The sequence below is a fragment of the Pistacia vera genome, unplaced genomic scaffold (assembly GCF_008641045.1).
Source record: "Pistacia vera cultivar Batoury unplaced genomic scaffold, PisVer_v2 Contig211, whole genome shotgun sequence".
NCBI lineage: Eukaryota > Viridiplantae > Streptophyta > Magnoliopsida > Sapindales > Anacardiaceae > Pistacia > Pistacia vera.
In genome coordinates, this window is record NW_022196015.1 from 157628 (window position 1) to 229716 (window position 72089).

Below are 72089 nucleotides of genomic sequence, written 5' to 3' on the forward strand. Positions count from 1 at the left end.
TTTATAGACAAATACAAAACTCACCGTTTAGTCACTACTTTTAGACTTTACAAAATTAGAGGTTATATATATATTATCATTACATAAATTATCATAAATACTTTAAGTGTCTACATATATATTTTGTATCAACATTCATAAATCTATAGTGAAATGAGGGTTTATTATAATATATGATCAATACATATGTGTGATTAATTTGTTATCTATAATATAGATATATACAAAATTATTATCATACATATATTAATCATAGATTAAAAATGTTTAATATGTTATTAAATTATCAAAATTTAGGTTATCATAATATATTATCATTATTGTCTACATATATATTTTGTATCAACACCTATAAATTCATAGTGGTATGAGAGTCTATTGTAATATATGATCAATACATATGTGTGATTAATTTGTTATGTGTGTGTGTGTGTGTGTATGTGTGTGTAATTGTGTATATACAAAATTATTATCATACGTATATTAACCATAGATTAAATATGTTTAATATGTTATTAAATTATCAAAATTATAGGTTATCATATATATATTATCATTACTGTCTACATATATATTTTGTATCAACATCCATAAATTCATAATGGTATGAGGATCTATTGTAATATATGATTAATAAAATGTGTGATTAATTTAGGTTTAATTAAGCTATTATGTTATTAAATTTGTCATGTTATATATCACTTGATTATACAATATGTTATGTTTATAAATTTGTCATATTATATTTAATTAAGTTGTTATATTATTAAAATTGTCATGTTATATATCACTTGATTATATTATATATTATATTCATCAATTTACCATACTATATTTAATTAAGTTATTATGTTATTAAATTTGTCATGCTATACATTACTTGATTATACAATATATTATATTCATCAATTTACCATACTATAATTATTATTTATTAATTGAAATACTATCTCATAATATTTAATTATTGATTACATTTAGAAAAATATGAAATTATTATGTTATTAGATATACTATGTTATATATTACTTGATTATACAATCTATTATTTTATCAAATTTGTCATGTTATGTATCATAATAATTTATTATTTTATAATTAAAATACTATATAGTTATATATTTAATTATTGATGACATTTGAAAAAAAAAAAATCCAAACATATTATATATATAAGAAAAACAAAAACATCATAATATTTTATTATTGATTACCATTAAAAAAATTCATCCAAACTAAACCAAGCANTAATATATGATCAATACATATGTGTGATTAATTTGTTATATATATGTGTGTGTGTGTGTGTGTGTGTATATACAAAATTATTATCATACGTATATTAACCATAGATTAAATATTTTTAATATGTTATTAAATTATCAAAATTATAGGTTATCATATATATATTATCATTACTGTCTACATATATATTTTGTATCAACACCCATAAATTCATAATAGTATAAGGGTCTATTGTAATATATGATCAATAAAATGTGTAATTAATTTAGGTTTAATTAAGCTATTATGTTATTAAATTTGTCATGCTATATATCACTTGATTATGCAATATGTTATGTTCATAAATTTGTCATATTATATTTAATTAAGTTGTTATATTATTAAAATTGTCATGTTATATATCACTTGATTATATTATATGTTATATTCATCAATTTACCATACTATATTTAATTAAGTTATTATGTTATTAAATTTGTCATACTATACATCACTTGATTATACAATATGTTATATTCATCAATTTACCATACTATATTTATTATTTATTAATTGAAATGCTATCTCATAATATTTAATTATTGATTACATTTAGAAAAATATGAAGCTATTATGTTATTAGATATACTATGTTATATATTACTTGATTATACAATCTATTATTTTATTAAATTTGTCATGCTATGTGTCATAATAATTTATTATTTTTTAATTAAAATGCTATATAGTTATATATTTAGGCTCCATTTGTTTCGTTTTTGGGAATACTATTATTAGTATTCCCAAAAAAGTTAAACAGTAAAATTGCAAAAACTCACAATATTATCCAATATTATTCAACTTTTTTTAAACCCCTTAAATTTGTTAATTTAATTAAAAACCCCTAAATGTTTTTTTTTGAAATTGCAAAAACACCTCTAAACCCACATTATACCAGATTCTGGCCACCACTGCCGAAAGATGGCCGGAATCTGGTATAATAGCGCACTTCCGGCCACCACTGCCCCTAAATATAATGTTCATTTATGCGCTGATCTAGCCTTTTCCGGCCAGATCCACGATGGATCTGGCCGGAAAAGGCTAGATCTTTGGCCGTAGCCAATCGTCAACGACGGCCAACATATGGTGGTCGTTGACCATCAACGACGGCCGTATGTTGGCCATCGTTGACCAGCAAATGCGGCCAGATCTGGCCGTCAATGGCCAGATCTAGCTGTAGATCTGGCCTTTGTCGGCCAGATCCATGGGAAAGGCCATATCGACGCACAATCGGCAAGATCCAGCCGGTCATGCGCCGATACGGCGACTCCGACCACCCTTTGGCGGTGGTGGCCAGCTATGTTTTAAAGTTTTATTATAGGGGTGTTTAGTAAATAAAAAAACATAGGGGGTATTTTTATTAATTTTTAAATCCTACATCATAATACCCACCCAATTCAACTTTTTTTAACTTTTTTCAAAAAACTTTTCTAAAAAATGCAAAAAAATGAACCAAGCGAAGCCTTAATTATTGATGACATTTGAAAAAAAAAATCCAAACATATTATATATATAAGAAAAACAAAAACATCATAATATTTTATTATTGATTACCATTAAAAAAATTCATTCAAACTAAACCAAGCATAATATAAAAAAGAAAAATTATAAATATATAGAATAATGTATACCATGTTTTTCGAACATAAACGAATGAATAATCGAATAGATTGTTTGCAAACAGATGGATCAGTCAGTCGAACGTATTATGTTCGCGAATATAATCGAACGAACATCCTATATTCGAATTCGAATCGAACATATTATCGAACGAACATCGAACTGCTCGCGAACAATTTCTTATCAAGTCGAGTTGAACAGTTATCAAATGAATATCGAGCTGTTCGCGAACATCTCAGTTCGTTTGCAGCCCTGGGCTTGACTACTTTGTCGAGCTGGTCGAGCTCAAGCTTTTGTCGAGTCAATGAGTGGCTTTGCTTGTTTGCCACCCCTAAATGCAAGTATGTCAGTTTCAATCTCCAAACATCTTATTGTTAAGTATAGTTCATCATATGTACAAAATTAGGTAAGAAAAGCTTTTTCATACAAGCTTATCAAGAAAAAAGAAATGATATAAGTTCAAGGAATGTTCTTTGACTAATATTTAAAACTTCAAGAGTCGTTTTAAATGAAAACGCCAAAACTTAGTATCTGTCTGATAGTTTTTAAAAACTTACGGGCACTTCAAAAATTCACATTGAAATAGCTTTTTTGGCCCTATTTATATATATGAGAGGAACTATACTTAACAATCAAGATACTTAGAACGTGAATTTAGCAAAACACGCTGCACTGTTGGTTCATATGTATCATTGCAAGTATGTTAATTTCAGTCTCTGAATAACCTTATGGTTAAGTATAGTTCATTACATTTAAGGCTAGTTTTTTATGAAAACACCAAAACTTGGCAACTGTCTAATAATTTTTAAAAAATTTGAGGGTACATCCCAAAATTAGCCTATACTTTAGGTATCTTTAACAGAGGGTTTCAGGATTTAGTTATGTAAAAATCTGGTAAATGCACATTTTGAATCATTCTTCATTCATCAACGGCCGAAACAGACCCTTACTGATTCAAAGCCGTCAGGTCCTAACGTGTTGATCATGTGAAAGAAAAGGGTCCTACAAAAGACTAAAGAAAAAGACCAAACCCACTTGTCTGTCTGTTTATTTTCTTCTGACTTCTGGGTCCCTCGTTTGAAGAAAATTGGGTTAAAGATTTACAAGTTGCACATGCCATTGCATTGTCAAGGAAAGACTTAAGAACCTTCTCACTTCAATTACCCTGCAGAGAATCCCCAAGACGGCATGCCCCATGCCACCCGAGGTTTGGCTTATCCGTCAACATAATACTAGCCTCATAAACTATAATATTTATAGCAATCTTTTATGTGGCACTTTCCTTTCGCCCCACTTGACCAAACCACCAAAACACACAATTATAATTGCAGCCGCATGTCTCCATCACAATTTAGAGATTTACGAATCGTCCCATTTGAGTTTAAGCCCTACCCTTCTCAACAAAAGGAAGACATTGTGAGCTTTGGACATTGTGTTAACAATACTAACAATTTCATGCCAATCTGGGATTTTTCTTGACTGGTGGGTTCACAACAGAAAACTGCATTAACGGCTACCCATTACTATTATAAGAATATCTTTTTTGTAGCTTACACATCATTTTCATTCAAGTTTGGTTGTATTAGAAGACAGTCTAGTAACAAAACAGGCTACAAGCAACAATTTCTGATGACTTTAGGAGGACTAAATCTCTTACAAATCAATGAAATTCCCCAGAATGAAGGCATGCTTCTGAAGAATAAAGGGAACCATGAAATTGAATCGAATATTCGACTTATTAACCTAGAGTTATGTTAAAATTTTCACCTCGAGTTGATGTTTAGGCTCAAACAAGGTTAAAATATGATAGAAGAACTCGCTGTCTAACTTAACTTTATTTTGATAATACATTTTCAATATGTTACATAGTACATATTCTCACCTCCCCTTTTGAATCTCAATGTTCAACCTGAAACTTTAGACTGCAGTAATTCTTGCCGCATAAATCATGAATCATCTCTCATTACCCATGCAGGGAATAGTAATTGTTAAGACACTAGAAGTCGGTTTCCGTTATAAAACAAGCAAAGAATGCTGAGACGAAAAAATAAATGATAATAACTTGTGGCACAGTCTTACGAAATCACAACTAGAGCTTCATCAAGACTCCCCTTTCTAAGTTGTATAAAAAGAGCTTAGAGAAAAATTTTAAATGAAAACCCATGTTAGTATCAACGGCTTTGAGAACCGTTAGCTCAACTTATTGATCCCATTCAGGCCATCTGAAAATGAATAGACAGTGTAAACATCAAGCCCTCTAGTCCGTCCAGGTGCTCCTTCTTTAAGAGAGGATACATCCAATACAATCCTGCACCACATATCAATTAATAGCAGTTAGATCAGTCTTTGTCATTGTATTGCACCGACAAATATTCATTAAAAGAAAAAAGGAATTTACAAGTTCTTTGATGCTTCTCCTGATCCTGGAGTCCCACAATTTATGAGGATTTTATTATCAATTTTTGATACCGAATGGTCCACTGGCAAATCAATCCCTCTGGGTGCTGGAATCACAACTTAAACAAAAATTTAGATTCTTTTTCCAGCATAAAAAGATATTAATAGTTTACCAGAAGTTCCAAGATTGATGAATTTCCGGGGCTTTCTTACCTGTTTGACTGTTTGCAACTGTACTTCCATCAAGACCCAATAGTTTCTACACCAAATCAGAGTTTTCAGATCAGGACATGAAAGCAAACAGTAGCACACTTAGCTACCGATCTAAGATTTGCAAACACATGTACTTGATGTGAGGGAGCTCAGAATTACCTTAAGGGTCTTGTAACACTCATCAAGTTTATCATTATACAAAATATGATCAAAGATTCCAGAGGATGTCCCTTGCTCAATCTCTGCCTTGGCATTGCAAAGTCGTTTTAGGATTTGTTCTTCTGTCTCAGTTCCCCTGTTCACAAAAAGTAAATTACAACACAAGTCCTGGAAATGATTGAGATGATATAGATCAAATAGATAGCTCTAATTACCTTGCACGAAGGCGCTCCTCTAACTGCCCCATTGATGGTGGACAGATAAAGATGAAAATAGCTTCAAGAGAACTAGCCCTCACCGATCTCGCCCCTTGAACATCAATGTCAAGAATGCATCTCTACATTGAAACCAAGAAAATAAAGAGAAAAATATTGAAGTCTGCAAGCACAATGAGTATTTTTTTAACATTAACCGTGTGCAGGTGATAAAAAGGTTAAAATCTATGCTATCATCAAAGGTTTTTGATTTCTCTACAGTACTTGTGAAGCAATATAATCCTCCAAATGCATGATTTCTTTTTTCCTTTTTAGTTTGTATCAGTCATAATCTGGCCAAAATTGTGCCCGTATCTAAAAGACATATGCATGCTGTGATTGCGGAGTTAAAACGATTGGCTGTTCCACTTCATCTCGTCCAAGAAGAAAACAATATGGATACCTTGAGACAATGACCTCATGCACCCATGTTTTAACATTCACATAATCATTAAATTTGCATGCTTAATTATCATAAATATCACGGATGTTTTGCAGCTTTTGCTTACCTTTCCATCATCTGCTACCACCTCAACAGCTTCAATACTGGTTCCATAAAGATTTCCATGAACTGAGGCAAACTCAAGGAACTTCCCATCTTTTATCTCTTTCTCCATAACACTACGCTCAGTGAAGTGGTAATGCACCCCATCCTTTTCCATGTCCCGTGGTTTACGAGTTGTGTGGCTCACAGAGAATCCAAACATGGATGGAAATTCCTTCATGAGCAAGGATATCAATGTACCCTTACCAACCCCAGAAGGACCACTAATAACAACTGGCTTCTGGGCATTGCCTATCACCCCTTTACTCCAGGCAACAATCTCAGTTTCAACTGTTTTCTGCTCCCGAACATATTGGGTGTCCACCTAACAATATATAACCAAATCAAACACTTTCGCGAAAGAAAAATTACAAAATAACAAGTCAAGAGCGTCTTATTGCTCCAAATACTAACCTCAAGAAACCAAATGCAGTCATCTGGAGTGGCCCCCTTCTTAATAACCAATATTCGATCTTCATTTATAGCAACAGCTGAATGGCCTTTACAGGGTTTGGGTTCTTTTCCCAACACAGTAGGAATCGTCCTGCAAATATTACCTGAAATCAGTACAATAAAATACTAAACTAGAATCCAGATGAAGCAACTACATAACCGGAGCTACAGCACACCATTTTCCTGTCGATTTGTCGTAAATCTTAACTCCAATAGATTCATCACTCCCAGCAATAAGGTACTGTCAAGAAATTGTTCAAACAATTTTGAACAATAAGACTGACTGACACAGTAAGCAACTAACGAACAAAGAGAGACTTTAATAAAAGATCAAGTTAACAATTTCATACTGTTTTATCACCAATGATAGTGGTTGTTTCACCGGCTTTGGACTTCAAACCAAAGCCATTTGAAATTGGAAATCCGTTCCCATTCTGCAGATCATCCACAATGAAAGCCGGAGCTTCACCCTAATCACCAAAAACAACACAACACAAACAAGATCAACAAAAAGAAAACAAAAGAATAGCAACCTGCTAATAACCCTAATAAAGTTAAACTTGTTCTATTCTCCATCTTTTTTTTTTTTTTTTAATTAGATTCCAATAAGAAGGTAATAGAAAACAATAATAAAAAGCTCACCATGGAGAATCTATGCCTCCAATACAAGATTCACCCTGATCAATACAACATGGAGATACAAAATATCAAATCAAAAGAACACATACATCCTGGATCTACCGATAATCATAAATGTACAAGCTTTAAGAGACACGGACACATTAAAAAAATAAAAACCCCATATCCAAAGAATCAACTCGAAACTTATAACATCAGAATACACTAAAAAATCACAAACCCGGATGCCAACCGAGCAGTTGAATCCCCAAATAAATTTCCCACAAAGAGATATAATATATAACCAAAACCAAGCAACAAAATTTATAGTTATGTTGAATGTCTAAAAGCTAATGTCTTGAAAAAAAAACAAACAACTTGCAAAGGAAAAGCTAAAATCTATGGATCAAGCGAAGCAACCAATGCAGAAAAAACAAGAAGGAAAAGAAAAGAAAACAGATAAGTACATGTGCCTACCTGGGTTATGATGAGGAAATAATATAACTGAAAAAAAGAAAAAAAAAAAACACAAACTTTAAACGTTGTGGACGTTAAACAGAAATTTGAAGAGGTGGGTTTTGTAGTTGGAGGAGTGTTAGATGAGAAGAAAGTTGGAATTGGAGAAGGCGTGATGGTGAGAAAAAAAGAAAACAAGTGAGAATCATATTTAAACTAGAGTTTCTGTGAGAGAGAGAGAGAGAGAGAAAACGGTGGCTTTGGGTCGCATTCAATTCACGAAGCTTGTAAACCGGCTCTTATTTTTTTTGTGAGGTGTTTGGGAAGCTTCTCTTTTATGTATTTATTATTATTATATTATTTCAAAAATAAATTCATTATTATTAAAAAATTAAATTAAATGAATTAAGAGTTAATCACTTAATCCCCTATGATATATTTAACAAAAATCCTCTTAAATTATCTGAAAATAAAAATCCCATAATATTAGGTTTTAGGTTAAAAACAGATAAGGACAATTTGATAAGTACTAACCAACCTTGTGGCATGATAGAGTGAACGGTGGATTGAAGAGTTAAAAAACTAGGAAGGTCTTGAGTTTAAGTTTATAATAAGGGCAACGGCTGGCCACCAATTACCCACCATACCAAAAATAAAATAAAATTTAATTAGTACTTATTAGATTGTCTTAAAGAATGCCCTAAAGACATGTTTAAGGACACTTTCAATACATATGATATATGAAAAAAATAATAATAATGGATGCGTTTGGTTTATTGTTTTTATCCATATTATCAATCCTATTTTTCAAATGTTGTTTGGCACGTTTTTCCCAAAATATTAGTCTATTTTTTTAATTACGTTGAGACCCTATAAGTTTACTAATTTCATTAAATACCCCTAGAAAAAAAGTTTAAAAACTAAAAAAAACACCCCCACCCACCAATACCTGCCAAATTCCGGCAATCACCGCCGGTGGTAGCCGAAATCTATCACAATAGTCACACAGCCACCGGAAATAGCTGGTAATGGCCAGATCTGCCATCAACGACGGCCATATCTTTGGCCGTCGTCGTTTCAGCCTTTTCCAGCCGTCGCATATAGCCGTCGTTTCAGCTTTTTCCGGCCTTCTCGTATGGCTGTCGTTTCAGCCTTTTTCGACCGTCGCAACCACAACAGTTCGTAGATCTGGCCTTTTTCGGTCAGATCCGTAGTGGATCTAACCGAAAAATGCCATAACCACGCGTTACGGCACAGATCCAACCGGTCTATTTCGTAACGAAATTTTTCAGCCCGATTCCAGCAGTGGTGGCCGGAATTTGGCATTGTAGATGGTAGGGGTCTTTTTGTCATTTTATATATTAGGGTCTTTAATTAAATTAGTAAACCTAAAGGTTTTTTCATAAATTTTTAAAGTTTACCTCGTAATACTCCCCTATCCAACAATCTAATACTATCCCTAAAATCCTATCCAAAATAATAAACCAAACGCATCCAATAATTTTCATTGCAACCAAATGCTAAATACTTTTTCTTCTACTATCTTTAACACATGCCCTATAAGCACACGTTAAAACAACTCATATTTTATTAACTCATAATAATACAAATTCTAATGATTTATTAACAGTTCACTGATAATAAAGGATTTTTGTAATTTCAAAAACTTTAGGAGAATTTTGTTACTATATCAAACTCTAGGGGTCTATGTCAACTCATAATTAATGTTATTGGAGCTTGGGGACTAATTAATAATTTTACTAGGTTGACGGAGATTAAGGTGGATTATTAGTTTCAATTTTGGAAGATTACAAATTAATTGCATAGTTTAGGGTTTTATTTTGGGAGAACAACATATTATCACCCAAGGTTTGATGAAATGACACTTTTTCATTCGTTAAGTTTCAAAATAATATTTTCTCATCCTTCGTTAAGTTTTGTTAGTGTTATCTATTAATATTATACTGAAAAGACAAAAATACCCTAAAATAGTTTATTCATTAATTATTTTATTATAAATTAAAATTTAGTTAAGTCAAACTCTTTATTTGATTATTTATTAGTCCAAGTGTAAAGATACTTTTTTTCTTTGTTTATTAAATTAATTAGAAATATTGATTTTTTTACATTAATTAATAAAAATGAAAAAAAATTATAAATTTAGTAGATTATTAAATAATAGTGATGGGATATTGATGACATTATAAATAAATAAATATTAAAGTTATTTAACTCAAAAAAATTTTAAAGTATTACTCCTAACTTTTTAAGTGTGGTTAATTAATTTTTCTTTTTTGACTTTTTAATATTTGACTTTTTAGTTAATTAAAAAACAAAAAAAATTATAAAGTAAAATGTTTAAGGGTAATTTCATCTTTTTAGTAAAATATTAACGGAAAAAGAATAATAGGAAAGTGTGGTTCTCCCTTTTATTTTGGGTCTAATTGATATTGTGACAGCCAAAACATGTTTAGATTCTGTTTGTGTAGGAGAATGACACCTGTTATGAATAAGGCATTGTTCGGCAACTAGAATAGTGGATCCTATTAGTGGATCCTAATCTGTGTTCAGTGGATAATCCAATCTTAGGGCATATTATTTGAATAGCATTTATGATCTATTTATTAATTAGTGTTATAAATATTATTATTATATGGTAATTGATATGTTAATATGTTATTAGCCAATAATATTATGGGTAAATCATGATAATATTAAACAATGTGTAATACTTTTTTAAATAATAATAATAATAATCTGATGATAAAGATGGAAGTAGGGCAATTAGGAAATAACCTGGATGTTGCCCTTAAATATTTGATTTTGTATTAATCTTAATTTAAATAAAATTGAACCAAAAAAATGTGGCTGCCTTTGTTTAAGTTTTGAGGATAGTATTCTATAATAAGACACTATAATAAGATAAGATTTTGAGAATGTGTTTTGAAAAATATTTATATTATTTTTTTAACATCTATATTTGTTAATTTAACTAAACACCCCCCACAATAAAAGTTTATAAATTAACAAAAACACCCCTACCCACCTGTCTATAGCTGGTGGCCGACCACCACTGTTGAACAGTGATCGAAGTCGTTAAAATGGCATATGACCGACTGGATCTAGCCAGTCGTGCACTAATCTGACATTTTTCGACCAGATCTTTGGTCATAGATTTATGGTCATCGTTAACGGCCAGATCTTTGACCATATATCTTGCTGAAAAATGTCAGATTAGAGCACGACAAGCCAAATCTAGCAGTTTCTAGCCAAATTCATGGTAGATCTTGTTAGAAACGGTCATATCGATGCACAATCGGTGGAATCTAACCGGTCGTGTACCATTTTGACGACTTTCAACTACCGTTCGACAGTGATGGCAGACTGCGGACAATAGATGGATGGGTAGGAGTGTTTTTGTTAATTTATAAACTTTTTATTAAGAAAGTAATTATTAAATATTTTTGAGTTTGAATAAAATAAGATTGTATTTTGAATTGAACAGAAAAGTAATTATTTCATTAGGTTAGATAGGATAAGATAGTGTTTAAAAATTTAAACAAACCCAGTCACAAGTATTTAAAAGGTGCGTATTGGACAAGTTATTGTGAGATGGACCGAAGGGAATAGGTTGGGAAGTTCTCGGAATCTCAAAATTTCTTGTAATTTGACCAACTCTACTTGAACAAATAAATTAAAAAGGTTTTTACAGATAAGGACTTTTAAAATTCTAGTAAATTTTGCTGTACATGGTAGGTACCGACTCAAACTAAACATTGGACCTTACCATGAAATTGTCAAATTAGTGAGACCAAATGCCAATCCAATATGTTACTTAGTCAAATTCAATTACTATTGCTTGCCCAATCAATGCGAGCCTTTGTATTTTACGTTCACACTAGATTTATTATGATATTGAGTTGAAAATAAAGCTACATCTACATTACCCTTTCATAAAAATGATTAGATATTGTTATGCCTAAAAAATCAAGTTAATATCAGCTCAATAAGTGTCTAAAAGATAAAATGTATTAACTATTAAGCTCATACCATCTCAAAGATACTTTATACCAACTCTATCTCATTTTAAGATAAGGATGAATTAGAGCTCTTCATATGTCAAGGTAACTTGCAAAAGCACTCATTATATTGACTCCAAAAGTGTATAAATGGGCACCTCTCTTCGTAAAAGGAGAGGATAGGCATATGAAAGCTAGGCATATAAGAGCTTATTTTTCTCTGTAAACAAAGTATTTCTCCATCTTTGCATACCTTACATGCAATATCATAGAAATAGTCAGAGAATAGCAAAGTAACAGTGAATGTAGAATTCGTTTTAAGCATCTGAACCACTTTAAAAACCTTTATTGCCAATCTTTTATTTATGTTTTTACAACATATATAATCTCAGCACCAGATTCAGATCTCATGAATTCATCATGTGTAATTTCTAAGACTCTCTTAGCAATTTGCACGTGCGAGTCGTTGGTGTCAAAATCTAGCATTAATAGTTTGGTGGCCCATGCAAGTCTCAAACCTGCATCCAAGCTCCCCGATGGCGTGGTCAGATCGCAAATCACGCGCATTAGAGCTCTTAGATGGCGTGGTCAGATCACAGATCGTACGCATCAAAGCTCTCAGATAATGTGATCAGATCGCACGCATCAGAGCTCTCAAATGGTGTGGCTAGATCATAGATCGCATGTATCAGAGTTCTCAGATGGCGTGGTCAGATCGCACGCATCAGAACTCTCAGATGGCATGGTCAGATTGCACGCATCATAGCTCTCAGATAACGTGGTCAAATCTCATGCATCAGAGCTCTCCGATCGTGTGTCCAGATCGCAGATCGCACGCTCAGATTGCGCATTCAAGATCGCTGAGATCATGCGCTCAAATCGTTCAGATCTCTAGCTCTTAAATGGCGTGATTAGATCATACGCATCAGAGCTCTCAGATCGCGTCGCCAGATCGTAGATCGCACACTCAGATCATCCAAATCGCACGTTTAAGATTGTTGAGATCACGCGTTCAGATCGCTCAGGTCTCTAGCTCTCAGATGGCGTGATCAGATCACATGCATCAGAGCTCTCAAATCACATGGTCAGATCGTAAATTGCATGCATTAGAGCTCTCAGATGGCGTGGTTAGATCGCATATTACACGTATCAGAGCTCTTAGATGGCGTGATCAGATCGCACACATCAGAGCTCTTCGATCGCGTGTCCAGATCGCAGATCGCATGCTTAGATCACGCGTTCAAGATCGTTGAGATCACGTGCTCAAATCATTCGATCTCTAGCTCTCAGATGGCGTGATTAGATTGCACGCATCAGAGCTCTCGGATTGCATGGCTAGATCGCAGATCGTATGCTCATATCATCCAGATCGCGCATTCAAGATCGTTGAGATCACGTGTTCAAATAATTTAAATTGCGCTTCCGAGCGGCTAAATCTCTCTTCCAAGTGCGTAGATCGCTGATCTCGAGTTCTCAGATCAAGCTTCGCACTTTCTGATTGAACTTTTTCTGTTCTTAAATCAAGCTTCGCGCTTTCTGATCAAACTTTTTTGTTCTCAGATCAAGCTTTGCACTTTCCGATCGAACTTCTTTTGTTCTTATATCAAGCTTTGCGCTTTCTGATCAAACTTCTTGTAATCTCGAATCAAGTTTTGGCTTTCTGATCGAAGTTCATTTGTTCTTAGATCAAGCTTCACGTTTTCTGATCGAACTCCTTGTGTTCTCAAATCAAGTTTCGCACTTTTTGATTGAACTTCTTCTGTTCTTAGATCAAGCTTCACGTTTTCTGATCGAACTTCTTCTTTTCTTATACCAATCTTCGCGCTTTCTGATCGAACTTCTTCTATTCTCAAATCAAGTTTCGCGCTTTCTAATCGAACTTCTTGTGATCTCAGATCGAGCTCCTTATGCTCTCTGATCGAGCTCCTTATGATCTCAGATCGAGCTCTTTATGCTCTCTAATCGAGCTCCTTACACTCTCTGATTGGGCTCATAAGCTCGCTCGTTTGCTTGAGACCGCATGTATCAGATCGTACGCCTCAAACTCTCAGGTCGAGCCCCTATCAGATGACGATCAGCTCCTGGCTCTCAAATCGCGATCAGCTCTTAGTCTGAGATTGCAAACAGCCTCAGGTCGTGTTCTCAGCTCTCAGATCACGATTAGTTCTCATATCGCAACCAGTTGCTAGCGTCAGAAAAAATGCATTGAAAACTCAAAATAGCCCCAAAACATGCCGAAATGGAGGATTTTGGCCCCAAAAATGGCCCTAATTGGTTTTCCCAGTTTCCATGACATAAAGCTTGGAACAAGCTTTCCATGGATATCTTACGTGCTCCAAAAATCCTCGCGGATCAAAAGTTATGGTTGTTTTAAGTTGGTTTATCCGTTTAAGGCCTTTAAGCCATGTGTTTGGGCTTTTGACGTTAGCTCCCACCAGGAATTCATCTACTAGACTTTTAACGTCAATTATCAGATCGCGCTCAGCTTCGGATCGCTCCAAGCGCTCAGATTGTAGTCCTAGCTCTCAGCACCCGATTATGTTAGGCATGGTTCGAGCTCTTCAATTCAAGACTACAGCCTATAATGCGATAGCCATTCAAATCAAAGACCTGAGTTTTTGAAGCACGATTACGCACTCTAAATTTTTTTTTTTGGGGGGGGGGGGGGGGGGGGGGGGGGGGTTTCTATTATGCCTAGAAAATCAGGCTGATATTAACTCAATAAGTGCCTAAAAAACAAAGTGTACTAGCTGTCAAGTCATACCACCTCAAAGAAGATATGTTATACCAGCCTTATCTCATTTTAAGATAAGGACGCATGAGAGCTTTTCATGTGTCAAGGCAACTTGCAAAAGCACTCATTACATTGACCTCAAAGGTATATAAATAGGCACCTCTCTTTATAGAAGGTGAGGCTAGGCATATAAGAGTTTATTTTCTCTGTAAACAAAGTATTTCTCCATCTTTGCATGCCTTACGGGCAATATCATAGAAATAGTCAGAGAATAGCAAAATAACAGTGGATGTAAAATTTGCTTTAAGCATCTGAACCATTTTAAAAACATCTCTTGCCAATCTTTTATTTATGTTTCTATAACGTATATAATCTCAGTACTAGATTCAAATCTCATGAATCTATCACGTATAATTTCTAAAACTCTCTTAGTACTTTGCACGTGTGAGTCGTGGTGTCAAAATCTAGCATCAACAGATATATAGTATTTTTATTTTGGATTATTTAAAAAGGATCATTTAGTTAGTTTCGATTAGTATAATAAATTTGAATTTAAATCAAGTTAGGGATTGTCACAAAATTACAATCTACAAGGGCTTACTATTTGATGGCCTACGTGTCTTTGGAAAAATAAAGTGGGCAAGTATGGTGGTGAAGCTTTAGTAATCAAAGCAAATTAATCTAATTAATTCCCTCTTTTAATTTATAATTACTATGACTTTCATTAACAAGGAATTGGTCCACCTAATTTAATTACAATTAACTTTATTTATGAAATAATTAATTTGATATGATAATTATTATGTAGTATGAGGTCAACAGTTTGTAAAAATTCTTCTTGTTAAAGCTAGAATGCTTTCAACTTTCAATCATTAAAGAAACAATATTCTAATTTCCACTTTAAATTAATTTATTCTTTCCCGGTTCTTCTATTAATTTTTTATTTTGAATAATTATACTATATAACTAATCCATTACGATGAATATGAGTATGATTTATTCTCTTTAATTTTGAGACAATTGGGCTCCAAGCATATTCGAGACGACATCACTTTACCTTTTAACACATTTGGGAATTAGTTTATTCCTACTTTTGCCAATAAGATGCCTTATTTAGCCACAAAATTCAGAATAATAATTTATTATGTTTTTAGATACCTCAATTGGCAACTTGTGCAACCAATTTAACTGTTTACCAAGTGGCTTTCGAATAAAGGAGAAAAATGTACAGAATATTCCATCAATTTGTCGGCCAAAATCCTCTAAAATTGAATTAGAATAGCATATTGCTTTTATAAAGAATACCTTCTTTTTTATTTAATTGTCATACGAAAATAAAAACCATTTTAATTTAGTTTATTTTTCTTAAATATTAAAATTTTGATGAATTTAGTTCTGTGATTTAAAAATATTTATATTATAAATTAAAATCATAAATATTAAGTTTGATGCCCATACCACATACCAAAATCTTTCTCTAATTTAATCACACATAAATTATTTTTCTCAAATTTTTGCTTTTTTCTTTTTTAAAGAAGAAACCTAAATTTTGGATTTCTCATATTTAATCACTCATAAACCATTTTATTTTAATATATCCATCTCTATATTAATGCTAGTAATTTTGATGATTTATTTAAAGATTTAGACTAATGTCATATCAATAACCTTCAATTAACATCAAGTTTAATTTCTATAATCATGATTAATTAATTTCTCCTATTTGACAATTAGCCTGCCGACTATTCTATTTTCACTTGCCAGATTGTCAAAAAGGTGAGAGGGCCTAATCTTATTCACCAAAACATCTTGAAAATTAAGTAATTAATAATTCAAATTGCGGAATCAATCCTAGTTTTAGCGTACAGATCATGGGAACTAAATCTTAATTAATTAGGTTAAAGTAAGGGTTATATCTTTAATTAATGGTCCCCCATAGACTAAACGGCTGAAAGGGAGGTGTATAACGGAATTTAATTTTTTTTAATACAAAGTTCTAGCATAAAGTTTGGGCTAATCAAAGCATAGGGTTGCGTCTTGTACCTTCAATTTTGATTTAATATTTATCTTCCTAGATTCTTATTTTGTCATCTTCTTTTTATTTGTATTGAATGAGTAAGATTTAAGATTAAGTTTATCTAAAAAGAGTAAGGCTATATGCAATGCACCCAATAGTAGGGATGGACATGTTCCCGCTCCGGAGATTCCCCGAATTGATTGGGGATCGGGACTAGTCTAGGCCCAAAAGCAATCCTTGAATTCGGGGCCGGGTCAAGGACGGAGATAGTCTTGTCCCCCTACCCCAATCCGGCATATATATATATTTGTGGATGCTTTTGAATATTGTTAAAATTTGATACAAATGATGTTATATTCAATTTTTTTTAATGACATGATATTATATTATTTTGATGCAATTTATATATTCTCATTTTAATTAGAAGTTAATTGCATCTAATTGTCATTAATAGCCCTACCTAAAAATTTTAGTCAAGTTTAACCGTTTAATCCTATATTAATTTGAATAGTTGAAAATTAATCAATGAAGCCATAAATTATACAAGAACAAATTAATTACTTAAATCGATATTTAAAATCTTTCTAAATTAAATTTATCAATTAATTAGAAGAATTAAGATGAACTTTTTGTGATATTCAAAGAATTCATACATTGTATTATAAAGATGAAGAGACACAATAAATTGTATTATGTAACAATACACAATTTAGTAATTTACTAATGTAAAAGAAAAACACATTTGTCAAGAAATTACCATTTTAATAATTAATTGTTTCACATTGTTAGTTGATCAAATTCAAACGTGATTGTAATAAAATAATTATGGGAACATTGAGTGAAACCATATACAAATGGATAATAAATTGTAATAGAGAAATTGTATATATTAAATGTAATAAGATAAATATGCATATATAAATTACTTGATTATACATGTAAATGACTAAAGGTTAATAAATATGTTATAGTATTGATAGATAATAACATATTTTTTATTCAAATAATTTGTAAATGTTAATAACATAAATACATAATATATATGTATTAAGACATTTAAATTAATTAATAATAAATTATGGTAGTTATTTATTTAGAATTTATCTTAAATTCTCTTTAATAATTTGATAAGAGATTTTAAAAAAATAAAAAATTATATCTTAAATAGATATAATCTATCATTTATCAAATAGGCATAATGTATCATTTCATAATAGACATATTTTTTTATAATTTGATAAGACTTAAGAGACTTAAAAAAAATAGATTTTTTTTATATTTTTCGCAGGGAGTTCAGGGATTGGACCGAGTTTAGGGATTTCCCAAATTCCCCGTTCAGGGATTGGGCCGAATTCGGGGAATCCCCTTGTGCCCATCTCCATCCAATAGAAGAGCCTTTCACATTTTTTTTTTTTTTTTTTTTAAAGTGTACTTATCATTCTGTTTCTAAAAATTAATGAATTAACGCTAAATAAAGTGAAATTCTATTTCTAGAAGAATGAGTATGAATAGTATTTTTTTGGATGAATTATAGTTTATCATGTTACTTTTCATAGACTGTTATATATATATTTGTTTTTTTATAAATGGTAAACATCTTAAAAACCAGCGTTTTGATGCTTATATGGTTGATAAGAATTATATAATTTTCTATGTGACATGTTTTAAACAGTTTTAAATAATCAAATCAAATCAAATACAATACAATACGTATATATAAAATAAAGATAACCATGTTATCATATGGTTTTTTATTGAAATTTTATTATGAAAAAAAAAATTAAAAAGAATGAAAAGAATACCAAAAATATATGTGTATAAGAATTTTGTTAGAATTAGAATGACATACATAATTTCGTCAAATGATCTACAACCAAGAACAATAATGATAGTTTCGTTATATATAGAAGAATAAGTGTTACAACACAGTTTCGTAAGAGTAAGATTATTGTTGACAAAAGGAAATTATTATTGATTAAAATGTTTTTGCATTTAGATAAAGTCAAACATTTTAACTTTTTTATTATATATGATAAAAAAAACCTGTAATATATAATCAACTAGAATTAGTTAAGTTCAAACTTGAAAGTAAAAAAGAACAATATCTAAATCACCATTTGGAAGNGTCATTTTAATTAGAATTTAATTGCATCTAATTGTCATTAATAGCTCTACTTAAAAATTTTAGTCAAGTTTAACCGTTTAATTCTATATTAATTTGAATAGTTGAAAATGAATCAATGTAACCATAAATTATACAAGAACAAATTAATTACTTAAATCGATATTTAAAATCGTTTTAAATTAAATTTACCAATTAATTTGAAGAATTAACATAAACTTTCTGTGATATTCAAAGAATTCATACATTATATTATAAAGATGAAGAGACACAATAAATTGTATTATGCAACAATACACAATTTAGTAATTTACTAATTAATGTAAAAGAAAAACACATTTGTCAAGAAATTACCATTTTAATAATTAATTGTTTCACATTGTTAGTTGATCAAATTCAAACGTGATTATAATAATATAATTGTGGGAATATTGAGTAAAACCATATACAAATGGATAATGAATGATAATAGAGAAATTGTATATATTAAATATAATAAGATAAGTATGCATATATAAATTACTTGATTATATATGTAAATGACTAAATGTTAATAAATATGTTATAGTATTGATAGATAATAACATATTTTTTATTCAAATAATTTGCAAATGTTAATAACATAAATACATAATATATATGTATTAAGACATTTAAATTAATTAATAATAAATTATGGTGGTTATTTATTTAGAATTTATCTTAAATTCTCTTTAATAATTTGATAAGAGATTTAAAAAAAATTATATCTTAAATAGATATAATCTATCATTTATCAAATAGACATAATGTATCATTTCATAATAGACATATTTTTTGATAATTTGATAAGACTTAAGAGACTTAAAAAAATAGATTTTTTTTTTATATTTTTCGCACGGAGTTTGGGGATTGGGCCTAGTTGAGGAATTCCCCAAATTCTTCATTTAGGGACTGGGCCGAATTCGGGGAATCCCCTTGAGGACAGCCCGACCCGACCTATGCCCATCCCTATCCAATAGAAGACCTTTTCACATCTTTTTTAAAGTGTACTTATCATTTTGTTTCTAAAAAATATTTTTGTAATTTGACAAAAAATTAATGAATTAACACTAAATAAAGTGAAATTATATTTCTAGAAGAATGAGTATGAATAGTATTTTTATGGATGAATTATAGTTTATCATGTTACTTTTCATAGACTGTTATATATATATTTGTTTTTTTATAAATGGTAAACATCGTAAAAACCAGCGTTTTGATGCTTATACCGTTGATAAGAATTATATAATTTTCTATGTGACATGTTTTAAACAGTTTTAAATAATCAAATTATGATAATCAAATCAAATCAAATACGTATATATAAAATAAAGATAATCATGTTATCATATGGTTTTTTATTGAAATTTTATTATGAAAAAAAAAATTAAAAACAATGAAAAGAATACCAAAAATATATGTGTATAAGAATTTTGTTAGAATTAGAATGACATACATAATTTCGTCAAATGATCTACAACCAAGAACAATAATGATAGTTTCGTTATATATAGAAGAATAAGTGTTACAACACAGTTTCGTAAGAGTAAGATTATTGTTGACAAAAGGAAATTATTATTGATTAAAATGTTTTTGCATTTAGATAAAGTCAAACATTTTAACTTTTTTATTATATATGATAAAAAAAACCTGTAATATATAATCAACTAGAATTAGTTAAGTTCAAACTTGAAAGTAAAAAAGAACAATATCTAAATCACCATTTGGAAGATAATAAGTTGTAACCAATGTGTAATTTTCTCTTTAAAAATGAATTTAAAAAAAAATAATGATAATATTTGGATAATATTTTTTTTTTAAATTGATTTATTTTTATCAAAAGTGACTTGCTTTAATTTTGGTGGTAGAAATAATAACTGCTTTTGTTTACAAAACCATGTCGTCTATAGGCTTCTGAGGTTCTAATTGATAGCAATTGCCAAGTTGAAGTTGTCAAGTTGGCATTGGCAATGGCAAACAACACAAACTTATTGAAAAGTGCTTCTAATTTAAGTGGGAAAAAGGCAAGTGCTTTTCCACTTGGTGACTTTTTTGTGCTTTTTTCCCATATAGATAAAATGATATTATTCCTTTATATAATATATATATATATATATATATATATATATATATAATATTTTTAAAATATAATTGTATAAAATCTATGCTAATTGTTACAAGTAAAGTCAGGACCCCCCAGTGCCGGGAGACTAACTCCTGCCAAAATTAATGATAAAAGCTATACATCAACCATCTCTATTTTACTAATTATTTCCAAATATTGAATGGACTTTACGCTTTCGTTCCATATAATCTCTAACGCAGGCTGTGATGCTTCCTGGCCGGCCGGCGATGTTGATAAATGGTTGACTGGTTTTCAAAATTTTATTTTATTAAATAAAAAAGAATTATTTTATATTATAAAAATACTATATAAAACCTTTCTATAGTGATACTCTATTAAGAATAAACTCTAATAGTCATACAAAATTTTAGTCTCAATTTGAGATAATATAAATAAGAATAAACTTCACATTGTAATAAGTTATAATTTTTATAATTCCCATGTTAGGAAAGTTGCTTCCACATAATAATAATTATATGTATATTACCAAAAAAAAATATGTTATGTTACATTAAAGGCTTAAGATGAAATAAAATATTATATAAAGTTATTTCGGACAAGATTTATTTTGAGTTGTTACCACGTCTTTACCTTGCTAGTATGTAATAACTTGAAACAGGACACCTTCTTATTGAAGCCAAAATATTTTTAGTTCTCAAGCATGTTTAGAGCTTTAGGGCATGAAACTTTTTATATTCCGTATTATTATCCTTGGATTATTTCATTTATCACTGTCTATTGTAGCAATGATTCTTCTTCGGTTAAAGCATACAAGATTTATTGCTCATTTGGATGATCAAGGAAGACATTAATATACATTCGATTAGTGTAGTGAAATTGTCGAATCATCACTCAATTTTGCAAGACTCTTTTTATTTTACTTCACTTCATTTATAATGCAATTTATTGAAATGCGGGTCCTAATTTTCCAATGCTTAAAATCATGGTTATGTCTAGGCTTCGCATCAATTGACCATGCATCAATTGCATTTATAGTTCCATCAATGACACTTATCTTGTTGGTTACAAGATACGGTTTTCTATCAATTTCAAAAAGTGCAATTGAAGGGCTGAATTGAAATCAATACTACTAAATATGAATTGAAATCATAATTCTATACTACTAAAACATGAATTAAAAAATAAGAAATCAAAACTATAATTTTGTAACTACATCTCCATAAGTTATAACCTCATATAGTATAAAATAGTTAGTCCCACCATTATCACTATAGAGAGGTTTACTGTATTATGTTATTTATAATATTAATTTTAATTATATTTTATGAATTATTTTAATTATAGGTAATTTTTGTTAATTAATTTAATGGGTTCTATTATGTGAGAAAAATTGCATATATAATTATTTTAAATTTGAGAGTGTGTTGTTCAAAACATAAATTTTATTTCATTCCATCATTATTCATTGTTATAGAAGCAATGTAATTATATTCATCCTTCTACCCATCCTCATTCTCATCTCCATCCCTATTCACATTTCCATTACCCATGTATTCCCCAAAGAAACACCACCCAAGGGTCTCTTTTTTTCCAACTTTTTGAATGTTAAGAACTAGGGGTGTGCATATTTTTCGGGTAGAACCGGAACTGGTGAGTACCCAATGGTTTGATTCCAGTTCTAGTTCCCAACCTGATGGAATCGATACTGTGCGATTCCAGTACCGGTTCCACCAATACAAAAAACCGGAACCAACCCGAGAACCAGAATCGAAACCGAGATCTAGATACCCTGTTTGAGAACTGTGATTTAACTTAAATTCTAGAAGAAAAAATTGGGGCTTTTTGGTAATTTTACCTTTCGAATAACAATTTAGGGTTTACGAATTAGGGATTGGGAATATTGAAAAATTTTGTTAGGAGAGAAGAAGAAGAAGAAGAAAGTGGAAAAGAAGGAGACGAAAAAGAAATGAGGAAGCGATGGAACCAAAAAAAAAAAAAAAGAGAAGAGAAGTGAAGAAAGAGATGGCAGAGCAAGGCATCGACGGGATTTGGTAGCTCGACGACTGTTAAATGTTTGATGATGGCAATGGGTTGAGAAGAGGAATTGGGGGAAATGAAATATGTGATGAAGACTTTGGGTTGTAATTTTCGTGAACAATGTAGGGTACCTCAAACTTGTGCTTCCGATTCCGATTCTAGGGATTTAGGAATCGAAACCTGTTAATTCTAGTTCCTAATTCTCAGGAACTGGCTGGTTCCTGTTCTAGTATCGATTCCCAACATTCGGGTCGAGTACCCGAGCCCGCCCACCCCTATTAAGAACCATCAAAAGGCTTAATCCGACCTCTTTCAAATATCTCTACAAAGAAAGGAATTCAGTTTCTGACTCGTTAACTAACCTTGGCCATTGCCTTCTCCTAAAACTTCATCTTTTTAACTCTCCCCGTATTTTTTTGTTTTCTAATGTAATTAACATATGATCTTAATGGCAATAAAGAGAGTGGCGTTCCCCTCGACATTGTAAATATTATTCTATCATTTTGAAGTTGTAAGCGACCCAATAAATTGTAGATACAAGATGAATGAATTNGTTTCTGACTCATTAACTAACCTTGGCCATTGCCTTCCCCTAACACTTCATCTTTTTACTGTCCCCGTATTTTTTTGTTTACTAATGTAATTAAGGATCTTGCTTTTTGAGTGATATCCAAATAATTTTCCTTATTGGGCTCTTTGTTTATTTTGGGCTTAGGCCCCTTATTGTTGTAAAATAAAAAAATAAAAAAATAAAAAAATAAAAAAATAAAAAAATAAAAAAAATTACTTTAAGAGTACGTTTGGTTCAGAGAATGTTAGATTACTGGAAAGTTAAATTACCTTAAAGATTACTGGAAATCTTTAGGAAAATATGTTTGGTTAGTTGGAATAAATTAGTGGGTATGTTTTATTAATATGTTTGGTTGGAAGGAATAAATTGGTAGATATATTATTTAAATTACTGAATTGTCCTCTAATTAAATATTATTATTATATTATTTTTTAATATTGATTATTATGTGGATTATTATAACCCCCCTACATTTAAAAACTTAGCAAAAACAACCCCATAATAAAAGTTTGGAAAATCAACAAAACACCCCCACAACCCAGCCACTATCGGCCTTCGGCAGTTGGCAACCTAACGGCGCACGGAAGGCAGGAAATGGCTTCCGTGCGCTGTATGGCCATTTCAGGCCATCAATCTGGTCGGAAATGGCCAGATCGTGATGGAAATGACCAGATCGTGATAGATCTGGCAATTGACGACCAAATTGATGTCGTTAACGACCACGTCTGTAGCCGTTGATGCCAGATTAGATCTGGCCATATTGGCTCACGGTGGCCATTTCTGGCCTTCCGTGCGCCTTTCCGGTGGCCACAACGGTCGTTGCCGGCGGTAGGTGGGTGGGGGTGGTGGCTTGGGTGGGCTGCAATTTGTTTTGAATTCAAAGGTAATTTTGTCCAAAAAGTTAATTAATTGGGGTGAAATAGTAAAAGCAACATTCATGTAAATAAATTTAAAAATAAGAGCATTATTATCCTAAATTTTATTAATAAGGGATATAATTGAAACAAAAAAAAAGATTACCTAAGAAAATAGAGGTAATAAGATTACCTCCAATATTACTAACAGTAACTACTATTGGTATTTGAAGATTACCGGAATCTTATATTACTTGACAACCAAACGTGGTAATCAAGTAATATAGGATGACACAACCCTAGTAATCTCACATTACCCTAACCAAACACCCCCTAAGTGTGATATATGATAAGGGCAATACTACACTTACAACTCAATCTCACAAACCACTCCTCTGTGGCAGCTCCTAGTTTTTTCCTGATGAATTTCTCAAAATTCAAAATTTATCAACAAAAAACTAAGGGGGTGTTTGGTTCAGGGAATGTTGGATTACTGGAAAGTTATATTACCTTGAAGATTACTAGGAATCTTTAGGACAATGTGTTTGGTTAATTGGTGGGTATGTTATATTAATATGTTTGGTTGGGAGGAATAAATTGGTGGATATGTTATTTAAATTACTGAATTGTCCTCTAATTAAATATTATTATTAAATATTTTTTTAATATTGATTATTATTTGGATTATTATAACCTCCTGCATTTAAAAACTTAGCAAAAACAACCCCATAATAAAAGTTTGAAAAATCAACAAAGCACTCTCACCAACCCAGCCACTACCGGCCGCCGACAACCACCGTAGGCCGTCGGCAACCTAACGGCGCACGGAAGGCAGGAAATGGCCTCCGTGCGTTGTATGGCCATTTCCAGCCAGAGATCTGATCGAAAATGGCCAGACGTGACAGATATGGCCTTTGACGGCCAGATTGATGGCCGTTGACAGCTAGAATAGATCTGACACGATCTGGCCATTTTCGGCCTTCCGTGCGCCATTCTGGCTACAACTGTGGTTGGCCGCGGTGGTGGTTGCCGGCGGCAGGCGACGACAGGTGGGTGGGGGTGGTGACTTGGGTGGGCTGCAATTTGTTTTGAATTCAAGGTAATTTTGTCCAAAATTTTAATTAATTGGGGTGAAATAGTAAAAGTCATATTCATGTAAATAAATTTAAAAATAAGGGCATTATTATCCTAAAATTTTATTAATAAGGGATAGAATTGTAACAAAAACAAAAAAGATTACCCTGTCTTAGGTATTCTAAGATTACCCTGGTAATCTTAGAACACATAAGAAAATTAAGGTAATCAGATTACCTATAATATTACCAATTACTATTGGTATTTGAAGATTACCGGAATCTTATATTACTTGACAACCAAATGTGGTAATCAAGTAATATAAGATGACATAACTCCAGTAATCTCATATTACCCCCAACCAAACGCCCCCTAAGAGTTATCACATAGGGATTGTGAGATTGGGTTATGAATTAATCTTTATTAATATGATAATAACATATGATGTTAATGGCAACAAAGAGAGTGGCGTTCCCTTCGACATTGTAAATATTATTCTATCATTTTGAAGTTGTAAGCGACCCAATAAATTGTAGATACAAGATGAATGAATTATAAGCAATTACACATGGAAGATCATAAACCAAAAATTGAATGGCAAAGGGAAGTGTGCATGTGATTTTGCTTCTTATCTCTGAAGGTAGGGTCATAGACTTATTACCGGCCTCACTCTCCCTGCATATAAATCTCTTTTAGTAGTCAAGAGATTTGTTAGTACTTTAGTCTTTCCAATCATGAATATTTACTACTACACATGTGTTTTTCATATTAATTCATGCATGTGATCCTGTACTATATCTACTCCTCATTAAAGTCTCAGTTGAATGTAATCGATCAAATTAAATATTGTTGATAAAAATTTGGAAGAAGGATCCAATGTTATCCTTAACACGTGTTAATTATCCATTAAACCCATTAAACTGACATTTAAATCCTTAGGCCCATTGGAATATGGGCAAAAATGTTGATCAACTTATAACAAAATACAAAATTGTGACTGATAATTAATAAAATGATAAATACATGAAAAATAAATCCTTGTTAATGTATACATATCACTACATCTTTTAAAAATCAAATTCGGAAGAAGATCCTGATTGGATATATTTATTTAATAAATTTTATCATATATGACATAAAATCATTTGGAAATAGTTATACTTAAACCAAATCATTTGGAGTCTAATTTGAAATTTACAGTAACCACCTATATCTCCAATTTTGGCCCAACCAAGTCATTATTCCAGGCCTTGCCCATTTACCATTATAATCTCGAGTGCATATGTAAACTATTCATACGAATATTTATATACAAATTAATATGATACAAAATAAATAAAAATCTAATTTGATGAATAGGATTAAAGAATACATCAATAAAATACTATTATACCAAAAATAAAGTATATAAATCTTATTATTACTCAAAACGGTTAAATTTACACTAAATTAAACGGTGGATTCGATAATGAGCTAGGCCCAATTTTACAATAAGGCCTAATGTAACTTTTCATGCCATCTTGTGAACCAATAATTTGGCATTTAATCAAATATATTCTACCTCTTTTTTCTTTATTTTTTAATCATAAATTTTATGATTCTCCATATAACATTTGGGTTACTATAACCATTCCAATCAAAATTTATTTATTTTTCTATTATATCTATTATTTAAACATTTATCTTGATTATATTCTTTATGTTTCCATTCATATATTTTATTTGTACTTATTATTATCTTTTTTTCTACAAAACTTCAATATAAGGATTTAATTAACAAATATTAATTTCAAAAACAAGAAAATTAAAATTTTAAATGACATATTTTATTATATAATTTGTATTCATTGTGTTCTTCAAATATCAAGTTAAAAAGTTAACCATAAAATTTTGTCTCTAGACTCTAGTTCATAGATCAAATGAACTATGTGAACAAGCAATGTGGAAGAATAAATTTTATTTAACATTCTTCTTCCGTTTCATATGATATCATGGACCACTTTATGTTGAAGTTGAATGGAGGTTGGTGACCCCATTCATTTTTTTTTTTTCCTTTTTTTTTTTTTTTTTTTTTAACCACTATATTAGGGATGTCAATGGGGCGGGTTAGATTGGATACTAAGAAATCTATGCCTATGCCCACCTGTTTTATGAATGCCCAAATCTGTCTCATTATCCATTTAAAAAAATGGTGCGAGTTTGGGTTTTGGTTTTTTTTTTTTAAAAGGAAAACCTTGAATTGTCCCATTTAATCCATCATATATACATATATATAATCTAACACAATATATACCAACTATTTATTAGAATAAATTAATCAAAATGACAAATAATAATTTTAAGTATTAAATATAATTATTATTCATAGTAATATATTTTTTGGATGATGGGGCAGGTCAAGGTCAAAGTTAGTGCTCTCAATGCATGCTCCAAAATAATTTGGTCAAGATATTCAAACCCAAATCCTACCCGTCTCAAAGTTTTTAACTAACCAAATCCAACTCATTAGGGTGGGGCTTCTTGGAGCCCCAAACCCACAAGTCATTTTCCTGTATTTGCATTAATGTTTATAAAATTAACAACACTTGTTTACTTTTCCCTTATTTTATACAAATATTACTTTGAATTTACCTTCATAAAATTAATTTTTGTATTCCTCTCTGTATAATATGTCACATAATTAAGAGTTTTTTTCCTCATAAAACTTACTATCTTGAAATTTTTTATATTTATATATATAAAAAGAATTAGTAAATTATTTAAGAAGTTTGAATAATTTGAACATGTCGCTCTCTTTTGTACTATCAATATAATGCTTCTTATATAAAACAAAATACCTCAACAAACATTCAACTATTTAAACATCAATTAAAAATAGTTTATGTCTTTAGCAAGGATGCAATCGTCAATCAACTTTAGTTAGTTTGAGACTATATTATTTAAGAGGTTTTAAATTCAAATTTTATAATTACTAATAAAGAATAATTATTAAAAACTTATTTAATTTTTAATTTAGATCTTAAGAGATTAATTGAGATGTTAGGTAAACTAGTCCCATCATTTCATAAATTAAAAAAATAAATAAATAAATAAATGTAAGTAATTGTCAATAACAAATTTGAATTATTAATACCGACTCCAACATCATAATCTTATCAATCGGTCAGTCTCAAAGCACCCAAGTTCCAATTAATCCCCAAACACGTGTTCCAACCTTTGCTTCTTAATGGTGGACACATGTCGCATTCCACTACACTTCTTTTACATCAATTAATAGCTCCAACTTTTCAACACTCCAAATGTTCGTCTCCCATTGGTTGCTATTAAACATATTATTATTCACCTTTAAATACAATCATTTTTTTTTCTATTTTTGTCGTTATTTATAGGTAAAGATAATATATTAAGGGGAAAGCAATAACATTAGTTTATCACTTGAGACGTGAGCATCTTGAACACTTGGAAGAGGATTGAGAAGTCACCGTACACGTGGCGAAAATCTGATGGTACTACGACAGCAGTTGCATGGAGGGGACATACGTAGGTTTTGGTAATGGGACCCATTGGATAAGAAAGTGGACACATGGATGTCATCAACAGGTGTTTGATTGATAGATTGTGGATGCGTGTGTACTGTAGGACTGGTCCACCCGCACTACCTAATATTGGTGGGCTCCTCACAAAATCTCCCGGCCGACACTAATTACAAATAAAAAATGTTAATTGAAGAGGAATTTTCATTGAAACTCCTTTCTTCTTTTTTATTTAAAGTTTCGACCCTAAATAACTTGTATTTTTATTTCTAGCTTTTTACCTTAATTTTTAAGAAATTTTTAGAAATGGACTTATCTTGATGGTTTTAAAAACCATTCATGCAAGTTAAAATTAATTAATTTATCTTCTCCAACATATGAAAGATTCTGTGTAACATTTTCTTTAATTTTTGAGTATTGTAATTTAAGAATGTACAGAAATATATCCATGTATGTTTGGAATAGTATAAATAATAATACTCTTCCAAACTTCATATAAGTGAGAACCTATTTCAACTCTCTTACACAATTACAAAAAAAGAAAAATCTAGTCTATTTTATACAAAATTTAAAGAATTTTTTTTTTTTTTTTTTTTTAACCAAGAATCAAAAAAATCTTATAAAAATGCAGTTAGCAGGAATAAGTTGAAATGTTTACAAAGAAACAATTTTTGAATACAATTCTAAAAATTAGAATCTTATTTTAGTTTTTAAAAATTATTTTTGGTCCATTAATTAAACAAAACCTAAACTTATTGGAATAAACATTAACTTATTCCAATAGAATAATACTAGTGCAAGTCACAAGTTTAATAATTTACCAAGTAATTGGATATTATCTTATAAACTACCACTGGGTGATTGAGTGATCAATTAAGACTCTTAAATGTATTACTCAAGAGATATAAGTTCGGTTGCTAATAAGAGTGGTAACTGAAAGTTTTTCCGATCATTAATAGCAGGGCTGATTAAAAAAAAAAAAAAAAAGATNAAGTAATTGTCAATAACAAATTTGAATTATTAATACCGACTCCAACATCATAATCTTATCAATCGGTCAGTCTCAAAGCACCCAAGTTCCAATTAATCCCCAAACACGTGTTCCAACCTTTGCTTCTTAATGGTGGACACATGTCGCATTCCACTACACTTCTTTTACATCAATTAATAGCTCCAACTTTTCAACACTCCAAATGTTCGTCTCCCATTGGTTGCTATTAAACATATTATTATTCACCTTTAAATACAATCATTTTTTTTTCTATTTTTGTCGTTATTTATAGGTAAAGATAATATATTAAGGGGAAAGCAATAACATTAGTTTATCACTTGAGACGTGAGCATCTTGAACACTTGGAAGAGGATTGAGAAGTCACCGTACACGTGGCGAAAATCTGATGGTACTACGACAGCAGTTGCATGGAGGGGACATACGTAGGTTTTGGTAATGGGACCCATTGGATAAGAAAGTGGACACATGGATGTCATCAACAGGTGTTTGATTGATAGATTGTGGATGCGTGTGTACTGTAGGACTGGTCCACCCGCACTACCTAATATTGGTGGGCTCCTCACAAAATCTCCCGGCCGACACTAATTACAAATAAAAAATGTTAATTGAAGAGGAATTTTCATTGAAACTCCTTTCTTCTTTTTTATTTAAAGTTTCGACCCTAAATAACTTGTATTTTTATTTCTAGCTTTTTACCTTAATTTTTAAGAAATTTTTAGAAATGGACTTATCTCGATGGTTTTAAAAACCATTCATGCAAGTTAAAATTAATTAATTTATCTTCTCCAACATATGAAAGATTCTGTGTAACATTTTCTTTAATTTTTGAGTATTGTAATTTAAGAATGTACAGAAATATATCCATGTATGTTTGGAATAGTATAAATAATAATACTCTTCCAAACTTCATATAAGTGGGAACCTATTTCAACTCTCTTACACAATTACAAAAAAAGAAAAATCTAGTCTATTTTATACAAAATTTAAAGAATTTTTTTTTTTTTTTTTTTTTAACCAAGAATCAAAAAAATCTTATAAAAATGCACTTAGCAGGAATAAGTTGAAATGTTTACGAAAAAACAATTTTTGAATACAATTCTAAAAATTAGAATCTTATTTTAGTTTTTAAAAATTATTTTTGGTCCATTAATTAAACAAAACCTAAACTTATTGGAATAAACATTAACTTATTCCAATAGACTAATGCTAGAGCAAGTCACAAGTTTAATAATTTACCAGGTAATTGGATATTGTCTTATAAACTACCATTGGGTGATCGAGTGATCAACTAAGACTCTTAAATGTATTACTTAAGAGATATAAGCTCGGTTGCTAATAAGAGTGGTAACTGAAAGTTTTTCCAATAATTAATTGCAGGGCCGATAAGAAAAAAAAAAAGATATTGTTTTATAGATATATAATAAAAGTATTTATTAGGATAAATAAATTAACTTTCTTGCCGAAGGCCTTTGACTTTGATACCATTAATTGATTACTAAAAAAGTAATATTATGCTTACTCACGAACTTACTAACCATTTTACTCACTTTTGTTAAAATTACATATGGTACCCATATTATGATTATGGTACTCGTACTATGTTTTATATTTACAAAGATTAGTAAGATGGTTAATAAGTTCGTGAGTGAGTATAACATTATTATTACTAAAAATGTTTTAGTCAATAAGAACCAAGATAGCTATACCATCAAAGCCTAATTAATTTCAAAGTTTTGATTTAGAAGTTCTAAGTATTAACTTTCTATAATTATTAAGTGTTAGAAAATTACATTAAAGCAATTATTAATGAAATAATTATTTGAAAAATTCTTTTTAAAAGGATCAAATTGAAACGTGACATATTATTAATTTATTTCCACATTTACCTTCTTCACTCTAGCAATTAGAGAACAATAATGTTAGATGTACAAAGATTTTTGTACAAAGTGATGTAGCAAGAAATGAATAGAAGAATAAATATAATGAATTTGACTTTTTATATTCACTCTTCTATTCATTTTTTGCCACATCACTTTGTACATAAATCTTTGTAAGATTTCATGTAACATTACTCACTAGAGAAAGCCAGTCTAGCAATAGGGTCGCAATCGACCCTAACACTAGTTTTTATTATTTTATTTCTTAATTTTTAAGAGTTAAAAGAACTCTTATATACATTTACTATTCCTTTTTAAAAACATTTATGTTTTATTTCTTTTTTTTTATAAAATATAATTAGTTAATTTATTTGTTATTTTAAGAAATTTTAATATTTTATTTCTTAATGCTAATTTGGAGAATAATTTTTTGTTTTTTTTGTTTTTCTAATGCTCTGAGTCTAGTGAGTCATTTTAGCATTAGATTTGCTAGAGTGAAGACATGAAAATTGTGGAGGAGTAAAGATGGAACAAAAGTAGATGAAATGTTTTATGTATTAAACCAAATTTAAAAAAAAAAAAAAAAAGGTCTTTTAAGTAAATTTTCTATTATCAAATAATGAAAAATAAATTACACACAACATAAAAAAGGTATAATTAAAATTTAATGTAGGTTAACATATCTCTAAAATATCTTCACGAATATTATCTAAACACACAAACACCAAATAACCTATCAGCTAAGTGAGTAGTATGTTCAAGCCTCTTTGCTCTCTTTTTATCAGACAAGATGCATGTGAAAGTTTTTTAAGGAAGTGATAAAATTTGAGTTAGGTTTCACTCTCTATCCGATAAGGTCTTGTTGAATAGGAGAATTACTCTCTCTTATAAACTAGTAGGCTTGAGCATGCCTAATCGGTGTGAGACTCCAATACTCTCTCTCATGGTCAAGCCCATATGTTGAGTTATGCATGTTGACGGAGATAGTTGTTGGCTCTAACTCCTTATCTGGTGGTCAAACACTCAGCTCAACTAAACATGGGCTCTGATACCATGATAGAATTTGAGGTGGGCTTGACTTTTTACCCAATAAAGCCTTTTGGGTGAGGAGTTAAGCCAAACTCCAATAAGTGGTATCAGAGCTAGCCCCATTTGAGCTGAGTGATTGACCAGCGGTGAGTTGCCAAACTACCTTCATTCATAGACAAGTGGACCATATGGGCTTAATCGTGAGGGGGAGTTTTGGAGATCTCATATCGACTAGGTACGCTGAAGCTAATGAGTTTATAAGAGTGGACAATCCTTCCACTCAATAAGATCTTTTGGGTGAGGAGTTTATATATATATATAAACTAGTAGGCTTGAGCGTGCCTAGTTGGTGTGAGACTCTAACACTTTCCCTTACGATCAAGCTCATATGTTGGGTCATGCCTGTTAACGGAGATAATTATTGGCTCTAACTCCTCACCCAGTGAGCTTTGATATCATAATAAAATTTAAGGTCGGTCTGACTCTTCACCCAATAAGGTCTTGTTGAATTGGAGCATTACTCTCTCTTATAAACTAGTAAGCTTGAACGTGCCTAATCTGTGTGAGACTCCAACACGAATAACGTACTTACTAAAATTATTCTTACTTAATTATTTTTACATTTAATAAATAAAACTTCGAAATATGTAGACGTACGATTACCTTTTCCTTGTTGGTATTGATAGCGATTTACAATTAGTTTGACTAATAGGTCCGTGCAAATAATTACAAAAAGGTAACTCAAATAAGTACAAACCAAGGGCTCAGATGAAAAAGAAAAATAAAAAATCTATATAAGATGTGGGGAATAAAATGAAAACATAAAAAGATGAAGGATTTATCTCATTTGTAGCAAAAATATTCAAAATCTAAAGCTCCTTTTAATCTCACTACAACACCTCGCATAGTTTCATCTTTATTTACATTTATTATGCTATTTTTCTACTTAAAGCTTTGGTAATTCTTGAGTTCTCCTCTCATATGTCTGTGGTTCATATTTCTTGATAGCAGTCAAAACAAACACCAATCCAAACTATCCGTCGACTATGTTTAAACCCTCAACTCTTCTTACTTCTACAAATAAACCGCCTTCCATTTCGCCCTCTTCCCTTCCCCCTTTTTGCGCACAAAAATACAAACACACCACTGTCCACACTTTAACATGTTAAACCCTCAAAGGGCCATCACCAATGGCGAGAACGACCACGACCACGATCACGATCAAGCTGATCAGGGTCACCAGGACGATGAACCTAACATCAGAGACATCCATGCCTTGACCCCACCCCATCCCCTTCCGCTGAATCGTGGCCGTAGAAGAGAGACTTGGGAGACTAGTAGCCATCCATCATCGTCCATGTCCATCTCCAGTGAAGGAGCTGCAAGTGAGAATTTTACCACCATGAGCAGAGAATTCAGCGCCTTGGTTCTTGCGGGTTCGGCTATAGAGACTAATGAAAGTGATGTGATGATGAACGATATGAATAATAGTCACTTGACGAGGATTGGAGAGGAAGAGATACCGGAAGAGACTAATCCTTTGGCTATAGTACCGGATAATAGTCCGTTGGAGTCGAGTCTGGATTCGAGACGGGTGGGTTCCGGCGGCTTTCATGGTGATGTTTCGGTGCAGAGAGTGAAGAAAGAAGAGGTGGAGACGAAGATATCAGCATGGCAAAACGCGAAGATTTCGAAGCTTAATAATCGGTTTAAGAGAGAAGAGGCGATAATTAATGGTTGGGAGAGTGAGCAAGTGGAAAAGGCTAATTCTTGGATGAAGAAAGTTGAGGTAATTAATTAGTAGTAATTAAAAAGCCTTTTTGGCTTTTGCATGCATGATGGATAGTTGATGATCATTTGGTATTTAGTTCTACATGCAGAAAGTGAATCTATTAGCAACTAATGATTATAATTAGTGAAAGTTTTGATTAAGCATGTGGTTGATGATCAGTAGTTTTCAGCAGTTTAAGTCCATTATTTATTGATCCTCCAATAATAGTAAAGTTATCCTAATCTTTTAGTCTGCAAAATTAAGCATATGTTTAAGTTGGAATGATTAATACTAAAGAAATTTCATATTATTGGTTCCTAAGCTCATCTGTTTAAGATAAATAATTAATCATTTTATGTCTGTGTAGAGGAAGCTAGAAGAGAAGAGAGCGAGAGCCCTGGAGAAGATGCAAAATGATGTGGTGAAAGCACGCAGAAAAGCTGAAGAGAGAAGGGCGTCATCGGAGTCCAAGAGAGGAACCAAAGTGGCAAGAATTCTTGAAGTTGCTAATTTGATGAGAGCTGTTGGCAGAGCTCCGGTCAAACGATCTTTCTTCTAATTATGTTCTATAATTATTATTAGTATCATAAACTAAAGAAGAAGATTTTATTTCTTTCTTTCCAAAGAAGAGCAAAGTGTGGACAATTATGAAATTTAAAAGAGTGTTGTTTGGAAGAAATGTGTGTTGGTGGAGCAACTTTTATTTGATGGTTTGTAAATTAATTATATTAAATTGTTAATGGCTTATTTTTGTTGGTAGAGAGTTGGTGCTTATTGCTTAATGTCCATTTCATAATTAGAGCTAGGTGTTTAATCTTACATCTGTTGTTGAACCATTTATATTATTTTTCTTGCCATCTTACCTACAACTTCATCTTATGGTTATGTATATGCATCATCAATCTAAGTTACGGGCCTAAACAGAGAAAATTATGTCCTAAATATAGAAAAAAAACATGTTCTTATAATTGAAGAAATGTTTTTTCTTTCTCTCAAAGTTGGCAAACTCACCGTTGCATAATGAACTAAAAAAATGTCCAAATTCATAATTAATTTATTAATTTTCTCTATTTATGGTACAAAACAATGAATTGGGATCTATCAATATATCTTTATATAAGAATCTAGTTCTATTCCATTCCAGCATCATAGCTTAGAATGACACCAAATGATAAAGTTAAACACATGTGGAGCTTCAGTACTCTCCATAAAAAGTCCAGAAAATTCACCGAAAGCCATGAAAAGAGGATGGCTAGAATATGACTATTAGCTTTACAGATGTGAAACCACATTTGAAAAATGTTTTAGAAGGAACTAAATCTCAGGAAAGTTGTAGTTAACAGTGAAAAGCATTTCAACAGTTCACCCTTGATTTACGTTCATTAGATCATTAGCAAAGGATTAAAAAAGTTAAAAAATCTAAACAAATGTTCCATTTCGATAGCTCTAATAGTTTTGATTTGATTAATTGACAAAGAAATTTTGTGGGTTAATTGGTTTTGGCCATTGTGACATTTCAGCAGTAGAACCCACAAAGCCTACTCCAAGAAAGTGCCAAGTTTTCTTTATAGGCTCTTCAACGGCTGGTGACCACCATCACAATCACACTGTATTTAAAGTAATTAAGCATTCAATTAATTTTGTTATAGAAGGATTGGATGGGTGAACTAAACACAATTTCTAAATGTTGGATAAATTGGGTGTATCTTCTACTGCCGACAATGATGTGTGATGAAAAATTATGATTGTATTGGCTAAGCATTAGCCAATATCTTCTACCAGGGGAAAAAACTGACAAGATTGATGATTCTTTTGATTTGGTACTTAAATAGGATCCAGAATCAAATGGAAAGCGTTCAATCATCAGACTTTGATTTAATCTCATCACTTAATAGATCCAATTTTGCATAAATTTCTCTACTTCTTGGATGGTCTTTGCCGCCTGCCACAAACCGATGGACCTTATTATCAATCTCAATCCAGCTACATCCAGCCTCTTTCCTTAACTTCAAGTCATTCATAGCTGTTCTAACTTCGGCTGCCTCATCTAGCATTCCTTCTCTAGCATAGATATTTGAAACAAGTATATAAGACCCAGCCTCTTCAGGCTCTAAGTTCAGCAAATGTTTTGAAGCCAAAATGCCAAAACTCAAATCCCCACTTAATTTAGAGACACTGACCAAAGTTCTCCAAAGAAGAGGTGAGTGTGGATAAGGGGAACTTTTAATAAGATTCATGGCTTCGGACAAAAGACCAGCCCTGCCCAATAGATCAACCATGCAAGTAAAGTGCTCAAGTATTGGCTTTATTCCATATATTGGTTCAATTTCATTGAATAAGAATATGCCATCTTCCCATAACCCAGAGTAAATGCAGGCTTGAAGAACAGCCAATATTGTGATTTCATCTGGTACAAATCCTTGACATTTCATCTCTTGGAAGAGCAAGAGTGCTTTTTTACCCTGCCCATGAAGGGCATATGCAGAAAGCATTGCGTTCCATGATACAACATTGTGCCCACTCATACCTTTGAACGTTTGAAAGGCATCTTCAATGCTTCCACACTTGGCATACATGGAAATTAAAGCATTATCTACAATTAAATCTGCTTCATACCCTGATTTAAACGTATAAGCATGAAGACTACTGCCTCTGACCAAACAAGATTTGTTAGCAGATTGACTAATTAGCCGTGAAAAAGTCACATTATCTGGTTGCATACCAGCTAATCTTTGCCGACTAAACAAAATCATCACATCTTCTTCATCAGCTGCATTTGTTTCCGTAAATCCAACAAGAAGTGCATTGAATGAAGCAGTATTTTTACCTGATACACCATTAAAAAGCATTCTTGCAGACTTCAGGTTCCCACATTTGGCATATAAATCAACTAAACCAGTTCCAACACTGACATCATATAAATGACCAAGTTTTATCACAAACCCATGGAATTGAACTCCAAAGTCCAAGTTTCTACACTCCGAGCAAGCGTCAATTACGGTTGCTAAACAACTTGAGTCGCAAAAAATACCAAGGTCTAGTAATTCCAAGAACCCCTTAATGGCTTTCCCACCATGACCACTCTTCACATACCCTGACATAAGTGCAGTCCAAGAAATCAAATTCCTCTCATTCATTGCATTAAACATTCTCTCAGCTTCATCAACCATTCCATACTTCCCATACATTGTAACTAATGCATTTCCAACCGAAACCTCCCTCTCTAAACTGTACTTAATAGCAACCCCGTGTAGTTGCTTCCCTTCTTCAAAACCTACATTCTCACCGCTAGCGCTAATTATATTTGTAAATGTATAATCATTTGGCTCAAAACCACAACTCAGCAGATGAACAAAGACCTCAAAAGCTTTATCCCCATAACCCGCCTTATCATATTCCAAAATCATGAAATTCAAACACCTAACATCTTTATAAGCCAAGCTATGGAAAATTTTCTCTGCATCATTAAAGAATGCACTTCTTGAATACATGGAAATCAAAGAAGTTGCAACAAAAACATTCTTCTCAAACCCATTTTTTATGACAAAACCATGAATTTGCTCACCGAGAATCCGATCCTCTCGCGAGCTACAAGCCTGTAAAACAACAGAACAAGTACGCTCGTTGAACTTCTCGTCCAAACGACACATATCGAGTGCAATTCGAAACACAGACTCGTAATCCCCATTCTCTAAATACCCTTTTATTAATGAAGTCCAAGTGATGGTGTTTCTCTCAAGCGTTTCATCAAACACCCGTTGCGCATCATCCAATTTATTGAATTTCGAATAGAGATTGACAAGATTATTGGCCTGAAAGGTGTGGTTTTGAGAGCCTGATTTTAGTAAAAAGGCATGAACCATTTGACCCAATTGCAGATCTTCAGAGCCAATTGAGATTTTGAGGAGCTGAGGCCAGTCATCGTGAAGAGGAGTCTGTTCACAAGAAGATGAAACACTTGAAATGGAACAAAACTGAGTGATTTTGGGTTTGGGGTATTGCGGGAATTTTTTATTATTGGGTAGTTTTGTGTTCAATTGAGGAAGAGATTCGTGAGATATCAGTGGAGAAAGCAGAAAGTTAGCGGGAAACAAAATAGTATGCATGGGGCTTTATCAATTTTCTTCTATTACTACTGTGTCATATATTTTAGTAATATTAAGGACAAAATCCTTAGTACCCCTGAGTTATCAAATACTTTTCTTCCCTGTGTTATCCGAGTTATATTTAGCTCTGGGTTTTTGTGGAGATTAATGCTTCTAAGCCTATTCTGCACCAATTTATGCCTGTGTACCATTGAAACTTAATTCCAATTGAAACTGAGTATGAATAGAAACCAAAGCGTTGTCCAAAATGCTGAGTTTGGCCATGAGGCACCTGAGGAGGCTCCTCCCTCAACTACTCTCGAGGCCCCACATACCCACCCCCACCCTATGAGCACTAACTCCCCAAATATCATTCGGCTAGAAACTTCTTTGACTTCTAACTTGGAGGAAGTCCTTCCAAATGGTGCTCCGACTGTTGAAGCTCGTGATCCTTTGCCTTTCAACTCCCCAAACATCATTCCGGTCGAGCGACAATTTATTTATGGATGGTCGGAAAGGGTAACCATGGTGTCTGTTGCCCACTACAACTCGAACGCCGAAGATGCCGAAGTGAATCTCCTCTCCGACATAGAGTGGCCCATGCTCCAATCCTAGCACTCTAGACCTCCGGATCCGTCGACATCCAAGGGTAAGAAGAATAAGCAGAAATGGCAGTGATCTTAGATTCTTTCCTTTCCTTTGTAGAGCCTGCGCGTTCGTCGTCAGTTTTTTTCAGTTAAAACTAACACTTTTACCATTTTGACTTATGGAATGACCAAATTACCCCTATGATAGTTTCTACAAAATTATGAAAAATATGTTAATTTAAAAAATATATATAAATTAACATAAAAATTCAACAACTTTACCTAAACAAAAGAAAACTTAAAAAATAAAAAAAAAATTATAAATTTGACAAATTTGTATGATTTGTAGATTTTGATTATTTTATGAAATTATTTTATGATTTTTTCTTCTTTAGAGTCTGCTTGGGAGTTTTATGGTAGCGGTTATGAGGGTAAACTATCGTAGCGGTTTTAAAGGTAAATCACCGTAACTGTTTTGAGGGGTTTTTAGTAGCAATTTTTAAAATACCCAACATGTGCTTGAGAGTTTATTTTCCAACTGTTCTGACAGTTTTTTTAAATGATACATTTACATAAATGCTTATAAAGTTAAAACACTCTCTCTTTTGCTTAATTAACTTTGAAGTTATAAATTTGACTTGCATGTTTTAGCTACTCAGTCTTGTGAAAAAGTTGTCTTTACAAAGTTGTACTTATGTTTCTTATTTAACACCTGGTTTTGGGTTTTACTTCCATTATCATTAGTCTGTGTCATGGTTAGTCGATTTAGTAAGAGTAGAAGACGCTATAATTATCAAATTGGAATGCTGGACAGTGTTTTGACTCCTGTGAACGAAGTGATGATTGCTTCTAACACTTTATGAAAGTGACGACTAACCTTCTCACCAGAGCGATGAAAAAGCAATGAAAACGCACTATGCCTAGTGTCTTGATCTATAATCCAAAGGAATTCAGCAACTTGTTCTTCAACTGTAGCTCGTTGAGTTGAACGAAGCCCCCCTTTCGTTGCTAAAATTCCACAAAATTCTACAAATGTTACGGGACCCATTCGAATCAAAGGTCTACCACTTGGTCCAGCAATACGTTACATTATTTCATCCCGAATTTGCTTACTTTGCAAGCGTATTGCACGATTAATTCTACTCAAACGTGAAGTAGTTTGTGCTGTGGGTTGTTGTGCTAAAACACATCCAACTAATAATAGAAACATCATATGAATATGATATATACAAATGATAGCGTACATGATCAAATCATCATTATTTAAGTCATCATAGTCAAGCCATCTAATAAATAAGAATGAGTACACAACAAAAGAGTTATTATCAAATTAAAAGATTAAAAGAACAAGAAGTATAGCAATATAATGTCACATATTGAACAGCTTTCCTGCTAAAGTTGGCTAACATTTCTCAAATCATATTCTATTGTTATGGTATTAATCCGAGTTTGTACAGACAAGTATTCACTGATTATAAATTCAAGGGAAAAACAATCTGGATATTTACTATTGTTGCATCATAATAGTTGGAAGCGGCCTGTTAATGATGCTACCAGTTATGAAATTTAATGCAACCTTATATGACTTATACAGAATTTCCTTGTGTTAAGCCAGAATCTACTCAGGAAAAATCAGGCAAGAAGTTTGTCCCTCAACTTCATGTAAATCAATTTCCTAACTCGTAGCTTTCCTACTGAAGTTGGCTAATGAAAACTCTCTCACGGCCTTACAATAATAACTGTGATGTATTCTAAACTTGTATAAAATAGATAGAGCGTAAATTGTTTTGCGCAGCACTCGGTTGACACAGCAAACCTATTCTAAATGTGTTCAAATAAACTCCGGCCAACTCAAAATAAACCATATATACAAAGCTGAAAGAAAATAATACATCATAAAGATATGGTCATTATGTATGAAACATGAAAGAAAAGGATGCAAACCTAGCTAATAAATTTAACTATATGATCTCTTCGCCTTAGAAGAAACATATAAATTCTATCCTCTTGAGTTATTTAAAGAAAATGAACAGAGAAATACAGATCCTCCATTAAATTGCTATGCCTTCCCAAACTCGCGTTCCCAACCTGATTTAACAACTTGCAATGTTGTTTTACAAACAACTGTTGGTATAAACAAGTTTTGAAAGTAGAAAAAACTTGAATTTCAAAAATAATAAAAGACGAACTTCTGCAAACAAGTTTGAAACAGGAAAAATCAACAAAGCTTCAACAAAGCAAATGGCTGATAGGCTCATTCCCAATTCAATATAAGCCCTTGCAGAATGAAACTAATCAAAACGTACAAATATACAAAGTTTACTCGTAAAACGAAAAAAAGAACCTTTAATATACATGTATATAAAAAATTAAAAAAGAAACCCTCAGAATCAACAAAACTGAATCAAGAAAAACATCTGACATTGCCATTTTACAAAGAAAGCAATCACATACAGTGAGATTACATATTCCAACATAATGCATCAAAGAAAAGCTAGTGAAATAAAGAATCAAACTCATAAACAGACGTCAAAATCCAATCTTTACACCAAACTAACATACTTTTAACTCAGATTAATATAAAAAAAGATAATGACAATCACATCCAAGAGTTTAAAGCAAAAGTGACGAATGATCAATCATGCAAATACATTAACAAATCCATAAAAGAAGCAAGAACCCAGATGGGAAATCACCTTATCTCGTGTAATTATTCTCTTGAGAGAGAGAGAGAGAGAGTGAAGAAGAGTGAGAGACAATTCGTTAAATTGAATTACCAAAGCAAATGACAAACAATCAACAAAGCTTCCTCTATAATACAAACCCAAAATGCTGAAAGTGAGGAGAATCTAATACAATAAACTAATTATATAGACACAAACAAATAAAGAAGACAAGAAAACGAAACTTACTCTTTTGTGAATTAGCGATTGCAAATAGCAACTCTCTTGGAACTATCAAAAACCAAAATGCCTAATTTGGTTGACGACCCAAACGAGTTGTGTGCAGCAAATTAAAACCATTCACTCACTTCATGTGCAGCAGCAAGAGATTTGTGTGCTAGAGAGAAGTCAAAGCTAGCGAGAGATTGTGTGCAACAAAGGAGTGGAAAAGGGGTTTTTTTTGGATAAAAGTTTTAAACCAACCAAAACACCCGATTTGGGTGTTTTGTAAATCCTTTAAAAAACTTATACTAGTTCTGAGGGTTTTTAAACCAGTTAAAACTAGCTATTAAAAATCTAGTAAATGGAGGTTTTTTAAACATCTCAAACCAGTTAATTAAAAACCCCCCAAAACCAGTGAAAAAAAAAAAAACTCTCAAAACATACCTTTAATTTTTTTATGAATTTAATATAATTTTAAGTTTTTTAGCATTTGTTTTTGAAAAATTTAGGATTTTTCTTTTAATTTTTTTAAGAACTTATTTCAAGAGCAATACAGTCATTTAATAGACAAAAGTTAGGAGAAACTAACGGTAAGGAGGTCTTTGGAACATTCGGATAATACAGGGACCATATGCGTTTTAATAACTCTGGCTCTGGCCTCTGGCCTCTGGGGTACTCAATGGAGTTTGTCCTAAATAATTAGGTTTTGAATGGGCCGCTAGATCTAGCCCCAGCCCAATTGACACTCTACTTAAACCCTAACCCTAGCTGTGCGTTGTTCTGGTCTGGAGCGGCGCAGTTTAAGCAACCAGTTGCAGAAGCAAAGAGAAGACATTTTCAGATCGTCAGGTAAAAAATAAACCCTTGTAATTGATTGTTTCTTCAGTCTTTTCGTTTTGACAAAAATTTTCAAGTTTTAATTTTGTAGTTTTGTTATATTTTTTTTATAGTGAAGTTAAAAAGATGTCGCTTGGAGAGGTTGCTTGCAGTTACGCTTGTATGATCCTTCATGATGATGGTATCGCCATCACTGTATCCTAATATGCGCTTTCTTATTTGCTTTTAATATATAATTTCTTTACTTGCTGAGAAAATAGAATGAAAAATTAATGTTGAATCAGCCTGTTAATTTAGTTTCATCTTCTTATCTTAGAGTTTTTATGCAATTTAATTAAGATAAATGGTAGCTTTTGGGATGGGATATAGGTTTCGGGTGTTGGGATTTTCCTTGACGGTTTTAATAGGCGGACAAGATTGCTCAATTGGTGAAAGCATCCAATTTAAGCGTTGAATCCTACTGGCCTAGCTTGTTTGCTAAGCTCGCAGAGAAGCGAAACATTGATGACCTTATTATGAATGTCGGCGCTGGTGGTGGTGCCGCCGCTCCAGCTGCTGTTTCTGCCCCTGCTGGAGGTGCTGGTGGGGCTGCTGCTGCCCCTCCACCGGAGGAGAAGAAGGTAACTTGAAACACCTTTAATAATTTTAGTTGGGGCAATTTTTTTACCTGAATTTTTAATGTAGGTCTATATGTGGGTTTGTGATATCTTATATGGCTGTGAAATATTGCAGGAAGAACCCAAGGAGGAGAGTGACGATGATATGGGATTTAGCTTGTTTGATTAGAGGACATCCTAAGAATAGTTGAATTTCGATTGATTAGTGTTTGACATTTATTGATTTGGAATTGCTGAGTGGTTATTTTGGATTTGGAATATATATACAAGTTTTCTGTATGTATATTCAAATTGTTGTCTTTTTTATTTCAGATATATAATACTAGTTTTGTTTTCTTTCTTGTCAATTCTCTGTTTAGAACATAGACATCATATTTGATTGGATATGAATGCTGAAGCTATTGCATTATGGCGTAGGTTCTTTGTTTCATGGTATTAGAACTAGGGGTAGTTAACACTCACTACCCGAAAAGGTTTCTTAAAATGTAGTAATATTAGCAACTCAGTGCAAGTGAAACACAAATATTTTTTTTAATATGAACTTATGGTTGTATTTGTGGCATTCAGTGAAAACAATATTGTTTGTCTAATGTCAAAACGCAGAAACTTTGCAATTTGCTGTGTTTGTTTTTCTATTTCTATCCTATCATATTCAAAATACATGTTTATTTCACTATTCTCAAAATCTAATTATATTCCATTTAACTCCAAATATTTAGATTTTTTTAATCTCTTAGGTTTGTTAATTTAACTAAATACCCCCAACCAGTTGGTCGTGCGTCATTTCAGTGATTTTTGGCCACCCTCCGATGATGATTGCCGACTGTCAGAATTTAATGGGTGGATGGGAGTGTTTTTGTTAATTTTAAAACTTTTATTGATATGGGTGTTTAACTAAATTAATAAATATAAGAGATTAAAAAATAATCTTATCAAACACATTTTTAAATTCAAATCTTATCCTTGTAAAAATAACTCAACTCAATTTTTTCTAAAAACTACTGAAAATAACCAAACAAACATTCCTGATATCATTATGTACAATATTTTCTAGCAGAATTTCATCTATGGAAATAGAACCTTCAATAATTAAATAATTGTAACTTTTTTCCAAATTTAAGAAACTTGAGCTTGTTCTTGATCTCGATTCTGTGCGTTATATATTGAAGGCTTAAAAGGATAAGGTTTCTTTTATGGTTTATATATCGAAAGGAAATCGATGATCTGCAACTTTTCTCATTTGGGATACGGGATTGGACAGAATATAACTTCATTCAATGTTGCATTCTAATGTCAGACCGTTATATGATTTGTATTTCCATGTTTATTGGACAAAAATGTTGTTATTATTTAATTTCTTCACTTAAATTGATTTTAAGGGTTTAATAGTGAAATTAAAAGCAATTCTCTACAACAAATGCTCATCAAACCAATAAAGTTTCAAGAGTTAATGATATTAATCCTTGAGGATTTCAAAATAATAAAAATTCTCATGTTGTTAAGTTTTAAGTATAAAAATAAATGGTTGGAGAACAATTTGATAATATTTATCAACTTAATGTAAATTTTAGGGATAAAATCAATTAGGGTACAAACATTTTTTTGCAACAGGAAGACAGAAGTTACAAGTTTTTTCAATTAAGATACAATTATAGTTAGTTAGGGTTAGATTGAACTTTATACAAGGGTAAATATGTAATTGAATAAATTTAAATTATTCTTTTTACAAAATAAATAATAAAAAGTTAAAATGATCAAAAGTTAAAAATCAAAAGGAACTAAAAATATATATATTAAATTACTTTTTTATAAAATAAAATTAAAAACTATCAAATTTAAAAAAAAAAAATAAAAATACCAAACTAAAAAAACTATTATTATTTTTCTTTAATTTTTTATTTCCATTAAAAAATTATTTTTTTAACATTATTTAAATTTAGATTTTAAGAACTAAATTGACTTCAAATACATAAAAAAGAAAAAAAATCTAGGGCATTTAAGATATTTTGTCATTTTTCGATAAAGTTAACCATGAATAACAGTTAGATTTCCCTTGATTGAACACTTTGTAACTTTTGTCCTCTCATTGAAAAACTCTCAAAACTTTGTACCTTAATGATAATATCCCTATATTTTAAAAATAGATTTCTCTCTTGTTTGTTTAACTTTTTAAACTGTATTCTATTATACTATTATGTCCTAAAAAGTGAAAAAACGTAGGGTGTATTTAACTCCCTATTTCTACCCATATTCACAATCCTATTCTCCAAATATTATTTAACACATTATTCTAGAAATATTACTATCTTTTTTTAATTATTTTTAGATCCCTTAAGTTTATTAATTTCATAAATACCCTCAGAATTTTTTTAAAAAATTAACAAAAACACCCCCATCAACCCATGCTTGCCTGATTCTGACTTAATTACTTTTAGACCCCTTAAGTTTATTAATTTCATAAATACCCCTAGAAAAAAATTTAAAAATTAATAAAAATACCCCCATCAACCCATACTTGTCAGATTCCGGCAACCACCATCGATGGTAGCCGGAATCTGTACAACGGCCTACACCACCAAAACTGGCCTGTAGTTCACCGATGCACCACGGATCTGACCGTCAGCGACGGCCATATCTTTGGCTGTGGCTGACGGCCAAAGATGGACTTCTTTGGCCTTTTCCGGCCATCGATGGCCACATCTGACCGTAGATCTGATATTTTTCGACCAGATCCAAGCAGTCTGTGTCGTAACACAATTTTCTAGCCAGATTCCGACAGTGATGGAAGGAATCTGGCACTACGGGTGGTGAGGGTGTTTTTGTCATTTTATATATTGCAGTGTTTAATTAAATTAGCAAACCTAGGGGTTTTTTTTAAAAATTTTTAAATTTTACCTCGTAATACTCCTCTATTCAACTACCCAATATTATTTCCAAAATCCTATCTAAAATAATAAACTAAACGCACCCGTATTTGTTTTAATATTGACTATTCAATTCAAAATCCAGTCATATTCTATTCAACTCAAAACATTTAACAATTACATTTTTCAATAAAAAATTATAAATGAACAAAAACACCCCCACCCACCCAAGCAACAGTCGCCCACTAGCAACCACCGCCAACCGTCGGCACTGGAACGATACACGATCGATAGGATCTGATTGATCGTATACCGATCTGACCATTGATGACAGCCAAACGACAACCAGATTTCTGGCAATCATCAACGGTTAGATCAGCACATGACCGATCAAATCCAACCGATCGTGCACCATTCCAATGCCTTCCAACCACTTTCCGACTGTAGTGGCTGACAATACAAGCTGAATGTTTATTCCCATACGGCATTTAACAGCAAAACTCCATAATTGCACATTTGGGTCTAAAATACGTTCAACACGAAATGTCCATTGTAATGTGTTGTATCCTGATTCATATTTCTTCTCAAATGAATGCGAGCATTTTGCCGATAAAGTTGAAGTTAATAAAGACACGAGTCAATACAAGCCCATTAAACTAAAATAGATGGATGTTTATAAATTTTATAAAAGGTTAGGCTTAATTTTAGTTGAGGAGCATGCACGTGCTGGAAATGTAAAATTAGAAATTTTATCACTACAAACTGGTAAAACCCACATTCTAATTCCTCACTTCCCTCAAGATGAATGCAGTAAATAACCAAATCATACTATAGCCTCCAAGAGAAAAAGAAATCTATCCTGCAGAGAAAGTCGATATATTTTTATCAAAAGATAAACCCCCCAAAACATAAGAGTTTCTCAACCATGGAACGACTTCCACTTGACAAAACAGTAGCATAGAATTGACTTCCCCTGCCATTATCAAAGGACAGATGGAACAATGGAAGAAGTAATTCTAACTCAAGCATTTCTGAATTGTACATTCATAATCCTTGCATCCAGGCTACTAACTATTTAGAGTTGAAAGGCAGAAAATTAGATCAAACTCAATGGTAAATTTTGAGAACTTAACTGTATAAAAATGTTTCAAAGAAAACCTGTGAGATCCATCTGCTTTCTTGAGAGATAAAAATCAAGGCATAAGACCTTATTACTACTAGACAACAACCCGGTTGGTGAAAAAGATGAGTAACCGGAGATCATGATTCATGGGTGAAAAAACCAGGTTTTAATGAGTTTGCACACAATTACTACTAGCAGCAGGACATTTATCACAATCAATATAATTCTTTTTCATTAACAGGAAAAAAAAATGACACCAACCAATAGCAGTTATGTGCAAGTATTACGACCGACAACTATCTGTACAGGTACCTAGGTAATTTATAGAACAACAAAGCAACTGATGGTTTTGCAACTAATTGCAGAATAGTTAATTTGATTTAGCAGAAAACTTAGGGGGTTGGTTTGGGCAGAAAATAGATATTTAAAAAATAGAATTCACAATTCAGTTGTATCATGTATGAAGCACAGAGCCTTTCCATGCAGTTATAAAAAAATATTGATTGTCCACACACAGCAGCTAGTACTTGATAATGGTAAAATCATGATTGTCCAAACATAGCTAGCACTTGGTAATGGTAACTTGGAAAAAGATGAAATTACACACAGACACATTAATAACAACAATGATACTTAACCTACATGGCTGACAAACAAGAAAGTGGTAGCCATCCCTCCCCCAAGAAAATAAAGGAAGAGGACCAGACACTAGAGAGCAGGTGCATGTATGCACCTATATATAATTGTGGAAATTTAAAGCCATGTATCACACATTACATTAAAATGTTTTATCAAAAAAAAGTGTGAACCTTCTCAAGAAACAAGTCCTAGAAGCTAGGGGAGAGTGTGAACCATTTCAAGAAACAAGTCCAAGAAGCTAGTGGGGAGTGAAGTAAACTATTTTTGAAAATTGCAATTAATGTCGAAAAGCTTAACAGAATTACACAGGAAAAAACAGCCCACTATCTATGATGCAGAGTTGAACTAGCCCCCAGTTTAGCACGTTGAACACACTGGGAAGGTCATAGTATAGCTGGATATCAAAAAGAGAGAAAATAAGTCATGCTGAGTCACAGTGACTAAAGGGAATTACGTCAGTTTCTAGATAAATTTTTTCTCAACTAGATCTTTTCTCTTTTCCTTTGGGGGACGGGGGCTTGGAAGTCTAAATTTTAATTCTTCAACACATTGTCCTGGAAACCCTTTTTTTCTCACCACTGAGCACCCACATCCCTCAAGGAATAAAAAGTCTGAAATTAAATATACAGTTAACTTTCAGCATATGATAGAGCCAACCATTAAACAAGGTGTTTATGCAGAACTACCAATTCATAAAATTTGATTAAACGAAACGCTGTCTTCTTTTATTTCCACAAACTGCAACCGAGCATCAGCTAAACAAAATATATTGCTTATTCCAGTGGCTCACTGTCAGTCCTTAAACAGCTGCTTTGGAAAATCTAAACCAAAATCAAAATAGTACCAAAAAAATTTGAAAACCGAAGAAAGTCTAAATATGATAGTCTCTGCAATTTCAATACTAATGTTTATAACATCAAAAAACCTTAAAAATCAATGCACTTTGATTCACTGAAATTAGCACAATTCGATAATTATAGGAGAGAACACATTCAATCAAAAACAAGAAATTTCTAAAAAACATGCAATTCCGCATGCTAACACTGTAACAGTAAATCTAGAGGCAGAAAAGTAATAAAGTTGTTGCTATTTAACCAGTTACCAAGGTTCATAAAAAGCCTTTATTCAACTAAACAAAACATCAGACTTATCAACAAAAATTAAAAGACATGAGATCGCAAATCCAAACACTCACTCAATCAATCACTCAGATTTCTCCATCTCGAGGCGTTCAAGGGCTTTCTGGTGCGCCCAGGTCTCGATGGTGAGATCGGGTTTGGCATTAAGACCAACGCCCAAAATCACGACCGTCAAAAAGCTGGTTATGTAGCAGGGAAGCTCCCAGTCTTCCCATTTACGAGACTGACCCGGTGGTGGTGGAGTCCGGTTGAATAGGTAGCCGTTGGGCTTCTCTTGGTGCCCCGGGCTCGTCCATCTGCTCGGACCGGCGTGGCTTGAGCCAAAGCGAGTGAAGAGGCGGTGCCGGAGCATGCTGTTCAAGGCCATGGGAAGAGAATGAAGGGAATGGTAATCGAGGGATTTGGTTTTGACGAAGGAGAAGAACGGCGTCGTTTTTGTCACTTAAGAACACACAAGACATCCTTTATGTGAAGACAAAAATACCCCGAAACTCCTTACAAAAATAGTAAATGAAGCTCGATAATGAGTAATAACTCCTTTACAATTATTAAAAAAGTAAAAATAAAATTGTGTTAATATATAGGATGTGGATCGGGGTATATAAGATAACGGGGTAATCTTTATTTATTTTATAAGATTCTAATGTTTGGTTTGTAAGTAATAAAAAATTATAAGAATCTCTTATTACAAATAGTGTTTATTGTTGATAATGTGGGGGGTAATCTGATACCCTCCCTCACCCCTGGGATTAAAACATTATTGGATAATCTGATTTTATACCTATTTTGACCTTAATTAAATACAATTTCAGATACAATTGACCTAAAATGTTTACCAAATAACAATTACCCAGCCCCTTACATTTGAGAAATTAGCTAAAACACCTAAGCGACAAAAAAATTTAAAAGTTAACAAAATATCCCCAATCACCCAAGACCACCATCATTCGTTACTCACCATTGTCGATCGCAAGCATCAGTCGTCGTAACGGTGCACGACTGACAGGATCTAGCCGATCGTGCACCGATAAGGCTTGGAAACGGCTAGATCTAGCCGTTTCTATGGTCGTTTCACTGCCGCCATTTCACGGCCACATATCTTGGCTGTAAAATGGCCATAGATTTGGCTGTGAAACGACCATAGATTTGTGATCCATGTTCGAAAATTGCTTTGCCGATTCCATCGACTGTCAACGGCGGTTGCTGGTGGTAGCTGGCTGCCGACAGTGTTTGGGGTGGATGGGGTGATTTTGTTACAAATTAAAGTTTTATATGACTGGGGTGTTTTAGTAAAATTTCAAATGTAGGGGGTTAAAAAGATGATTAAAAAAATAATATTATATTAATATTTAAAAAGGAAGGCAATTTAATAATCTATATAACATACCCATCCACTTATCCTCCCAACCAAACATATTATTCACCAATTTATTCGAAACAACTAAATACATTTTCTAAACATTCTCAATAATTTTCATGGTGATTTATCTTTCTGTTAATATAAAATCCCCCTACAATAAAATATTATATGATGCAAACGCCCCCATACTGTATTAAGTTTTTTTACAGAGGACAATACTTGTACATAGAAATAATTATTTAGAAAACAATTTTTTAAAGGTCATATTAATATTCTAATTTTGACTTCTTCTTAATTGACATAATTTTTATCCACTTTTTTCATTCTAGTAGTTAGAAAAAATCTCTCTAAAGCATCGCTAGTGTAAACAAAATTTAATTTTTCCATTACAGTCTTATTTTTGTAGAGTTAAAATAACTTTTATATACATTTATTATTATTTTTCAAAAACGTTATATTTTATTCCTTTATTTTTTTTATAAAAATATAACTAGTTAATTAATTTCTTAATTTAAATAATTTTTAATATTTAATTTCTAACAATAATTTGAAGAATATTAAAATAAAATTTCTAGTGCTCGAGTGAGCCACTAGCGCTAAAACTGTTAAGAGTGAAGGCAGGAAAGTTCTATAAGGGTACAATTGGAAAATAAATAGATGAAATATTTTTTCTACTAAATCAATTAAAAAAATATACTTAATTTGTCAAAAAAAAAAATATACTTAATTTGTCAAAAAAAAAAAAAAAAATTAAAAAATGGATGTTTTAAGTAATTTTCCCTACACAAATGATATGTATTATAAACAAAAACATAAATGCAACAACTATAAAAAAAAGATCAATTTTAATTTTTCTATTTTATATAGTGTCTTTAAGATATACCTAATTGAACATGTCAAGACCACATAAATGCAATGTATTAATATATTAATACAATAAAAAATATATTATTTTTTCAAATAAATTAATTGATATAAGATTTTTTTTTTCTCATAGACAGTTCATTACCCTATTAGATATACCTAAAATGTGTTAATTTAAAAAGAAAAAAAAAAAAACCATTTTAAACCTATGAATAAAACCACATAATAGATGAATGAGATGACTCCATTGTCTTTGAACTTCAAGTTTGGGCCACGATTGTAGATACTTGAACTACTCTGCCATTGGCACTAGATCGGAACTAAAAAGTTAGTGTTAGACCAGTTTTGAAAATGGTGATTTTTACACCAATCAATGTAGAGCTACTAACCAATGTTCTAAAAACCATACCGGACCCGTTGGACCAGCAATCGACAGCCTCTCTGGTTCGGTTGAGGTTCTAGGGGGTATTTGCTATATTTTAAACATATAGGGGTTAGTTTGTAATTTTCTAGGGGTATTTTGTAATATTTCAAAACTTTAGGGACTAATAAATTTTTTGGGCATTTTTTGAAATATATTAAATTTTAGGGGATTAATTATAATTTTTAGGGGTGTTTTTAATATACTAAACCTGAAAGGACCAATTTGCAATATTTTATTTTTTTTGGGAAAACTGACGTCATCAATCCAATCGATTGGACTAATCAAACCGTGAATCGAGCCCTTGATCGGGTCAAGGCTAGGTTCGGTTTTTAGAATACTGTTACTAACAAAGAAAAAACAATGTATTTTGAAAAGTCGAAGTCATTAATTGCCCCACCACAATGAGCCGGGTCGGCTTTTTTGCTCAATTCCATGGAAAGTGCACTTGATTTGATTTTCATGAATTATTAATTTCCCGGATACACAAACCAAAAATTTAGGTTGATTTTATTTAATTTGATTTATGAACTTTACTGCCTCCGTTTCAAAATATCTGTTGTTTTAACAAACAAAAATATTCGTTGGATCAATTGATCAAGATAAAATATGGATATATTTGACTTTTCGTCGGATGATCCATGTATAAAAGACACATTTGCCCTTACTAAGTAAAAATGTAAAAAAATGATTTAATAGTGAGAGAAATTTGAATTTCAAATTTCATTTAATTCTCTCTCTCATCATTAAGTTTAAAAATCAAATTCCAATATGATATTTTCAAAACATTAGATTTGTTACCAAAAACAAATCTAATATTTTAATTTAATTATATGATAAGAATTATTATACACTTGACTCATGTCAACAATTATAAATTTAATTATAATCAAGACGTTTGTGATAAAAATTCAATTTCAAACAAAATCTATATTCCATTACCGGAAAAGGACTTGCTCTTCGAAAGTGCACAGTCCGTGGTGATCACCCATGGTGTCTTTAATATTCTTTGTTTAAAGAATCAATTTTTTCTTTAATCTAAGAAGGCGTTTGGCTGGGGGTTATATATGATTGAGGTTATGTTATCTTATATTACTTTATTACCACGTTTGGTAGTTAAGTACTATAAGTTTTTGGTAATCTTCTAATACCAATAATAGTTATTGTTGGTACGATTACTTGGTAATCTTGTTTTTGTTACAATTTTACCTCTTATTAATAAAATTTTTGGACAATAGTGCCCTTGTTTTAAAATCAATTTACATTAATCTACCATTACAATTTTACCCTTGTTTAATTAAGTTTTGGGACAATAACGCCCTTAATATAAAACAAATTGCAAACCACCACTGCTACCCAGCCACCGTCGCGGGCAATTGGCCAACCACCGCCGACTGCCGCTGAAAGTCGTCGGGAGTCGCTGGGAGTTGACGATTTGGCTGTTTCCGACCATATTGATGGCCGAAAAAAGGCCAAATAGCTCCAGGCGATGGTCGACGGTGGTGGCTAGCGACTGGCAGTGGCTTGGGGTGATTTTGTTACAAATTAAAGTTTTATATAAGCTATGGTGTTTTAGCTAAATCTGAAATATTGTGAGTTAAAATATATTATTCAAAATTAATAATAAAAATAATATTATATTAATATTTACAAATAAAGGCAATTTAGTAATTCAAATAACACACACCAATTTATTATTTCCAACCAAAAATATTAATATAACATACCCACCAATTTATTCTAATTAACTAAATACATTTTCATAAAAATTCTCAATAATTTTCAAAGTTATCTAACTTTTTATTAATATAACATCCCCAGTAACTCAACATTCACTTAACTAAATACATCCTAATTATCATTTTAAATCAATTGCCAGGTCTTGGAATTTAAAATAATATATTATAAGATTTCAGTGTGTGACTTAAAGTTAATTGCCCGGGCTTGGAATTTAAAATAATATATCATATGATTTCAGTGCGTAGACTTAAAGTTAATGCATAGTCCGTGGTCAAGTGTATGTTGTGAATTCAAAAGTTAATGTCAATTTCAAATCAGCAAGTTGATCACCCATGGTTTCTTTAGTATTATTTGTTTATAGAATAATTTTTTTTACTTTAATCTGTCATTTCAATTGGCAGGACTTAGGAATTTAAAATAATATATTATATGCTTTCAGTGTCCTACTGCGACCTCAAAGGGTCGTATAATTAAAGGGCCGTATAGATAAAACAAAAATTAATGCTAACTCTGATATTGATAATCCAACTTCCAAACTTTAACACTTGGTTTTAAAAACGAAGAAAATATTTCATTAAGCCATCAACATGATTAAACATAAGTAAAAACAGAAAATTGTAACAATTAAATCCAATATTTTTAAACTATTATGCCCTAGAACTTGATGTATCATTTGAGATCTCAATTATTGGAGGGGCTGCAAATTGGGCTTCATTGAGTTCTTCAAAAGCATGGTAGCATTTGACGAGGGGGGGACAGGTTTAGCAAAGTCATTCGAATGTATTTTATCCTGAAATGTTTTATGCATCAAGAGAGAAGACCATCCATATCTTTCTTGAGCTCATCGAGTTGGTGTTTCTGGTTTTGTACAATGTCTCTAGACCAGATGGAGAAGCTGGTAGAGAAGGTTTTGGTGGAATTCTTTGTAACGCCTCACTTGAGATACGTAATTAATGTTTCTTCTTTTGCTCTTATTTGAGCCGGTTTATTAGTATTATTGTTTGGTTGGCCTTTGATTGAGTGATATATTGAATAATTGCCTTGAAATTGGTTGAAAATAGGAGTTTAGTGTTCTAGGCTTTGCCGGGGCGAAGAAGAATCTTCGCCGCGGCGAAGAGGTGTTGAAACCCATGGGAAAGCTGCTAGACAGCTTCACCACGGCGACAGAAGCTTCTTCGCCGTGGCGACGTGCTAACCAAAATATTTGTTAAGTTTTAGATATTTTTTTCCGTAAGGGCAATTTGACCATTCTACCCCTAATTAGTAGGAAAAGTGGAGAGTAAAATGTAAGGAATTTTCATGGAGAATATGTTAATATAGGGGTGTGTTTGTAATGAATCAAATGATATAGATGGAATTCTCAAGGAAGAGTAAGGGCAAAATGGGAATGCTTGTGCATAAATTGTATTAAAAGGAATTAAGTCATTGCAAACCCTTCATTCTTCTTCTCCACCGCCACTCTCCTTTCTTACTTCCTCTCAATTTCTCTTTCATTTGTTCAAGGATTTTTAGAGGGCTTTTGGAGTGATTTGGGGTAGAAAATCAATCTAAGGCATCCTAAGGTAAGGATTCTTGCTTTGGATGTGAAGTTTTGTGAGATTTTGTGTATATTTGAATATTAAGGTCTTTTGGTTGAATTGTTTAATTGTTTAAAGGGTAGAGAAAAGTCAAGCAAACCAAGAGAAAGGAAGTGCTAGTGAGATCTCTCAATCACAAGGTAAGTAAATCCCAACCCAAGCAGAGATTTGAGAACTTTCTTGAATAGAGAGTTAATAGCAATTATGTATGTATGTATATACATGTGATATGCTATGTTATTAAGATTTAAATGGAGATAATTATTGCCTTGTGGTTGTTCAAACACTTCAATTATGAGAAGTGAGATGTGGGTTGGGAATGTAGTTTGAGATGGAATTGAAGGATATTGAGAAATCCTTTTTGGAAGTGTTATTCTATGGCAGGATTTATGGCTATGTGAGAGAGTTTTCTCCCATTTTGGATGGTTAGAGAAAGACATAGAATTATTGTTATAATAGAGTCTTGTTATGCACTTGAGTTGTTTGATGAAATGCCTAATAGAGGTTTGAGTATGAGTAGTGAACCTTAATTCTTGCAACATTGCTTGTTGGCATTTCATAAGTGCATTAGTGGAGATGAACCATCCATATGCATTAATTGTGCATTGAGAAGTGACTTAAAAAAGAGTAGAAAACTTTGTGTATGCACTTGCTCTATGAGTAGAGAACTTTGTGAATGCAACTACTCTAAGGGTAGAGAGAATGAGAAGTGCTAGAGTGGAGTGAATGAGAAGAGTATTAGAAACGGGTTGATGCTTTGTGATCGTCACCCGATAGTTATTAGAAACGGGTTGATGCGTTGTGATCGTCACCCGATAGTTATTAGAAACGGGTTGATGCTTTGTGATTGTCATCCGAAAGTCATGAGAAACGGGTAGGGGCTTTGTGGTCTCCACCCGATAGTTATGAAAACCGGGTAGGTGCTTTGTGATCCTCACTCGGTAGTCATTAAGAGCAGGTTGGTGCTGTGTGAACTCCACCCGACGGTCATGAAGAGTGAGATGGTGCTGTGCGAACGCCATCTGGCCGTATCTCCGGTAAGATGAGGCCATGACGTTAGTAAGAAAGTGTGAGGAAGGAATTAAGACAAATAGTTACGGGGATAGACAGATAGAGGGTTTACTTACTGAGCATTATTTTGTGCTTACCCCGTCATTTTTCCTTTGTGGATGCAGGATCTAGGTGATGATGCAGTCGGAGGGGCATCGGCAAGCGAGGAGTAATAGCTACACTGTTTCCCCTGTTTTTGTCTTTTTAAATGGCATTTTGTAAATAATGCTCTTTGTGTATAAAAGACTTATTACCTATAATAAAAAGAAAAGTTTTGGGCCCATTTTCTATTATTATTATGCAAGCATTTTACTAGTTACAGCAGTTGTTACATTCTTCCTTTAGTAGGTGTTTGATCCATTGGGCAGTCAAGAGAAGGAGAAAAATAATAAAGTGAATAACCATTTGATCCGTGCAACTTTATACTGCATTATTGAATGCAAATATTTATTGCAGGAGCTGTGTAGGTGCAGTGTTTTTCATCCTTACCCATAATGCTGTTTAGTGTTTGCAAATATTTCTTCTTAAGATGTTCGGGTTTCCAAGAGTTTTCGTTTTACGAAAAATAATTTAAAACAATTGAAAATGTTTATTCTTAAGAAATTTGGGTTTCTAAGAGTTTTCGTTCTGCGAAAATAATTAAAAACCCAAACGCCACACTAATATGTTGTTCAAATAGATTGGCACCCAATTCGCCCTCTCCTTGAAAAGCTTCAAGAACCATTCATTTTCCTGCAACCCATGCCTTTCCATGAACCCATTCCAACTGCTCTCAAACATCTTAATAGTTAAGTTGTCATATATGACAACTTTAATCTCACAAACTATAGTACCATAGTCTGCAACACTCTTAAACTTCTCTGGGACTTTACATAGAATATGCCATAAGCAAAATCTATGAACATTATTGGGCATGACTTCTGAGATGGCTTCTTGATACTTTCGCATTGATCAGTCATTATGGCTTTTGGTTGAACGTCTCCCATTGCTGATAGCCAACAAGTGAACAACCATTTAAAAGTATCAACATCCTCATGTGAAATCAAGGCACAACCTAATAGAATGGATTGTCCATGGTGGTTGATGCCCACAAATGTCGTGAATGGCATTTTGTACCGGTTCACTAAGTATGTTGTGTCAAAGCTAATAACATCATTGAACTCCTCGTAAGCAGCTTTGGAATGAGGATGAACCCAAGTGATATTAGACAACCTAGAATCATTGTCAGCATCAATCAAATGAAAAAATCTCTATCCCTTTGTTGCATCCTCAAGAATAATTTGTGGATTGACTCAACATCACCTTCACCGTGTCTCATTCTCTTTTTTTTTTTTTCAATGAAATTGCGACAATCTTTTGGCAAACATGTTAGATTCCCTAGCCCACCAGATTGGACTTCAAGCAACCTAATGCTTTTGCAAGGCCTGATCTCAGTAATATCATTAGCCTCTAGATTTCTCCTCACTTCAGGAATCAAATTCCTGTGCCCTACCATAAGCCTACACATTGACGGATCCAAATCATGATTGTGATTTGTCTGAACTTTTGTAACCTGCCACTTCCCATTAGATCTTAGAACCATGCTTAACCTAGTAGGACAATTTGTCCGCTTCGAGGACTTCTCATAATATTCTTTCCTTCCTTTGTCACAACTAATAGTTTGATATCTTCGATCACTATTCCTCCCCTTACATGCTGATTTGTTCGCAATAGCAAAGCCTTTATATTTTGCATGCTCTTTATATGCCTTGAAGAGAGATTCCAAGCTACAGAAAAACATACCTGGCTGAGGACCATGTTCAACAGTCACTTCCGTTTCATTAGTACTTGCTTCGGTATCCAAATTGCCATGGGTCACTCCATCCTTGTGCACGTTATAGGTCATTGAGTTGTCATCTTCATTGTTGCCAAAAATTGCGTCCAATACCGCGTTTTGCTCTCTAGATTCCATAGTTCCTTTCCAAATTGAACAATGAATAATGTTTTCCTTGGACCACGAAAATTAACACTTATTAACAAACAAAACCATACCAAACGAAACATGAACACTTGGATTACAATGGTTGGCTTAATCGAATTTTAAGTTGTCTGTGCATAGATAAAAAAATCCCTTTTACAAAATCAATGAACATTCTCTGAATAGAGATCAAGAAATATATGAACACTTGAATAATGCAGTGGTGGAGCAATGCATAGCCCTTAGCCTAGCATTCATCGCCTAGATACCCTTCGATTATTGTATAGGCTAAAAATCGTATTGGATCTAACGAGGTCCAATAGCATCATAAATATGTAACGACCCATGGCCTTGGTCCAATTCCAATTGGGCCCACACTTAGAATACTTTGTGAACTGCCTGCTCTATAAGTTGGGCCATCCCACAAGTTAAGTTGAACTAGATCCGGCCCATTCGCCCATAACAAGGATAAGAATTCTAGTCAATTTTCTCTTCTAACAAGATCCAAGATCTCACCCAAAGAGGAATGCTTGCATCAATAAAGGCAAGAAATCTAACTCCTTCCGAAAGGAGAACTCTCCTATTAAGTAGGACTCAGAGTTCTACTAGGATTCGACCTCTTGGGTTCACTATATAAACAAAGGCAAACCCTCTCATTAGGAATTTAGAAATCAACCTTAAGTTCTAGTATTCCCGCTCCCAAGCTCTTAGCAAACTCTAGCAACGTCTAGACGCTACAACCGCAAAAGCACCCTCCGTAGGTCCATCCAGATTGTTAGTGGCTCACATCACGAGATCCCGTCTTTACTAGTTTGATTGTAAATTTTATCGTTTACAATTTGGCACCCACTGTGGGGCCTTGGCAATTTTTTGATCCAAAATGACCTATTGAAGCTGCTCATCCCCCCCCATTCAACTACCATGACCAATGACACATAGACTCTAGCGCCCGATGATGCAGAACAAAGATCGCGGCTCTCACAACACTGGCGGAGGAAAACAACAACAAATATCAGGCCTTGGAGGCTCAGAATGCTGCCATCCGCATGGAGAACCAAGCATTCCAAGATAAGGTAACCTAATTTTACTCTTTAGATTGGTCTCTTAATCATCGTCATGCATCTTTCTCTCGGCATCCTATTCAACCTAGACAACTCTTCTTGACCTCAGATAATGGCGTTTTTGTCGATCACCATCATGCCGTGGCCCTAACAACAACTATGCCAATGGTCGAGCCATCACCACTCCACCCATCACCCACTCAGCCTCTGAAACACTTACACAAGCCATATTACCCCCTGCTAAACGCCACTTTTGCCCACCAAACACACCCTATGAACCCAGAAACTGACATAGTCCAGCAAAGCTTGCCGCATGGCTCGTTGATACACGTCAATCCCATAATGTTTCCCCAATTCATAAACAATCTCTATGCCCTTGTGCTCATACCCCTTGAACAGACACTAACCAAGTGGTTAGCTGAGATGGAAGCCATGATCCAACACATCCTAGCACCCTTACAAAAAAAAAAACCAACCCCAAAGTTATGCCGAGTCACTGTTCATAGACAACATCGCCCTTGCAGATATACCCTGCAAATTCACTTTCCCCAATATGAAGCTGTATGATGGAACCACCGACCTAGATGACATATTGTCTCCTATAAGCAAAGAATGTTCGCCGCTGCCATACCCAGAGACCTTCGTGAGGCATGCATATGTAAGAGCTTCAGCTCTAGTCTAGTAGGACCAGCACTCAATGGTACACTAACCTCCCTAATCACTCCATTATGTCATTCGCTCAGCTTATGGACACCTTTGTGGAGCAATTTGCTAGCAACAAAAAGTGCCATCTGGCGTGGCATAGTAAGGGTAACTCCAATACATCGCCCGGATACAAGATGCCTGATTACAACTTAGACATCAAGCCGGTGGAAGTAGTAGTTGTGATCAAGAAGATGGGGAATGTGCTTAGATGGCCGACCAAATTGAAACACCCCGAAGCGAAGCGAGATACTTCCAAATGGTGAGAATTTCATGGGGACCATGGCCACGTTACTGCTGACTGTATCGCCCTTTGCCTCAAGGTAGCCAAATTGCTAAAAAGGGGTCACCTCTGCGAATATCTGATAGATATGGGGAAAAGCACTGTGACATACAGGAACCGCCAAGTCACTTTCCACCAAAAGCTCCACTAGCAGACGAAATGTGTGGTGTTATTTCAGGCAGATCAAAAGTAAGTGGGGTGAGCTACTCATCAGCTAAGCGTCATGCCCAAGCCGCAAGTAACCCACAGTTCCAACATTCTAGACCGACACTACAGAAAGCCACCAACTTGACCATATAGTTCATGGACAACAAGGCAGCGATGCTCTGGAATCCCCACCACGATACACTCGTGATTACTATCCAAATTGTCAACATCATTGTCAGGAGAATCTTGATAGACTCTAGTTCCTTAGCAAACATCATGTTCCTCGAAGCATTCAAGCTGATGGGACTGGATGAGACTAGCATCAACCGCCACCCAACTCCCCTCGTAGGATTTAACTCGGAGCAAAAGTACACCATCAGAGAGATTGCTGTACCGGTTTATGCCAAAGGGATCAACCATTAGACCACCTTTATGATATTAGACGTCCCTTCCTCTTACAATGTGATCCTCAGCCGACCATGGATTCATGCCATGCGGGCTATCCCTTCCACTTTCTACCAGACCATCCGAATTCCCACCAAGTGGGGCATCAAAGAGATAAAGAGAGATCATAAGGCCTCCAAATATTGTTATCAGAATGCCTTCAAGACAACGTTAGGCACCATGTAGCAATTATAGACCTCTCTGACTGGAAAAGCAGAGTCAAACCAACTAGCTATGGAGGAGCTAGATAAGGTTCAAATTCACCTAGACTTTCCAGACCGGAAGACACAAGTTAGAGCCCAACTTTCACCTGATATCCGAAGAAAGCTCATCAATTTCCTCAAAGAGAACCAAGATTGCTTTGCTTAGTCTCACTCCGACATGATGGGGATCAGCCTCGAAGCTGTGATACACTGACTAAATGCCGACCTAGACTACCCCCTATAAGACAGAAAAGTAGAAGGTTTGCTTCTAAGAGAAATAAAGTGATCAATGAGGAGGTGAAAAAATTGTTTAGCAATGGTTTGGTTCGGTTCGGTTCGGGAAGTCCATTATTCGGATTGGTTGGTGAATGTAGTGGTAGTCAAGAAGAAGAATGTGAAATGGAGAGTTTGCATTGACTTCACCGACCTGAACTAAACTTGCCCCAAAGGCTCCTTCCCACTTCCCCACATAGACATGCTAGTGGTTGCCACCGTCAAGCACGAGCTATCAAGCTTCATGGATGCTTTCTCAGGTTACAACTAGATATTGATGCACCCAAACAATCAGGAGATGATCACTTTTATTACCAAACATGGCACTTACTGCTACAAAGTGATGCCATGCCATTTGGCCTAAAGAATGTTGACACCACTTACCAAAGACTTGTGAGCAAAATGTTTACCAACCTGTTAAGGGAGTCCATGGAAGTATACATCGATGATATGCTGGTAAAGTCCTTGATTGCTAAGTAACACCTCGACCACCTTCGGCAAGCTTTTAAGGTGCTGTGAAAATACAGCATGAAGTTGAACCCAACCAAGTGCTCTTTCGACGCTCATCCGACAAGTTTCTAGGTTACATGGTGACGCAGCGCGACATCAAGGCCAATCCAGATCAGATCAAGGTGGTCCTGGGCATCCCATCTCCCATTTGCATAAAAGACGTGCAATGCCTCACAGGAAGAATAGCTGCACTGAGCCAGTTCTTCTCCAAGTCAGCAAAGAAATGCCACCTCGTCTTCGTCGCCCTCAGGAAATCAAAGAAGTTTGAATAGACTCCAGCGTGTGAAGAGGCATTGATTCAACTGAAATGATAATTAACACCGCCTCCACTACTTTCCAAGTCGAAGACAGGGAAACGACTCTTCACTTATCTGGTAGTATTTGAATTTGCCATATCTGCCATGCTAATTCGAGAGGAAGAAGAAAAGCAACTGCCAGTCTATTGCACCAACAAGTCTTTGCTCGACATAGAGACATAGTACAACTAACCTGAGAAACTAGCACTCGACCTAATCATAGCCGTACGGAAGCTACGACTGTACTTTCAATGCCATCTAATCATAGTTTTGACCTTCTATCCTTTGAAAAAATACTCCACAAGCCGAATCTCTCGGGCTGGCTCATCCAATGGGCAGTTGAGTTGAATGAGTTTGATGGCTCCTTTCAACCCCGCACCATGATCAAGTCTTAAGTGCTAGCTAACTTCATTGCCAACTTCGCACCTAGCACTTCTATTTAGACGGAGAGGGAGCTCTTATGTTTGACAGATCATGCACCCTTCAAGTGGATTCTATCAGTGGATGACTCAAGCAATATCAATGGTAATAGACTAGGATTGGTCCTCATATCCCCAGAAGGAGATATTTTGTAACAAGTCATACAGTGCGGCTTCAAAGCGACCAATAATGAGGCTGAATATGAGGAACTGATTGCCGGGCTCTCACTCGCCAAAGGAATAGGGATAAAAAAATTAAAAGTGAAATTCGACTCACAACTAGTGGTGAATCAACTTAAAGGCTCCTATCAAGCACGGGACACCAAGATGACTTTGTATCTAAACTTGGCCAAAGAGCTCTAATCATCATTTGAAGAGGTGACAATCACCCAGGTCCTAAGGACCAAAAACTCTCATGTAGACGCTCTTACAAATCTCTGTTTGGCTCTGAAGACCCAACACCCAACAACAATCCCCATGATATACCTACAAGCATCAACAATTGCTTCTAGCTCGGTCGAAGTCACTCTGGTTGGCCTAGACGAGTCATGGATGACACCCATCCTCCATTACTTGGAAAACAATGAACTTCACGCGGACAAAAATGAGGCATGGTGGCTCAAAGCTAAAGCGGCATGGTTCACCATCCATGAGAGCCGCTTGCTCAGAAGATCATTTTCAGGATCATACCTCAAGTATATCACCCCTGAAGAGGCAAAATACGTGCTCACAAGACTCCATAAAGGTGAGTGCGACAATCATCTAGGAGGATGGAGCCTTGCCAACAGGGCACTGACAGTCAGCTACTATTGGCCCACCATGCATTCTGACTCGGCTAGTACGCTAAGAATTGTGACAGCTACCATCGCTTCACCAAGTTATTACACCTACCTCCTGAATGACTCAGTTCCATCCTCACGTCTTGGTCATTCATGAAGTGGAGGATGGACATTGAAGGCAAGCTATCAACCGCGTCGGGCCAAATGGTATACGTGCTCGTAGTTACCAACTACTTCACTAAGTGAATAGAAGCAGAGGCCTTCTCTCAAGTCAAGGATCGCAAAGTAAAGAGCTTTGTATGGAAGAATGTGATCTGTCGGTTCGGCCTGCCAAAAGAAATAGTCACTAACAACGGCTCCCAATTTATCAGTTTCGGCTTCCAAGACTTCTGTAGAATGTGGGAGAATATGTTAAGCTTTTCCACACTACGCTATCCTAAGCAAATGGACAAGCTGAGTCCTCAAACAAAACCATCCTCCAAACGTTGAAGAAGAGACTACAAAAGCAAAGGGAGCTTAGGCAGATGAGCTTCCTAGGGTGTTATGGTCCTATCGCACCACGGCTTGGTCGTCCATAGGGGAAACACATTTTTCCTTGGCCTACGGTTCAGAAGTTGTTATTCTAGTAGAAGTGGCAATCCCTTCGGCTTGGCTCAGCTCCAGTGGATGAACAAAGACACCAACGAGCAGCAACTTTGCCATAACCTTGACACCGCTGACGAACTAAGGGATCAAGCCCTTATTTGCAATGCCATGTACTAGCAAAAAATGGCTCAGCACTACAACAAGAATGTTTGAGCCAGAGTCTTCAGAGTCGGTGACTGGGTTTTACGCCAAGTATTCTAGAACATAAAAGTATTAGGAGCTAGCAAACTCAATCCCACATGGGAAGACCCCTACAAAATCATCAAAGTTATGGAGAAATGAGCCTATCAACTGCAAAAGCCGAAGGGCAAGAACATCACTAATAGTTGGAATGCCACCCATTTAAAGGCCTATCATTTCTAAAACTACTCGGCTTGACTCTATCGCTTGTTGCACTTAGGAATTCTCTCCAATGGAACAAAGGGTGGGCCTATCCACTCCCCCTAGTTTTTTAGACAATTTTTCTCCAATTGATATTGTTTTTCATTATTCAATAAATCGAGGTATTATTCAGTCATACAGAATGTTTAATTGTTTATCACAATAAATGCCCCAAGGGTTATAGGGGACACTCCCTTCACACGCAATCAAAGCCACAAACAGTCAGACATCCATAACACCAAGCAAGTAAAGAATAAATTCCAAACATTAAAAATGGAGATAAACGGAGTTGCGCCCCCATCATAAAAAGAAAAGCAAAAAGCCCCAAGGGTTGAGTTCTTTACCATCCAGCACTCTCAACGCTTACAAAAAGTGAAAAGTGCACTCAACACTTACGAAAACACTTAATCAATTTCAACTTAAACTAAAACATCTTCAGGTGTCTTGCCACTTAGCTTGGCAACATCCCCAGTTGGCTAAGCCTCCGGTGCGACTGCTCCTTCAATCCATCGCCCGACTCTCCGATTAGAGTTTCAAAAGTAATAAGTCCATCTTAACAACCGTTCGGCTCAGGTCCAAGCCACTGCTCCTCAAGGAAAGCCTTATACTCTGCTATGTCTTCCTCCGACTCCCATTCGCCCTGCTTCATTTTCTTAAATTCTTCCATCAGCTCTAAGCGAGTCTTCAAGATCGCTTCCATAGAGGCGGTTTCCAGTCTCTTAATAAGAGAAGCCCTCTCAGCCTCCCACTTGGCTTGAGCCTTCTGCAGTTGGCGTGTGAGCTCTATACAGATCTTCTCAGACTCTTTCTCCCGCTCATGTTCGACGCATAGCTTACCTTCCAACTTGGAGTTGGAATCAGCAAGCTCTTTATTGCGTCGTTCCAACTCTTTATTCTTCTTCTCCTGCAAGGTGACCAACTTCTAAAGATGGGCACCTCTGGGAAAAGCTTACAATCATAGAAGAATAAACAAATTTTAAACAAGTGAAAAAACTAGCAATATGAGACGAAACAAACTTGGATACCTGGAAAAGTCAATTCATAGTCCACTTGGCCACCTGCACAACATCAAGCCGCCCAAGCTGGCTTTCATCTTCGGTAAGTGGGAATGATTTTAGGACAGCCCCGACAAAAGATATATCGAAGTAGGCCAAGGCATCGAATGAGATGACAATCTTCACGCTATCATCATCCGGCACTACCTTTTGAGCAGGTAGACACATGCGGCTTAGACTTGCGTTAGCAGCAGCCGAAGAAGTTTCCCCCTTGCTCCAACATTTTCCTATTTCAAGCTGACTCGATTCGACGTTTCTCCTTTATCTCCTTCATGGTCAGGACTTTGAACTTGCTTGTCATCCTTTCTTCTAGAAAGTACAATTCTTCTGTAGTTAGTGGGTGATGAATAGATCTACCAAAGATGACAAGTTTGTTGTATCGAACCAATAGGATGTACAACAACTGGTTTTCGAGTGGAAGCAAGGTACCTTGCTGTACCTCAGAGATTTGCCCCCACAAATGACTCATTCTTAGATTCGCCTCTTCTAACACTTAGCTGTAATTTCTCTCTTCCTTCAACAGAGCGAGAATGGCTTGATTCTTCTCCTTAACACTAAGTCCTGACAACGCTTTGTTGCAATGCAAGTCTGCAAAAAAGGAAATAATGAGATTCAGTACACCAACACTTAAAACAAAAATAAAGTTTACTCACCTGTCGTCTGCCAGAAGAACGGAATACCCTCGGCTCCACTTTCCCCAAAGATCAAATCGCCATTCACAAAGAAATAACCATCCTTCCACTTCTTATCATACGTCTTCAACCTAGTCACCAGATGCTTTCAGCTGTGCCGCAGCATAAAAAGGTATCTACCCTTCTTCTTATCATGCTCCTTGAGGTAATATGAGTAAAACAGGTCCATTGCTCTGAATTTTAAGCGGAGCCAAACGTACAGACATTCGATGGACATAGCAACTACCAGACGTTCGACATCGATTGGCTCAGAGCAATCCCATAGTGACTCAACACCTCACACACCAGCCTTGGGATGGGAAAACACATCCCTTCTACCAAAGTTTGTTCATAGATACTGATCCAGCCCGGCGTAGACCAATCTACCCTTTCATGTCTAGTTGGCACCCTCATCTTTATGGAAGCAAGTATCTTATACATATACCTAAGCTTCGTCATTTCCACCAGCTTAAGTCAGGACGGTGGGTTGTCAGCAAGCATCCCAACTTTGGGATAGCTCTGCTCGTCCCCAAGACCACCACTAGTTAAGGGAACCTTGCTCTCGTATATCCGATTCATATCGGCATCATCCTCCCACTTAGAATTGCTGCCAGAATCTTCACTGCTAGAATTGTCATCGCTCGTTTCTGCAGCACGGTCGCTCGGCATATACCCCACATGGAAAGCTACGTTCACCCCTTCAGTTGGAGCCGTCTCGCCACCATCAAAGAGCTCCACCATGGTGGGTGCACCTTCATATTTGTTTCCCCCAGACATCACAGCTCGACTCTACTCGCTTATCCAAAGTTTCGCCCTCTGTTTGGTTCGGCTAAACCTACCCCAACTCAACATTTCTTAAAAAACCCTTTTTACCCTTGTCTCCTTCCTCCTAAACAAAACCAGAAACCATTTTGTGCCTAGAAAACCACTAAAACACTCCAAAAACAACTTTACTAACAAATCCTCAATCCTGAACGCTACACAGACCTAAACTTCTCCAAAATAGCGCCTAAACTATTAGAACTCAACCAAAAATCTGAAGGAATCAAGAAAAAAAAAAGAGAAAATTGAAAGGAAAATGTAGATTTATCGTGAAAAATGGTCGGAGAAGTCCAAAAACTTTAAAGTTTAACCCGTTTTTTAGTTTTCTCTCTCTTTTGGACAAAAATGCTGAACTTATTTTGAATGTGAGGAGACATCACCTTAAAAGAAACCTCCCCTACAAAAAGACAGATGGTAGATTCCTATTGGGGCTAAAAAAATAGAGCCTTTTCATTTCCTGGTCCTCATATCTCACATGGGTGACTCGCACGAGTGGGGACACGTGGATACCACCACCATACCACTCGACACTTGCCCTTCTATGTACGGGCCGCCAACTGTTATCCTGTGGTAGAAGCAGAGTCGAACGACTTAATCTCTAAAATTTGAATAAATCATTTTTGAATCCCCGGCTCGGTACCGTAACCCATTTCGAAGAGCACGACTAAACTGACGACGCCTATGCGATCACCATCCAATCGACCCAGGGTTGATCTTAGTGATCCTACTCCATCCAGCTTGGCCGATAGTTCTAAGCCGATTCTTCCTTGCCTCTAAGGCACCCACGAAGTCAAATCCTCTGGACAGGAGCAATGACTTTCCCATATCCAGAATACGAGTAATTGAATCTATTCTCTAAGCTAAATAACTTTTAACTTAGAGAGTGGGGGACAAACTTTATGGGCTATCGCATCATCAATATGTAACGGCCTAGGGCCTTAGCCCAATTCTGATTAAGCCCACGCTTAGAATACCTTATGAACTGCCTAATCTATGAGTGGGGCCATCCCACGAGTTACGTTGAACTGGGTTCGACCCATTCGCCCACAGCAGTCCATAATAAGGATCAGAATCCTAGTCAATTTCCTCTTCAAACAGGATCCCAAATCTCACCCAAAGAGGAAAACCTAAACCAATAAAGGCAAGAAAACTAATCTCCTTCCGAAAGGAGAACTCTCCTACTAAGTAGGACTTAAAGTCCTACTAGGATTCGGACCCCTTGGGTTCACTATATAAACAGAGACAAACCCTCTCATTAGACATTTAGAAATCACCCCTAAGTTCCAGTATTCCCACTCCCAAGCTCTTAGCAAACTCCAGTGACGTCCAGATGCTACAACTGCAAGGGCACCCTCCGCAGGTCCATCCAGATTGTCAATGGCTCACATCACGAGATCCTTTCTTTACTAGTTTGATTGTAAAATTTATCGTTTTCAACTATCTATGTGAAAGGATGCGTCATATTCTCTGAATAGAGATCAATAAATATATTAATATTTTCGTTCATTTTTAAAGTTAATACAATCTAATTTTATTAAACAAATACAGAGAAAATGACTTTTATCATAATGACATGGCATACTCATTCTATACGAGACATTATACTTGATTACCTGTGTAAATATATATTAAAACATCTATATGAGACTTCATACACATAATATTGTATATATAGATATATATAATCACGATTTAAGGTGACTACGAGTATTTAAGGAAAAAAAAAAAAAAAAAAACTTTGTTATCAATATTCAGAATACATATACATAAAACATTGATATACAAAAACATTTTTTTTTTTACAACTCTCTCTATTTTATCCACACAACATGCAAATCAATATACATAAAAATTTTTTTTTATCCAGGTTTCTCTTTTTTATCCACACAACATTCAGATCAATATACATAAAACATTTTTTAATCCAACTCTGTCTATTTTATCCACACAACCTTCAGATCAATTACAAAAAACATTTTTTATCCAATAGCTATTTTATCACAATATGAACTAGCATATTCATTTGTTGGCAAAAATGAGATAAAAGGGTGTACCTTTGTATGAAAATGTGTTGACAATCAATGTGTTGCATACGGTTCTTTCTTACACTTGCAATAAGAGATTACACTTACAACTTTGGTTGATAAAGGTCTGCACCAGGAAAAAGCATATACTTGCAACAAGGATTACACTTGCAACTTTGGGAGATAAAAAGGGTACCCTTACATGGTTTTTTTTTTAAGCAATTTAATTATTAAAATAAATTAATTCCTACTTTCCAATAAATTAATTATTACAATAAATTAATTCCTACTTTCCAACCTCTGTTCTTGGAAACATTGAAGTATAATTATTTCTCTCTCATTCTTTCATAATGCCAACGGTGTAAATTGTTTTCCCTCCAAAAAGTAGGATTTATGAGCCAAAAAGATTTTTTTTACTAAAGGGTAAATTTGTAAATTTACTTTCCCAAAAAAGTTTTTGATTCGGATCAAATGATCCAAGTAGCACTACTCTTTAACAAATTACACATTTTTTAATGAACCAATGATGGTATACTTCTCTCTTATGAGAAAGTAATTTTTTAATGTAAACAAATCCTCATCAATAATTTGTTAGCACTTTTTTACATTAACAAAAGCTGACTCAAATTTTCTTTCTCCTACTTTGCTAGCTCTTATTTACTCTTCAATGATCGAAAAATTGACATATTGACAAATTATCAAATTTAAAATTACTCTTCCCTGTCAAAGTTTGGTTGGAAATTTTTTGGTTTTACAGTATTTTCCCTCTTATTACATTGTATTCCTTCTCTTATTACGCCATTATAGCAATAACACATCAACTTCCACCTGGAAAACTAGGCAGCAACAATAAGAGCCAAAATTTGACAAGTTAATTAGGGTTAAAGCTTATTCCAGAAGAAACTAACTTTCTGTTTGGCAGCCAATTTCCAAAACCCAATAAAGCAACAACATTAAACATAGTCAACCATAACATTTTTTCTTTTTCTCACACATTTTACTTCACAAACAAACAAAGCACAAAATAATGGAGGCAAGGCAATTGAATCAATCATATCACATATAACAGAAACTAAAACACAAATAAATGCTAAATAGAATAATTACAAGACTTACTAGAGAGCTCTTCAAGCCAGCATTTAATGCTATCAAAGCTACTTCTTTTGGTAATGTCATAAACAACAAGTGCACCAACAACAACTCTATAGTAAGTAGAAGTAATAGCTCTGAACCTCTCTTGACTAGCAGTGTCCCAGATCTGTGCTAAAGTCAATGAAATTTTCGTAATTTAATGCTGACCAAGTAATACCTAGTATAGAAAGCAACATTTTTTAACAATAATGAAAGTATAAATGACCTGGGAAATGGAAACAAAGACATAAAATAAAAGAATAAACCAAATTCAAGCAAACAAAAGCACCAATAATTTAAACTTTGAACCTTGAAGAACTTTGGGAGCTAATTAATTTCATAAAAGTTAAAAAAAGGTCACTATATTTGTCCCATAGAAGCTTTGCGAGCTAGAAGCTGCTGAGAGGAGAATATTTTGATGCCAGTTATCTGAAACTAGAGAGAAATGTGAAGAGTTAATGGCGTTTGAAAGAATTAACAAAAACATAGTATATAAACAGAGAGATGTAGAAGAGGATAACATAGGCTATGTTTCTAATTCTTTGTAACGAGCTAAGACCGGTGTCAGTTTAAGCCATGGAGACAAATTCAAAATTGAGACAAGAGGGATTTTGAATTTATTGGAAATAAAGGGCATACCAAGAAACAGAAAGAGAAAGAGAGAGAGAGAGAGAGAGAGAGAGAGAGAGAGAGGAGATGAGGGGCCAAAGAAAAAGAAAAGAGATGAGACATGGGCCATAAAACAAGAAAGAGAGAAAAGGTTGCTCAACTTTTTTGTCAAGCGACACTTATTTTAGAAAAAAGTAATAGGTCTAAAACGACATATATATTGGAATGGGGGGAGTATTTCTTTACTTATTTGATTTGATGGTTACTTTTTTGGATTAACTTTAATACTAATTTTGAGAATAAACTAAATACAAATCTCCTTACTATGAATGCCATCTATATCATGTTCTAGTTTGGATGCAAAAAAGTAACCATCAAACCTCCTAAGGCATCTCCAATGGGACAGTGCAAAACACCAAAATGGTGTCTAGATTTTGCTCCAATCATACACCAAAAGGCACACCAGATTGGTGTGGATGAATAGTGTCACACCAAATTTGGTGTGGATTTGGTTTGGTTTCATCCACACCAAATTTGGTGTGACACTATTCATCCACCACAAAACAACTTTGTATTTTTTAATTTCCTTATTTTTTTTATTTTTTTTAATATGTATTTATATTAATTTGATTATTATTTATATTAATATTTATAATAATTATATAATTAAAAAAATGATGAAAAATTAAAAACAAAACTTCATTACAGTTCAAATATTAAACTTCAGTAACTCAAAATAAATTAACACTAATTTAAAAATACCAAAATTAAAAGAAAATACAACATAAACTATAATAACAATTTTATATTCTGGTAGATTAGTTCCAAATCCTCTAAGATCATCAAAATATTGGAAAGAACTAGAGCTATTTTGAGATCCTTGAATTTTGGAATTTTACTTTTGTGTGTGTGTGTGTGTGTGTGTTTTTTTTTTTTTTTTATAGTAAATGTAATGTTTACTTGGTTTAATAAATGTTTAATTTTATTAAATTAGTATAATTTTCAAATTTATTATTAATTAATAAAACATACTATTCCTAATATTTAATTAATATATACAAAAATAATTACTGAAAATAAATTAATTATTGAGAATTAATAGAAAGAAAATCTAAAGAATATTTTTTTTGGTAT

General features: G+C 33.8%; 4 protein-coding genes across 6 annotated transcripts; 2 read left to right on the forward strand and 2 right to left on the reverse strand.

Moving 5' to 3' along the window:
- Nucleotides 1-4989: 4989 nt before the first annotated feature.
- LOC116129375 (guanylate kinase 2) lies at nt 4990-8254 on the reverse strand. Of its 2 annotated transcripts, none has more exons than XM_031415122.1 (11): nt 8020-8254; nt 7567-7601; nt 7275-7394; nt 7101-7165; nt 6886-7015; nt 6437-6796; nt 5889-6010; nt 5674-5809; nt 5515-5560; nt 5303-5408; nt 4990-5212 (listed from the first exon to the last, which is right to left on the reverse strand). In XM_031415122.1, the coding sequence occupies exons 2-11, from the start codon at nt 7567-7569 to the stop codon at nt 5095-5097; spliced, it is 1206 nt and encodes a 401-aa protein (XP_031270982.1). In that variant the 5' UTR covers nt 7570-7601; nt 8020-8254; the 3' UTR covers nt 4990-5094. The 2 variants fall into 2 exon arrangements, with proteins under 2 accessions (XP_031270982.1, XP_031270981.1); XM_031415121.1 differs by having other exon boundaries at nt 5303-5420.
- Nucleotides 8255-33838: 25584 nt separating this feature from the next.
- On the forward strand, nt 33839-35518 carry LOC116129359 (remorin 4.1-like). The gene is made up of 2 exons (XM_031415103.1): nt 33839-34773; nt 35123-35518. Exons 1-2 carry the CDS (start codon nt 34147-34149, stop codon nt 35312-35314), a joined length of 819 nt encoding a protein of 272 aa, XP_031270963.1. The 5' UTR covers nt 33839-34146; the 3' UTR covers nt 35315-35518.
- A 795-nt stretch (nt 35519-36313) lies between these two features.
- Nucleotides 36314-39525, reverse strand: LOC116129412 (pentatricopeptide repeat-containing protein At2g33680-like). Its single transcript, XM_031415154.1, has one exon. It carries the CDS (start codon nt 38859-38861, stop codon nt 36612-36614), a length of 2250 nt encoding a protein of 749 aa, XP_031271014.1. The 5' UTR covers nt 38862-39525; the 3' UTR covers nt 36314-36611.
- Nucleotides 39526-43059: 3534 nt separating this feature from the next.
- On the forward strand, nt 43060-44113 carry LOC116129414 (60S acidic ribosomal protein P1-like). 2 transcript variants are annotated; one of them, XM_031415159.1, is made up of 4 exons: nt 43060-43161; nt 43263-43344; nt 43557-43769; nt 43882-44113. In XM_031415159.1, exons 2-4 carry the CDS (start codon nt 43276-43278, stop codon nt 43933-43935), a joined length of 336 nt encoding a protein of 111 aa, XP_031271019.1. In that variant the 5' UTR covers nt 43060-43161; nt 43263-43275; the 3' UTR covers nt 43936-44113. The 2 variants fall into 2 exon arrangements, with proteins under 2 accessions (XP_031271019.1, XP_031271020.1); XM_031415160.1 differs by having other exon boundaries at nt 43071-43161; nt 43268-43344.
- Nucleotides 44114-72089: the final 27976 nt, after the last annotated feature.

Coding starts and splice junctions, on each gene's coding strand:
- LOC116129375 (XM_031415121.1), bottom strand. Junction 5,421..5,514: donor AGTTGCAAACAGTCAAACAG/GTAAGAAAGCCC, acceptor TTTTTGTTTAAG/TTGTGATTCCAGCACCCAGA. Junction 5,213..5,302: donor GGAGAAGCATCAAAGAACTT/GTAAATTCCTTT, acceptor TATGTGGTGCAG/GATTGTATTGGATGTATCCT.
- LOC116129359 (XM_031415103.1), top strand. CDS start 34,147: ATGTTAAACCCTCAAAGGGCCATCACCAATGGCGAGAACGACCACGAC. Junction 34,774..35,122: donor CTTGGATGAAGAAAGTTGAG/GTAATTAATTAG, acceptor ATGTCTGTGTAG/AGGAAGCTAGAAGAGAAGAG.
- LOC116129412 (XM_031415154.1), bottom strand. CDS start 38,861: ATGCATACTATTTTGTTTCCCGCTAACTTTCTGCTTTCTCCACTGATA.
- LOC116129414 (XM_031415159.1), top strand. CDS start 43,276: ATGTCGCTTGGAGAGGTTGCTTGCAGTTACGCTTGTATGATCCTTCAT. Junction 43,345..43,556: donor ATGATGGTATCGCCATCACT/GTATCCTAATAT, acceptor CGGTTTTAATAG/GCGGACAAGATTGCTCAATT. Junction 43,770..43,881: donor CTCCACCGGAGGAGAAGAAG/GTAACTTGAAAC, acceptor GAAATATTGCAG/GAAGAACCCAAGGAGGAGAG.